Below are 60,948 nucleotides of genomic sequence, written 5' to 3' on the forward strand. Positions count from 1 at the left end.
GAGCAACACATCCAAAGCATTAAGCCTTAACATGATTGCCTTTGGTGTGAACTGAACTGTCTGAACATACAAAGTACCCGAAATAGAAAAGAAATGAAATACTGATATTTTATGAAGAAAAAAAAGTTTAATAACATTTTGTTCTTCCCTCTGGTGCTCCAGTGTTTCATCTGTGCACTAAATCAGTCCACAAATTCAAACAAGGAAGAGTCGATGTACAAAAACACAAATATCATCACTCACCATCTGACAACATGACAGCTTTATTTAACAGCGCAATCTAATATGCAACATCTTTGAGTTATCAAATCAGCTCGCCGCAGAGGAAATGTAAGAAAAACAGCATTGATTGGAGGGCCAATGCAGTGCTCCGTCATTATCGACTGACCCTGCTGTCAGGAAACGACCTGACAAGCCATTCACTCTGGAAGCACAAAGAACAAAACCAGATAATCCAGCAATCAAAAGGGTGGCAGTTAGAAATCATTCATGGCTGATTTTCAAAGAGATAGTAGCTCAAATAGATATCATTAATACAATTTACAAATCCATATTTATTTGCAACCCAGCTGAACAAAAGACGAAAATGAATACTGTAGCCTATGCATATTTCCTTTATCTTTTGTTCAGTATGAAGTTCATTCTCTGCTTTTTCAATAACCGAATAATGAATTCACACCAATCGGATAAACAGAATGCGAGATGGTCCGGCAGGCTCTGACCATTTCCATTGCAATATAATAATATAAAGGGGATTTAGAAAGATGCATAGAGCCATAAAAATCTCTTGTTCATTCGGCCTGAAAGATGAATACCGACTGTGTCAGCCACGCAGCACATGAAAGACTTTCCATTATTTTGATAAACACCAAAAACCCACCAGAAATTGACTGAACGGGCAGCTCATGCTGACTGGTGTGAGCGAAGCTCTAAGTTACACAGCCTTGGTGTGAAATCTTATATAAAATATTATCTTTTTCATGAATAGATGTGGGCTGGATCTAAGGAAGGGAGAAATTGTGGAAAATACACCGATGCAGAAATAATGTGATTCTAATAATGCTTTATGAAATCAAGAGGGCATTGTGTGTGTGTGTGTGTGTGTGTGTGTGTGTGTGTGTGTGTGTGTGTGTGTGTGTGTGTGTGAGTGTGTGTGTAGGTGGGGAGTGGGGGAAATACACACATCTGTGCATCCAAATAAAAAGATTTCCATTTATCATTTTGCCTACTCGCCGTGCATGTTAATATCTGCCAAAGTTCTGCACATATCTGTTATTCTGAGACTTAAAGCGGCATTAATGATGTTTTTTGTTTATTTGTTCATTTTTGGGCTGTTTTTTTTTTTTACACAAGGGGACGGTGGAAACAAACTGTTAACTCAACATGGATATATTTTTACCTCTTGCATTGTTATGGCTAAGGCGTTAGCAAACAATTCACATATCCAGCAGCAACATGTCAATACTGAACCACAGGCTAGCAGATGCAGACCTCAACACACAGTCGCAGTGAAATCACTGTCTGTTTATCACAAAAATAGGTTGGCACACCACAAGGCGGTCAAAATTGGCAGAGGTTATGAAAGGGGCAGAGTAAGGCAAAGTTAAGGCAGGCTAGAATCTATAACTAAAACTCACAAACTCACATGAGGGACTGGCACATAGGGTGGGGGGGGGGCGCAAAGACTAAATACACTTGGGGAGGGGAGACAATGAGACATACAGGTGCAACACATTAGGGCGGGGCAACTCATCACACAAGCGGGAAACACAGGTGGGGAGGAAGTGAGGGGACCTGGACCAAAAAAAATGTGAGTTTCACAGGAAAACAGGAAACATATGAAACATGAGGATAATAAACGGTTAACTGAGATAACTTGTAACGGTAACAGAGCCAAACTAGCATTCATTTGAAGTTGTGTGTCTTGCCACCTGACGAATGTCTTTTATTTTTGTTTTTGTCTCCACCAGCCCCGAAAGAAAAATATCACACTCTGGCCATCATCCCGCTGATGATGGCTCTTTAGCAGAAACATGTCCATTTCTGCTCATTTTTGCCCGTATTAAATAAGTGAAATTTTCTTGTGCCAGAGTTCTGCTTGTTTTTGGATTCTCGCCACAACTTTGCACTTATATAAATTGTCTAAGATATTTTTGGAGTTGTGAGCACTTTTTCATCATAAAACTTAGTTTAACAAGCTAGAAGCTAACTTTGCTATTTGGTGCCTGGCAGAGAGCATACAGATGTTTTTTTAGAGTTTTTTTTCGCTAAAAGCAACTGCTTGCTGATACTGTAAATGATGCTAATGAGCTAATATTTTCGGCCTTAAAACCTAATCAACAAATGAAAAGCATGGACTGGAACACTGCTCCAGTGATGTCCATAGGTGTTTGGACTGCTGACTTGAAACCTCAAGTTCAGCATTTCGGTCGTCTCCATCTTGGTAATTTGGAGCTAGAAGTGAACATATTGGTCTGAGAGGCTGCAGAAGAGGAAGGGGTGGATGTGACTCATGCACAGTGGTGCATGCAAAGTGGCCCTGATCTTAAATATGTGTAACTTCAAGCTTCAATATAATTCAAACAGGTGAGTTTTATAAAAGTTTGCCCCCGTATGGTTTTCTTAAGTGTTGAGATTATTCGAGACCAAAACCATTTTTTGTACCAGGCTGTAAAACGTGTTTATTTCTTCTGTAAAGTTGGATATTTTAACATGGGGGTTTATGAGGACTCTGTTTTAAGTAGCCATGAGTGGCCATTAGTGGAAATACTGTGTTGGTACTTCCACTTTGGCTTCATTTTTTAGCCATGAAGGTTACCACTTAGTGAAAAGACATTAAGAAGCTCCGTCGAGAAGAACGGAAGTGCAGAATTAAGTGATGATCCTTTATCCGTTCATCACTGTAAGTCCCTTTCACATACAAAGTCCTTTGATCTGCTCTTAATCCAAATATATGAATTACAGCAGCTTTAAAATTAGTGTAAAAATGATGCATAACACAATAGTATGATTGGTTCTCAGCAGCCTCTTGTTGCTACTGTTTCCCTGTCTTCCCATTACTGTTTTGTAGCCTGTTATTTGTTCAGCATTGGCCAGGCAGCCTGCTCAGGGTTTGTTCAGGGTAATGCATGGCATGTTAATGTGCCACTGACCACTGGGGAGGCTGTGACTTTGCTGGAGGGGGGAACCCTGCTGCTGGCTCCCAATGACAGCCACCAAGTCGATCTGGTGACCCGCTGGTCCACAGAAAAACTTCATGATTGTGAAATCTTACCGCTAATCCAGTCTGCTGAAGAAAAGATGGGCAGATGATTAGATGGGACCTCTTGAAAATCGCATGGCACTCTCATTTTACCAAATAGCTATACTTAGCCTATAAGTAAACATTAGAAGCATTATGACGCCTGAGAGCCTCAATGTACACAGCATGTCTCCGTCTCAGCATCTTTTCTTTGTGGAGTAAATAACCAACACCCGTTCTCCATCTCTGTATCAATCTGTTGCTATGCTACCATGCTGTGCTGCCCCACTTTTCTCAAAATTGACGAGTATTCACATTCATGGCTTTCAAGGTCTAATCATGAGGCTTACAGGATCTCTTTAATATGATCTCTCAGGAGCTGAACACCATTCACAACCACCAATGTTGTGACCATTAGTAATGTTATTTATATCAGAGCAGTCGAGGCTTTTTCCAAAAAAACACATAATAAAATAGACATGTTACATTTGAACTTTTTTTTATTTCTAAAGGGTTTCATTGTTTAAACCAAATGATTAAATAAATTAAAGGCTATGTCAAATAACTTTCAGACAATAAAGCACAAAGTGGCTCTAAGAGTGTGAAGAATACTCTACTATTAGCACTCAAAATAATAATTCATTTAGGCCTACCTTTAGGGTTAAAAGACAATGGGTTTCTGAATGCAAAAGCTATGAATATTTTCATTCAGTCATTAAGTCTTTTTTTTCTATTTGAAGGGGTACTTAGACAATTTAGGAAAATGCACTTGCGTTCTTTCTCAGAGTTGAATAAAAAAGATTTATACCACTCTCAGTTTATGTTAAGTATGGAGTAAGAGCAAGGAGGTGTTTAGCTTAGCTTAGCAACAACTGGAAGCAGAGGAAAAAGTGACCCTGGCTCTGTCCAAACAAGATAAAGGTGGCTTATTAATTGGTGTGATTTAAAGGTGCTGGTGGATGGATTTTGCTAGCTTTGCAGAGAGTCTGGCCAGCTGGATAACATGCTTTGAGTTTAAATGCTAAACTAAGCTAACCATCTCACAATTTAAAAACTTTCTCACTACATTCAATGACTTTTCAAACCCTATTGGCAACTTTATTTCTTAAAAGTGTATTTAGCAACTTATTCAGACTTACGAGAAATATTATTCAAATTTGTAATTCAGGGGTCTTCTATGTTTTTCTGGCCAAGGACCTCTTAGCTGAAAGACAAATGAGCAGGGCCCATTTACTACATAAATTGTATAAAACTGAGTTGCACTTGAGATTATTCTCTGAATAGTTTGGGTCTTCTCTTGTTTGCACTTGCCTGTAGCTGCAAAGTCAGAATCAGTTGTAGCATGGCTGGGTGTGTTAGCCTCCCTTTCGTTAGCCTATGAAGTCAGTTGCAAAGACTTTATTGTGTTCTCTCAGACGGCGACACCAACAAACTCGAGCCGATTCTGGAATCAGACTGAAACACACTCTCAATGTACCAGCTTTTATACATTTTAGAGACTTTGGGGAGTCTGCTCCTGTTTGATCGATCCCACCTAACTCCAATTCTAATGGTATTCAGCTCCAACCAAAGTTGAAGGTTTTTTAGTGCATATGTGTCACTTCACTTTTGCCTCCATTATCTCAGATCAGCTTTGTCTGTGTATTTTTTAAAAAAGGAACAGATGCCACTGGTGGTCTTTGTGTTTACACTGGCACACAGGTGATTAAGCAATATTTACATCAGAGGTAAAGAACAAATTAAGATACACTTAGAGTAAGCTGAACAGATGTTCTATAGAGCGAGTTCAAACAAGTCAAGACGTGTCAGTACAAAGGTTTAACACTAAACAAAGAAACCATAGCTAACATGTAGAGTTGATCAACTAATATATATTGACCGTCAAGTCATATAATGTGGCACCATGAAAGTAGAGTGTGAGTAGAGAGTAGAGTGAGTTTCTATGGTTACATTGACATGTTAGCTGTCTGGATTGGAGGTGCAATAATGCTCTTACTGCATTCACATATCTAGCCTATAATTTTTCTTTTGAATCTAATTCAGCAAAGTCATAAAATGCTTCCACAATCCTAAATGAATGGTGATGACATCACCATATGAATTCATCTGGGAGCTTTTAGTAACTTTTGAAGCCGATGCGAGCTACTTTTATTGGAAATTAGTCCCAGCTGTAGCTCCATATTTAGCTGCACAGAGAAAGAGTGGCTTCAATCTTCTCATTTAATTTTTGGCATTTCCAAAAATGTAGAAATATTTCTTTAAACTCAGAATAAATAGCTCATTTGTTTGTGTGTTAGCAACCGATTCGCTCTGTTTTGTTAACAAAACAGCTTAAGCAGTCTGGTGCACTCATTTTGCTCATAAAGTGCATGCAGTCAAGGAGAGTGAGAGAGGAAATAAGAGTAAAAGAGGTGTGGCTCCATCAATCTCTGTCCGTCTCTGAACCTTGGACAGATGGCTCTTTCTTAAACCAGCTTTGAGTGCACAAACACTGTGCATGGTCAAGGATAAAGAAGTTCATACTACATTTTATCAGTTCATGGTGTCTCTCTTTGTTACTTCCATATCTGACAACTGCTCGCTCATTTCAGGCTGGGGACCACATATCCTTGGACCGGTCACCTTTTAAACCCTTACCAATCCTTTCCACGTCGACCTTGTTGTGCATATTTTTAATTATCATCATTATTAGACATGTGACCTACTTTTTCCTTCAGAAAGAGAGAACAAATACAGAGTCTGTGCCCTTGGTGTTGTAAGGGCTCCCAGTGTGATTTACGCTAAATATGAAAAAGGGAATTAATTTGAACTCAAACCAAATCTGAACACAAACAAAATGTCTGTTTATTTTGAATCTGTGGGCAAACATTATTAAAATGTAGCATGAGCAGTTTTTTATAGTGTCTAATATCAATAAACAATGTAGGCGTGACTATGAGAATTAAACAATGCAGCATCGGATGTCCTAAAGTATCATCTGAAGGACTGTATCCACAACCGCCACAAACAAACAAACGCAATTAATTAACACAAAGCGCAGTGAGTAATGACAGACAAAAACAAGAGGCGGATTTGTGCTTGAACTGTGCTAATGAATGAGCTGGTGGAGAGATGTGTGATGATGTTAGCACTTCAGAATGATAAGAGCAATAATCAAAGTGACTCATATGCAGGTTTCATGGAATAGAAGACATAAATAAGAAAGTAAACAGGCGATGAAGACACAAATACCTGAGAGTGCTAACTTCAAAACAACACCAAATCACTGTGCTGTCAGTGACCATATTCATCATTCAGACAATGTAGAGAGAGCTGCAATTAAGCAAATTAAGTACTGTGTTAAGTGAAATGTTATTAGAGGTTGATGTGTGTAATATAAATGATAAAAGCTTAAAGAAGAGAATGGAAGTCCTGGGAGAGGCGGTAACACAATACACGTTCTTTATCAGTCCAAAGGATGAGAAACTTTGTATATTTTTTTATTTCAGCTTGTGAATAATGATGATGATGATTATGATGACATGCTGTGTAATGCATGTCATTGTGTCTTTGGTAGAAAGCAATTCCAGTTAAAAATGTTGACAGTAAGTGGAGAAAGTGAAAAGACACGCTGTTTCTGAGTGTTTCAAATGAAATTTTTCAGCATCACAAAATGAAATTCTGTTTTCCTCCATCGTATTGAGGTGGCAGCACAAATATCAGAGACAGATATTTCAAAACTATTACACATTAAACACTGATTTTGATGACATATCCCTTAAATTTACATGGATTTATTTACAAGTGCAGGTACATCTAATTACCAACACACTAGAGACAAAGGAGAGACAACTAATATTGAATTGGAAAACAGCAGGTCTCTTTAGAAATTATTTTTTCAGTGGCACAAGATATTTGCAGCGATTGATCCTTGAGAAACTAGGTCAGAGACATATTGTAACCATCTGTGTCCGCAGGAAATTTTCATAGGGGTTGCCAGATGGGGCCACTGAAAATCTTGGAGTGGCATGGCCCACCAAAACCAAAGGCAATAATTAGATTTTAGTAATTCACTTATGCTTTCTTAAATTTTACAGTTAATGTTACTAATTATCTAAGACTAATAGTGGTGCAGATGGCATTTTGAGTTCCACAACAGTCTTTAAAGTGTAATGTATTTGTACATGTAAGGTGATTTATTGTTTTTGAAATAAGCTGGTTGTTCTTTTTCTTAAAAAGACAAAGCTTAAATATAAAGGAATATATTGATTGTTTGGAACAAAACATTTACAGAGAACAAGCCCTCTCAAGTTCAGGGGAGACTCTTTGGTACACATTCAGATATCTTGAAGTGAGAGTTCAAGCGACCCCTTTGAGAATGGCCATGCCAGTTGTGTAGCCTAAATTTGGAACGTTATTCGGCCACATTAATGACAAACTATGCTTACATGAGTGATACCAATGGATTTCTTAAGTTGCCTAGTGTCACAGGATACCACGACCTTTTTGCTAGCTTGAAAGTCTTCATTATCTAAAAGGTAGAACTCTTTTTAAGCAACATTCGTTAAGGGTATCGTTGTAGTTCATCGTAAAACACCGCTAATGACTGATTCAAAAAAACGCATGAACTTAGACATGAACGTGTGATTCATTAGATTGTGTAAGTCAGATCTTGAGCTTGGCCTATGCAACAGGTGTGATCATATGCTCTTGGTATGTGTATACATTTTATCCAAGAAAAGACAAAAGCGTTATCTCAAGTGGATTCTGAGGTTGTTTTTTTTAGTGTAAAGGTTACATTTCTTTTTGGCCATAAACTTGATTGAAGAAAGGTTCGTCTTAGTATCTTGTGTTTTGGGGTCATGACTTGTTCAGATGGTTATTTGCATAATCTGAGGTTTATTCGTTTGTTCTTGAGTCTCTTGAGCAACAAACTTTTCATTCTTTAGCTACACAACTCGAGTCCTGCAAAATGGAGCTGTGATCCCGGACAAGATTTCTTTCAGTGATCAAAGGATCGGCTGCATGACTCTATAAGACAGTTTTACAGTCTGGGTTCAAAGGTGGGGGTCTGTTTTCTTGATAAGGATTTGTGGGAGCTGTGGGAATGTGCTCTGCTCTCACACTCAGTCCTGGTTCACTGCCCTCACTGTGGTCCGCTGCATTAAGCTCATCTTCTAATTGAAATCATTTCATTCTTCACCCTCCTGGATCACAGACACAACATGGAAGTGAATGATCCCAGTATATTGAATGTCATTCATAGGGTGGCTGATGACCCTGCTTGTGTGTTGCCTTTTTGAGTACTTGTTTTGCTTCTGAGGACACGTAACTGCAAAGTGCAAACATCCAACTTAAAGCCTTATAATAGTCATCATCATAAGCTCACCACACAGTTATTGCCTCACTACCTGACCTTGAAAAAGTGTATGTATGTATGCTGGTTTATGCTGTGGAGGAGATGTGGTGGTAATGCATGATTTTTTTGACCCTAACTTTAATTAATGGAAAAGAGAGAAAGAGCAGTAGGCTTCAGAACTGCAAATCTTTTAAGCGGAGCAATTTATGTATTCAGGTTACATGTATCTCTGCAGGGGGGTGGTGTAATAAGAGCCAAGTATAAAGCTCATTTAAACATTATACTTTAAAGCTGCACCAATCAATGTTTTTATATCAACAAGGTACCAAATGATTAGATGTAACTCCAGAAAAGCCTCTGATGGTTACCCACAGTGAAATATTGGCTTAGGCTGCTCAACTGTTCCCCTCAACTCTACAGAGCTTTTTCATGTCTTTCAGCTCATAGTTTTGGCTTTCTGGGAGTCACTCCCAGTGCCCTTACTGGAAACATTTGCAGGCACACCAAGCAACTGTTTTCGGTAAAGGAGCTCAAAAGACCAACTGTGCACTACCTGACTAGTGTACAAACTACAGACAGAAAAAGTAAGTGACATGGAGACTGATGACACAACTCACTGAAGAGCTAAAGCACCCATCTTTAACCTGAGCAGAGGTCTCGTGATCTAGGATAAGAGGACATTTGTAGTGAGGATAATGTACACATACTGCAGGCCTGACTAATCAGTTAATAACTATATAATGGCAGACATCATTTATAGAAGCATATTATTTTTAAGTACTTTGTCATGCCTGATCAGCAAAGACACCAACAACAGATGATGCAATCTATTATCTATTCTGAGGTAAATGTTGTAGACACACAAATTCATGGCTATCATGGAAAATGGACACTTATCCAGACCATAGACTGTATATAAAGATGGAGGAAGCGTCTCCACGTACAAAGTAGCCATCTCCACGATATCAAATTTCCACCCATGAACCTGTCCGACCACTCACGAACAGCACCATCGATGGTGGGCACACAATGGCACGCACAGCCTTCAATCACGATGTCAAACCCTCTATTTATAGCATGAAATTGCTAATCAAAACAAAACAAAAAAAATCAGCGCCATGAGAAGTACCTAAAATAACAGAAACCGTCTTTGGGGAAAAAATGCATTTGTACTTAGATTTTTTTGTTTGGCCCATGTCCCATCTACTATGTGTGATCGAGATGTTTTCGCTCACTTTTGGGGAGGTCATGATGTCCATCTTTATACTACAGTGAATGATTAAGACCAACAGTTCTGTGAGGAGGTACACAAAAGGTTACGCTGTTGCTTATCAACATTTGTTGTGTCCTGTGAAAAGTATTATGAAGTAAACCACTTAAGTTCTCAGGTATGGATGAGAGTCCAGAGGTCAAAGCTGTCCTTTGAACTTAATGGAGTGTGTGTGTGTGTGTGTGTGTGTGTGTGTGTGTGTGCACTTTTGCTTCTCCAAGCCTCCCAGCAAAGGAGGCTCTTAAAGACAATCCCTGAGTCGCAGCGTGCCAGAGGTAAGGGAAGAGTTGTCACTGAAGTAAATCAAACAGCATCCCCTGACAGCATCTCCACTGCATATGAGATGCAAAATGTCCCACAGACGATGGAGATAAAGCATATTGCCTCGCTGAAGAGGAGGGCATCTAACTGAGTCTAAATCCTTTGATATACACAACGAATCGTTCCTCTGTTGCCGTGTCATGGCGATGATGGGCCTTTTATCATCTCAGAGGGGCTGAAAACTTATTTTAAAGTCTAAATGAAGGTATAAGATTTAACTTAATGGTGTATTTAAGGTTGTCATTGGGAAGCGTTGTCTCCCTCTGACAGTAAAAAGGCTTATTAAAATTACAAAACAAAATGTGTGCATGAAATTTCCCTCGTGATTTTCTAATTACGATCTCAACACTTCCAACTTTCTTAGCAGCCCACATCATCTCCACATGTCGTCCACACATGAGTCACTGTGCTGAGAGTTCTGCTTTAACCTTGAACTACCTGGGAATCCTCCCCACCGTGCTTTTCTCTTTCAGCATAAACAATCCTTTCAGATCAAGCCGTGCACCCAGCAGTGACCCGCTCTCCAACTGCTCTCCTGGGACGTTAAACATGGTCGCCTGCTGGTGATTCAAACCGGTTGACACAAGGAGTATTTAGAGATGAGTCTGCCGCCTGCATGTGCACTCCGTCTTCTTTCCCCTCCCTCCTCTCCCTCATCTTGTTATCTTCTGTAAGTGTTATCCACCGGGGAGCCCTGCTGCCTCCTCCTGCTTCACATCTTACAACTGCCTTTGAAACACAAGTCTTTTCAGGGGAAACGGCCTATTTTGTTCTGTTTTGTGGTGACATTTTTATGTGTGTGCAGCTCTCGGGGGAGGAGCAGCTTCAGCTCAGTGCATTGGGCCAAAAAAACTTTCAAATAGAGGTGGGGTTTCATATCACACATGAGTACTAAAGACACTCTCCTTCTGTGTGTGTGTGTGTGTGTGTGTGTGTGTGTGTGTGTGTGTGTCTCTCTCTTTATAAATCTTAAAAGTCTCCCGCTTTCTTTCCCTGTCACTCTCCACTCTGACCGCATCTGTTCACTCTCATTTCTCTCCATTTTCCTGCAAGCTGCGTGTCACCGTGGCTGACGTTTCGAAGCTAGCATCACACACACATGCACGCACACACACACACACACACACACACACGCTGTTTAGCTGAGACCCTGCTTCCATCTGACAACTCAAACAATGCCTGGTCACCAATTAAAAGCATGAAATACCGCACTTCCCGTGAAAAATATTTAATTGATTTATTTGGGTGATAATCTACAAAACCTTGGACATGAAGAGCAGCTAATTTCTTTGGCAGTACAAAGAAAGCTAATTAAACAGATAATGGGTTTTATCAGCTGTACTTTATTCTTCCAGCTGGGATTTTTTTTCAGTATTTTTATAGACAAGGACATGGATGAGAGGTACCATTGTCTTACTGCTGAAGACTGTATTCCTGTTTTGGAGCAGTTCATTTGTCAATCAGCATCTTGTGTAGCCTCATTTAATGAGATTTATATCCTGTGCATTATGCCTCTCGGTTAGTCTGGTGTATGCACATGCAACCACACTGACACAAACACAAACAAGCACGTGGGGCCCTCATGAACGGCACATGCAGTTACATGTATTGTATCAATCATCTTGTGCTGTTCCCATGGTTCCCCTCTTTAAAAGAAATAATGTCCTGATCCAGAGAGCTGTTGACACTGGCACTGGCCTCTTTAGCTTCTTTGTATGGGTAACTTAACAAAGGGACAGAATAAAACAAGTGTAACTGGATCACATGTTATATATACTAGATGTTAAGAGACTCCTTGCAAAACAGCAATTTAAGCTCTATTTTTTAAGCTCTGGGGAGGGATTTGCACTTTTTGATATAGCTTATGAGCAAGACATTTGACTTTAAATTATGTTTTGTATTCATTTTAAACAAAGAGGTATTTTTTCTTTAAAAATCTCCAAAATTACACCATTTATTGTAACCGGAAACTGTGAGTGGAGGGTCATGCATTTTCCCCCAGTCAATCAATCAATCAAAAGAGAGACTCAAGGACAAACAGTTCTAGCTCCTGGGAGAATCATGATATATATTTAAAAAAAAATTGGAGAGGGTGGACCCAAATTCAGACAAGGATCCAAGAAAGACTAAACTGAAAAGGCCAGGACTTAAATACAAACTAGACTGATGAGGGGATGAAGTGCAGGTGGAGAAGCTCAGGTGAGGGGAAGAAGGTGATGAGGCAGAAGAACAGGCAGGGAGCTGATTGGCTGAGAGAAACTGAGGAGCAGGGAAGGACTAACAAGGCTGATGCAGGACAGGTGTGCAGATGAGCAGATTAGGGGAAAGCAGCACAGGAACACAGGAGAGAAAAATGCAGTAAATTGAAACCAAAACACCAAGAAAACACAATCATCCTAATGATAAGCCGACCAAGTGAAAACAAAGACAGACTAACCAATGAAAGCAACTTAAATGAGTCTTAAACAGATGCTTTCACACAGTGTAGACCTGGCATCAACATGTGTCTCAGGTTATCTGATCACAGCTGGATAGCAAATGTGTCTGGGACACATTTGACTACATATGTTTTGTAGTGTAAACACTAACGCCATCCTGATGCCTCTCCAACAAGGCTACGACATCAGTGCAGGAGGTTTTTCACATATAATTCTTTTCCATTCAATAGACCCAACAGATGTTGTTGCTTGAATGGCTTTGAAGTTGTTTTTTTTCTCTTTATGGGCGATTATATGCACAACACACTGTGAATTACATCACTATCAAGAAGTGCTGCTGATTGGTTGGTTGTAATGTGAATCCTGGACAAACAAGTTAATTGATCGATCCAGGGACATAATACGAGGTCTAAACAGGCTCTTATTCAGACTTCCCAAAAGTCTGAAAGAATCCAGACACAGCAGACTGTGACTGAACCCCTACTCTAATATATAAAGTCCAGCACCTTAGTGCAGACTTTGGTCTTCACCGTATGTCACTTATCTTACACACTGCTAAGACCGAATGCATTTTCACAATTTCAGCAAATTAGTTTCACTCAGACTTCACGCAGGAGATGGCAGAAGTCATTTCAAGGAGGAGGGAACAAACATAGCGAAAACAGTGAACATCAGAGGTAACCGTTTGTTGTTGCTTTGAATCTTTGTGAACAAAATGGCGAGCGAGAGAAAACATTATGCACTGAGAGTCCTTTCTCCCCCCTCGTTCTCTCCTATATGAAAACACAAGTACCACTCGTTCTTCTGAGGATATTGTTGGGGCTCGCTCTTGCGCAAAGCTTTATTCCTCAGAAGCATATTAATTGGGGTATTTGCATAACTGGAGAAATCAGTTGTTGGTAATACACGAATAGCTGAGAGATACCTTCGTGTCATGTTGTTTTATTATTATCAGTTTCCTTTGACAGTGAAGCATATCGTGCTATTAACATGATCAGTCCTCTGGCAGCGCCTGTGAATGCAAGTTCCAACTCGAGCATATTGTTTGATTATTTTACTGTTCCCCCAGTCATATGTAGTAATAATTAAATGAGGAAAATCAATTCAGTACAGCTCATTGTTTTGATCTGTATTATTCAAACAGTAAGCTCTCTAAATAAATGATGCTCTCTGAATTTCCTGGCATGTATTGCTGCTGGCACCCTGCTGTGCATGTTTGTGGACTGAGCCAAACACGATCAGAGACCAGCTGAGGCCGCTTGTCTCAAACCAGGTGGGAAAAACATGTTTTGCGGGCATAGGATGACTTGTCGAATATTTTATGTATTTATATGGCATTTCTCTGTGTCATCAGTATAGATGTATGTATGTATGTATAGTTTAAAATGCAGCCTGCTTGGTCTAAGGTCAGCAGAAAACTGGCAGGTGGTCATGCTTAATGAACACTGCAATACCTCCAACATTTTAATCATCACCCAGAGCCGAGGCCATCATTGTGGACACAGAGGTCATGGCCTAGCAAGTTTATCTGGATGTTTACGTAATCTTGAGTTTGTATTCTACTTAAATTTGTATACATTTTGTAATGCTTATTCTATACTAAACTGTGTCAAATTCAGATTTATTCTGACAAAGTTTCTATTGCTGACATTACCTTTATGGTCCCTGACACACCAAGCTGAAATTCGGCCATTGGTCAATGTCGGGCCATTGGTAAGTATCTGTTGCCCAAATTTTTGTGGTGTCTCCTGGCAATAGTTGGTTCTTGTAGGCTTTTTCTCGGCCAATTCAGCTAGGTGAATTAGTGTTGACGACTGCAGAGCCTGTCAGTGAATGAAATTACTCTGATCCGAAGTTTAGCTCAGAGCATGAGAAGAGAAATGGAAGTGAGAGATAGCAAACAAATAACTAAAGCCAAAAGAAAGAGAGATTGAAAGAAACTTGTTTCATTTGGTAAGACTTTTTTTTTAGACATTGAGCTCTTTATCAGAAATAGTTTGTAATTTGTGTTATTGTTTGCTAGTATGCCTTAAGTATCATTCGTTATTTCAACATCAGGCTGAGTTGTTCATGTCGCAGCTGGCAAACCAGCGTCTTGAATCAAACCTGTAAATTTTCCAGTTCCCCCTTTTTAATGACAAATACATACTACGGTGGAAGTGCCATAAACTGCAATTCATCGAATGAGAAACCAGTCAGTTTATTATACAATAGTGTTCTTCAATATAACTGCTTAAACAACTGATATTTGGCTGTAGTTTCCTGGAAATAACTCAATTTGGCACTAATTATGGGGAAAATAGAGACAGTTTTGGTTCACTTCAAATTGATGAATTTCAGTCAATTGCTGGCATAAACAGTCTTTCAGTCATGCACAGCAGATCAGCTGAACATGAAAAAATGTAAAATGTGCCTACAGGCAAGCATGAAATTCAACACAAGAGCGCACAATAACAATATAGCAATAATAACTGAATATTTAAATTTGCTTTGTTTTAAATGGACTAATTATTTTCTGCATATTAATTCAACAAAATGAACTTAACTGAGGGAAATTATTGGGAAATTACAGTAATTTAAGATAAAGCCTTGACACTAAGCACATAAGGTTAACTGGAGTTTCCTGTGATGACCCTGAGCTCACATATATAATCTCACCATGACCCTGGAAATCAAGACATTGACGTCAAACCTTGACTCTTTTTATCCAAACATATTAGAAATGATAATGAATGTTGTGTGGCAGTGAGGGTTTGGGGCTTTATGTTTGCATGAGCTCCACGCTTGTGATAGCACTTAAGGTTACATGAAAAAAAGAACTCCCTCTATAGCGAAAAAGAGAGGATAAGGTCATCAGAAATCAGTGCTGTGTGCTCAGAGTCAACATATACATACAGTGAACTGCCTGCTGGCTCTGAGGGAACATATGCAGTGGTCAGTGAGGTTAGATTTCCATTATCATAATGACCATAATGAAGACAAACTCCAAGGCATGCTGCTTTGTCATTATTCACTCCCGAGCACACAAGAAATGGCCTTGTTTACAGATCTCATTTGACAGGCTTTACATACTTAAATCAACCACAAGTAATAAAAAAGCACATTGTGGAAACATTCGATGTAAGATTGTTAATTTTTGAACAAACCAGTCAGTTTAAAACAGTTTTGCTCAAGGATAAACATTTGCATGAGATGTTTATTATGTTTATTTAACCCACATAGGGAGGTCTGTTTTGAAAGCTAATGTGTTGTAATGTAATATAATGTAAGGGAAATGTTCAGCAGTGGTCCAAAGTAACATTTGTGCACATTTGCTTGAGCACTGGATTTACTGACTTTACTTGAACAGACTTGAGTGGGTGTAAATAGCCAAATAGCTGCAGTGTGACAATTCTCACCTGGGTGCAAATAGACACTCTGTGATATAATATATTACAATGTGACACATTTAATTAGTGCTTCTACTTTTAAGACTTTAACTACATTTTGCTGATAATAAACACTTTTTACAGTAACATTTACATTGTGGGACTTGGACAGTTTTATATTGCTACTTTTTTTTCAGAAAATGATCTGAATGCCATTTTTAAAGACTGTTTTGGCCCTGATATGGCCAAGGTTTTAGCCAATTAAGAGATACTTGATATTGTTACCATTTCTCTCTTTGTGGATGCAAACAGACTCTCGTCTCTGCATTCTTAATGATGAAGATGATGCAGATTCAAACTCACAAAAGTCTTCACAGACAGCATAGTTTTATACCCTCTGACATGTCTGCAGGGGTTTTTAAACTGGATCCTGGCCAGATGTAATACTGTTGTCAGGGTCTGAAACTCTGCAGAGTGCGAGGTGAGAGAAAATTTCACTTTATGAAAGTGAGAGGTACCAAGAGAGTATGATAAGAAAGCAAATTAATTAGATAATCACATCTACAAAAAAATCTCTTTTGAGATCATGACTTTGTTCCACTCATCGCTCTCTCTCTCACACACACACAAACACACTCACACACACACACACACACCCAACTGCCTTACTTGAACAAACCTCACAGAATATTCTTCATGCCTTTGAAATGACCAGATTGACCAACAGGGGGAGCTAGACCCTTTATTTATTTACTAGCTGGTCCACTTTTTGATTATTTATCTCAGTGCCTGCATCATATTGTGAGACAAGGGACAAAACCTGTTAGTCATTTCTGCTTTGTGTTCATATAAATATGACAGCACATCATCAACTCTTCCATCTTCAATTTTATGAATTAAGGGTCCCCTTATCCCCTTATAGTATACTTTAATGAGACTGTATTCCATGTGATCTAGAAATGCTGGTGTTTATTCTGAACTTCACTTTACAAACTTTATGTCTATTTTAATTCATCTGTTTAAGTTTGTCTTTTAATTTATGTGTATTTATTCTGTCTTTATTGTGTTTAATTCTATTTTAGTACTGTTATTTTTGTGTTCACAGCTAATATTCTTTGAATTGTATTTACTCTTATTGATACGGGTTTTTGTTTTTTAATTGTTTCTTGTTCAATTCTGCTTTGAAAGAAACCCATCTTGCTTCTGCTTTGACTTATTTGTCAAAGCACTTTGTAAACTCTGTTTTTAAAGGTGTAGGTGTTTTTTTCAATGTAACAGACAGTCCAGACTAGATTTGCGTCACACCACTGATCCCTTTTACAAATAATTCCTGCTGCTGATCGTCAATGTAAAGTTGAATTATTACTCAGATATTGTCTTTGAGAATCACGCAGATCAATATTCTGAGAAGCACTGCACTTTATTACTTCAGGTTTAAGTGGAGAAGGTGTGTGGTGCATGTGCAGAAACTTCTGGATGATGGCCTAGGATGTGAGACCTCCTAGGCTACTGTTGGAGAATGATAGGGTCAAACATTCAGGGCAGGTTACGTCCCTGTTTGACCACCAGTAAATGAGCGCCGGGTCAATGTGACCTGGATTGGCGCTGAACAAAGATAGGAAGAAGCCAAGAACATGAGTAGGGAAAAACATCTTACATTCTGGGAAAAGGCAAAGTACATCACACACACACACATAGTAAGTGAAGATAGTTGGTTTGAGTCCAAATTAAGGGGGAGGCCTGATGTTTCCTTCATTGGAAGTTAATCTTGCCGAAATGTTAAGAGAAACTGTCCAAAAAAATGGACACACAAATGTTGAACACACGAACATTTGTGGGTATAAAAGAACATGTCACAATCTGGAAAACGGGAAGAAGAATTGTCAACTGATCTGCGCTGTTAGTAGAGCCGCTGTGAATAAAGAGATTCCCCATCTGATACCTGTGTCTCAACCATCTGATTCCTCTTTGAACCACCACTTTCTGCCACGACACTACCATGCCAGATGCATTTTCAGTCTGTCCCGTGTGCAAAAGCATGGAGCCATTTCAACACTTACAACTGATGAACACCAGATGTTACATTATGATTCACTCCAAACCTAGATGTGGGGGTGGGGTCTCATGCAGACACTTTGTTTGGGATTCTTGTGGCCTGAGGGAAGATGCTCTTCCTGGTGTTGTGTATCTGGTTCCTTCTTCTCAACCTCGGGGAATAAAGGCAGTTATCTGGGTGGTTGGCCTTATCCAGGCCTTGAATGAACCACTTTTGCGGGGCCTTGCGGTCCTGTTCGTTTTTCTTTCCACGCCAGGTAGCGATTTTTCCCATCAGGATGCCACTGATAGGGCAGGAGAAGTTCCTCTGAAATATGATTATAAAAATAACTGCAACACAAAACATATTAAATGTGATTATTTCAGGTCAGCATACAAAAAACATAAACCAACGCCTGATGTCAAAGGGTTAATATAGTGCAAATAGCATGGATGTGCAATGCAGCTTAAAACCCAAACAATGTAAACAAACTCACAATAGACAGTGTCGTCAATAGTGCTGTTATAGCTGCAGGGAATAAGCTTTTTCTCAGGTTGGCTGGTGGGTGCATAAAAAGCTTACATCTTGTGCCAGATGGAAGGACTTCCGACAGAGAGCAGCCCAGCAATGAGCAGTCGTACAGATTCTTCTGTAGATGTCCTCAGGGCTGAGATCTGTAGAACAATGATCCTCTTGGATTTCACACAGAGAGATGCAGAGAGGTGCTTTGTCTCTGCAGTCTGCAGAAACGTGGCACGGGAAGACAAAGGGAGAGTTTAAGGAGAGATGGAGTGTTTTAACTAATAGCGCTGCTGACTGACCATTTGGGGGAGAGTTGCTCTTTTGAGGGGCGTTCATCAAGTAACAGTGACACCTTATTTCCTGCAGGAATGCCAGTTATGGGTGTCTGCTCACACAAAACATCAAAAGAGAAGAGTGGAGGAAGGGGAGGATGATCTGAGGATGATGGTAGTTGTAGCTGGGCGGGACAAACACAAAGAAGTAACATTTTTTTTTATTAATTTAAATTATTTGATAACATTTTTCAGTGAAAATGTGTGAGAGGGAAGGAGAGCATGGTGCAGAAAAGCAGCTTGAAAGTTTGATTTTCACATTAACCCTTTGAAACCTGGGCAAACTGGTTTAATTTCTTTCATAAAGATGGATGAAAGGCAACAAGCAACTTAAAACATGGACCAAATGTTTCAAAAAAATAGTAAAAAAAAGAAAACAAATAAAAAACAACAAGAAAATTGCCTGAAAAAAAAAAAAAAAAAAAAACATGAAATGACCCCCTCAGAAGAGTGCTGATGTTTTAAAATTTTTATTATTAAATATATTTTTAATAATTACGAATATAATTTTCTGGACATATTTCTTCTTTAAAATTTTCACATCATTTTCTTGTCACCATTTACTAATTTCTTGCAATTTGTGTTGATCACCCTCCCCTCAAGGGTTTAAATGAAGTCTTTTGTGGATTTACCATTTTGTCTCAGGGGGAGGATGTGATGCAAAGTGCATGTGAAGCACCTGTCAGGATTTAAACTTAATTTTTAAAAACAAAACCCTCTTAGTCACACTTACAGTGCATAGTGTCTGCTGGGAGAAATGTAAAAAGCACATATTATACTCACATAATCAGCACTAATTCAATGAAAAGGAAACTAAACGTTTGCCTTTGACTAAGTGGTGACCAGTTTTTACGAGTAGGCCAGGTCAGGCTTTCTTTCACATATATCACTGCATGTGGCTTTATTTCCATTTTTATGTGTGGTAGTTCTTCTAATTGTGCATGACCTTTGCGGTTTTCATTCTTGTTGCATCTAAAGTTGTGTAAAATGATCACATAATACTCTGTATGACTAAATAGGAAAAGTCTCTGTCAGAACGAGCCGCACATATATTCTGAAACCTTGACATCGTATCCATTAACAGTGTTGTAGAGAGCAATCATGTAGCTTTCGTTGTCTTCCTGTCTCAGCAGCCCAGAACTTTAAATTGCTTTTGAAGTGTTAAATTTCAGGACTGTGGAACGAACAAATCAATAAGATGTCTGAATCACTACCTTGACAGTGGAAGACAAGGGTCTATATCTAATCTCCTTCATCTGCGGGATGTGAACACATTGTTGCAATGTTGCCACACTGACTCATAGACCAGGAGCTCAAGGTTACAATTCCTGTATAAAATAGAGTCACTACAACTGGCGGCCCTTATAGACAGGTGCCATCTGTAAAAATGATCCTTGGGCTGGTTTGTGGGTGTGCAAGTTCAGGCCAAAGGGGTCAGCTCTGGGTTAATTTAGTGACAGGAAGGAAACCATCAATTACGACTCATTCACGTCTTCTAAGAAAAATGATACAAAAGACTAGAACATGGGGACAGCTGTAGGCTAATTTCACCCTCAAACTGAGGTCTCCAATGTCACCATGTGAACAATAAGCTATTCAGCATATTGCTGCTTCCACACACAGTCGTTTTCACATTTTAAAACCTAAAACAGACCCTTAATTTCATGATTAATGCTCACAATCAACCTCTCAGGACCACAATGGAAATCCTGTGCCATACTTCAGTGTGATGCATAACAGCTTGTTTGTGTTATATCCTGTTTACAGTTTATTCTACTTTATTTAATTTTGCTTCTCTTATTTTTTTGTTTTTGTTTTATTAATAGTTGGACAGCAGTGTCATAGGTTGTTAATAAAATCAAGTCAAACTGAAATGGCAATAATGATTATTACAAAATAATAGTACAAATCTGAAGTACTTGTACTTTAGAAAAAACAGAAAGGAATCAAGGTACATACATTTTTACATCAAAACACAAGGAGACTTTACAAAATATAATTTTTGTTATTGTTGTTGTTATAAATTAAACTACCCAACAATTTATGCAAGTACAGCTTAAAGTATTAGTTGATTAATCAATTAGCTGATTGGCAGAAATTTAACTGTCAACTATTTTCATAAACATTCAGCCTAAGTCATTTTCTTTCTTTTTTTTAATTTTAGTTTTTATTGTATTTTATAATTGTTGTTTTTTGTTTTGTTGTAATTTTGAGTTTTTGCAGGGTTTTGTGTGTTTGTTTTAAATTCATTATCCTACACTGGGTGTGTCTAATTTTAGTACTTAAACTACATTTTCCTGATTATACTGTTTATTTTTACCTAGGTAACATTTTCAATGCATGACTTTCACTTGTAAAGGTATTTTCACGGCATGGTATTAATACATTCACATCAGTAAAGTAAGCTCATGCCTATTCCATAACCGTATTTTTACACATTACATGTATTTGTAGGCCTATAGAAAAAGAAAAAAACTACCACTGTGTAGTATACAGTGTAGGAACCTTTATGAGCGGAACATACATGTCCCGTTTTCAGGAGGAACTTTTGTCCGACACTGTTTTGCATCCGTGTGGAAACCACGGTCTCAGTTGAACTTTTGGAGAATTTGACCACAGATACATGGATTTATCTGGTCCGTTTTATGAAATCTCTCTGTGCCGTGATCTTTAGAGGTGTTGCTCCTTCATGGCAACATCACGCGCTTGTTTGCTGCAGCGATCAACTTTAAAAGCCGCTATGAGGCTAATTAGCATCGACGCTAGCTGACGTTAGCCGAGCAGCTGGCTGCAGTTTGTCAGTAAGTTTCTGATCATGTTCGGACTTTTAACGCCACAAACTCGTTATGTTAAAGTCTTTATCAACGCGTTTAGACAAACAAACAGGTGTGTTTCAGTCAGTCGTCCGTCTGATGAGTATATCCGCAGATTTATTTCAGAGAACACGGAGATAACCGGGGAGCAGAGTCTGACCCCGGAGCTCCGGCTCAGACTGTTCACCCCAAACTGCAGATTTTGGAGAGAAAGACCAGAGCTCTGGCCCTTTGATGACCCATACTGGGCCATTTACTGGCCAGGAGGGCAGGCACTCTCAAGGTAATATTTTAGCCTCACAGCACAGGTTAAACAGGTTTATGTGTGTGAGCCACGGCTGTCATTGGTGCCCCTCCTCTGTGCAGGTTTCTCCTGGATCACCCTGCAGTGTGCCGGGGTGAGACAGTCCTGGATCTGGGGAGCGGCTGCGGAGCCTCAGCCATCGCTGCAAAACTGTGTGGTGCCGCTCATGTTGTTGCTAACGACATTGACGCTGGTATTCATTTATTTATGTTGACTTGTCATTTGCTGGTGATTGTTTCAATTTTATATCTTTTTTTTAAATCACTTTAGTTTTTATTTGGTTTTCAAAATGAAACAAGAATACACAGTCACATATCAAGTTACAAATGTCGACTGGCTTGTAAAACAATTCATTTAAAGAGTCAAACAGTTTCTGTTATTGTGCATTTGACACAAATTAACATTAACACATTTCAGCTGATTATTGTAAACCTAAAAGTGATGTTAATACCTAAAACTGAAAACGTTTTTGCCAGATACAAATCTTAAGCAAATGACCGTTCTAGTTACTGTGGTGTTATGCTTTGTCATTTCAGAGCAGCAGATTCGATTGACTGCAGTCAAGTGTTACGTTGCACTCCTGGGCCCTTGTCCTGGTGTCTACACATCTACAGATTTCTCCTACTCATTTGTTAAATTTGTTTGTCACAACCTGGCTCTTAGGTTGGACAAAAAGAGGGAGATACACAGTATAAAGTAATCAAAGTAAGTGAAACAAATTGCACAAATAGGTAGGAGAAATCTGTAGTGTAAGGAGTGGATGTACTGTGAGCGTGTCTCAACAAGGAGAGCTAAAGGCTGGTGAGGCGGTCTGACTGCTGCTTTTATGTGGTTGAGGCTCGGTGGGCCCAGGTGTGTCCCATGACACTTGATTGCAGTCAGTCAATCAAGTCTGCTGCCCTGAAATGAGAAAGCACAGCACCAGCAGAGGAAACAAGCAGAGGATCCAAACAGTACAACTGGCATTCTTTCACTGAGACTGTTTTACATTAAAATGTTGTGATAAATAAAATTCAATAAGGAACATATGCAATGTTTTCATTTTCTCTGCTATGTGAGAATTTGAGGCCAATATTAGGAAATCTATTTTATGTTGAGCGCTCTCAAAGTTGAAACTGTTATTAGCTATTGTAAAACAGTGTAATATGATAGACAGAGTCTGGTCAGCCGGCGCTGTAGAAAGTAAAGTATTGTTTGTGTTACAGTTGCAGCTGTTGCAACCCGCATGAACTGTGAGGTGAACGGTTTGGATCCACCTGTTTGTCTGACTGACAACCTGATTGGCTCACAACTGGAGGGCTTTGACCTCATCCTCCTGGGTGACATGTTCTACGACGAGGCCCTCGCCACCAGCCTTCACAGCTGGCTGGACCGCTGCATTAAAATGCACGGCACCAAAGTCCTGATCGGAGATCCAGGGAGAGCCCAGTTTGAGGATCACAGCATCCGACGAGTCCTGCATCAGCTGGCCCAGTTTGAGCTGCCCGAGTCTGTCAGAGAGGAGAACTATGGTCTGACCTGCAGCAGAGTTTGGTGCTACCGTCCCAAACTCTGAGGACCACAGAGGATCCTCTGTGCTCTCCTTTGATTGTATTTAATATGTCACGCGTGCTCACCTGCTAAGGACTGCATTAGGTGTTTAGTAATTGCTTTAAATGTATTTTCTAGACCAAAAACTGCCTTACCAAAAAATGCCTCCCGATAAGGTTTTAGGATACACGTAACAGTATGTCAGAGCAAATTCTGTATATGTGGAATTTCCTGTGATGTTGTTTTGTAAATGATAATAAAATGTACACAGGATTGAATACATTTTCTGTAATTACTTTTTTTATGTATCGCACAGCGAGTGTCAAAGTAAATTATCCAAAGTCACTTTTTTTTTGTTTTTGGTATCCACATTTTTGGGGTAGAATCAGACGACAAAAAACAAGGTCTATGAAGTACATGTCTACATGGAGCCCCCGTGTGTTCAAGATTAAATATATGAATATGCAAATATAAATCAAAGAACCTCAGAATTTAATTCTTATTTTTCTCCTTCATATTGACTCAGAAGTCATATAGTTTGTTTCTGGGTAGTTTTTGTGTGACACTAAACGGCTTTCTGCTGTTAGTGGTTTAACACAAATCTGATTGGATAATTTTCAGTGATGACTTCTCAAAGATGGAGGTACCGTTTGAAGCTTCAATCAGTTCACGTTTAATAAAAAATAAAAGTACACAGTTATGATTACAATTACAATGAATACCAGTACAAATGAACAAGTACAAATACAAAGATGAACTAAGACAAAGACGAACACTTGGGTCAGCTCAGACAGAGACTAAACGCAGACTAACTTACAGAATATAAAACTAAACATAGAAAGCTGGCTGATACACAGATCACATGGAAAGGCAATAGTATTTATACAATGCTGTGACGTTAGACGATCAGTATCAGTTACTAAAATGTCAGGGATTTAGACTTCTTATAAGGAATGAGGTGTGTGTGTTGCTAAATTTGCTGGCACTGGTTCGGCTCAGGTATCCATGGTCAAACATAACTTGCAGGCACTGAGACTTTGCCATATATAGGTATGTGCTTACTCGAGGTAGATGCATACTTCTGTGGTGTATTATGCTCAGTTTCTTAAAGGTCCTAATTTGGTCAGGCAAGGAGGCCTCGAGGTTAGTGGTCTAGGGATGTTTAGGCCTGGAAGACAAGTGTGTAGAATACTGGCGCCAGGCTAGAAGTAACATGGAATAAGGCTCCTTCCAAATAAGGAGATACTTGTGGGGTTTTGTGATTGATCACAGCAGGTGAAGAGTTGCTTTACGGACAAATGTATTGATGCCTGTACGTATATAAGAGACTTGCATGAGCTGAAAGGGAGAGATTCGCATTGGTCCTGAATCCTCTCCCAGGCAGACCATGGGGCCTGGTGGATGCTGAACCTTGCTGCAATAAATTGATTATTATGCAACCGAGTCGGTGTCCGCGGCAGTTTCTTCATCTTCCACACATCATTGCTACTTAAGAAACAACTACAAAACAAACAGAAACAACAAAAAAGGCTTCTAAGTTATAACAACTCTGTAAGAGAATTTTAAATATATAATAATGATACGAATAAATATTATTTTCTCAACAATTTTTCCTTAGCGTTTTGAAAAATCATTTTTTAAATCTACTAATTCTCGCAATGTGCCATTTCTCGTCAAGTTGCTTTTTGCCTTTTTTCCATGTTTTGAAAATGAATCAAACCAATTTGCTCAGGATTCAAAGGTTTAAGTACTTGCGAAAGGCATCTGTATGCACAAGAAGAAACGTGATGTTGCTCTGGCTTTCAAAGGGTTAAGATGTTTTTTTCTGAGCTATAGAGGCAACATCAATAGACCAGGAATGACTAACAGTTATGAAAAGTCATTAAAAAAAAGTAATGACATTTTATCTTACTGCCCCAGTGGAACAGAAGCATAATTATTTTCAGAATGTTTTCTGAGATGATTACAGACTGCAGATTTCTCACTGTGTTAGTTTTAAGAATATTACTGCCGAAGAGTCTCGAGTCCCAGTGGCTCCACTTACAGATGAGACGGTTCCTAATACCTCAGGGCTCTGAGCCAGCGATCAAATCCTGCCTACAGATGAGCAGATGGTTAATTATGAGCAGGGGTTAAGATTTTTGTTAGTATGAATTTTCGTGTTAGTAGTTTAGAAGTGTAGTTGTTTCTTAAGTAGCAATGATGTGTGGAAGATGAAGAAACCGCCGCGGACACCGACTCGGTTGCATAATAATCAATTTATTGCAGAAAAGTTCAGCATCCACCAGGCCCCATGGTCTGCCTGGGAGAGGATTCAGGACCAATGCGAATCTCTCTCTTTCAGCTCATGCAAGTCTCTTATATACGTACAGGCATCAATACATTTGTCCGTAAAGCAACTCTTCACCTGCTGTGATCAATCACAAAACCCCACAAGTATCTCCTTATTTGGAAGGAGCCTTATTCCATGTTACTTCTAGCCTGGGCCAGTATTCTACACACTTGTCTTCCAGGCCTAAACATCCCTAGACCTCTAACCTCGAGGCCTCCTTGCCTGACCAAAAAAGGAACTTTAAGAAACTGAGCATAATACACCACAGTTTTTTTAATAGTTTTCTTTCCTGCTAATTTTCAGGTAATGTCACATGGATTACAATGGAAGTCACAATGGAAGTCATAGTCATAGTCAGTCAAAGTACAAAGAAAGAAACCACATATGTCATTCAGGTCACAGTAATTCTAGGTGCTTTATCGAAGGCTGCTGCACTACGAGGAGCTTCCTCAGTTTTACCAGACTAATGGGGAGTTATCAACGTGCACATCCTGGCCAGAGAGGACTAATGGTTCAAAAGTGGTAGAAAGAAGCCATCTACATCAAACTCGAACAACCATCTTTCAACAGAGATGGCCTATAACATCACTTATAACCCACTCACATAAAGACTCCTGAAAACCAGAGAGCACATATGACCTTGACAACCCCGTAAAGGGTCACACCCACAGGGTTAAAATCTTTTGACTCCTGGCTAGTGTTGGAGTATGTAAGTATGTAACCTAAATGTCTGTAACTGAACAATGATTCCAGCTAAAGTGTGACTATAATGCCAGGATAGGGTAAGATAGAGAACAAGTTTTATGTGACATGAGCCCTTAAGGCTCTGTCCGAGCAAGGCTAGTGTCATTGTTTCTTAAGTAGCAATGATGTGTAGACGATGAAGAAACCTCCGCTGACACTGACTTGGTTGCATAAGAATCAATTACAACAAAGTTCAGCATCCACCAGGCACCATGGTCTGCCTCGGAGAAGATTCAGGACCAATGCGAATCTCTCTCTCTTACAGCTCATGCATGTCTCTTATAGAGGTACAAGCATCTACACATTCATCAGTAAACATTCCTCACCTACTGTGATCAATCACAAAAAAAACCCAAAGGGCCACATTCCATGTCATTTAAGCCTGGCGCCAGTAATCCGGACATCTGACCCCAAGGCCTAACCATCCATCAACCTCTGACCTCAAGATAAGACCCATATAAACAAAGCATAATACACCTCACTAGAATTGTTATGTAACTGCAAGAATGCCGAAGTAAGAATGCTGAAACTGGCGTTAGAAGAACTGAAATGCTACTGTATTAGTCATTTAGGAGTGTCACGTCAAGGTCACCCGTATGCAGAGACAAAAGAGGAAGTATGTAATGTTTATGTGAGACAAGAAAGGTGTGTGTGTCTGGTTTCTGTAATTGTGTTTGACAGGACTTGCAGGAATGAAAAACAACTCCTAATAAGGGACTGTCCTTGAAGTTGACCAATCCAGAGACGATGCCACGCTGAAAGGGGAGCCAGATAATGAGGGGAACCAACCAGAAGACGATTCTACCTTCATTCACATTTCCTCATTGTAAATAGTATAAAATACTGGATCAGGGAAAGACAGGTTGTCAGAATGCAGGCTAAGAATTCTGAACATAGCACTCACCCTGGGAGGATGAGAGTTTTTCTACTTGCAGCAACCAAGAGGAAAACTCCTTCACTAGTCTGTTATAACCAAAGAAGCCGATCAGCTTGAGTTGAAACATCTTCGAGAAACTCAAGAAACTTCAGCTGCTTGCAACATAGCACCTAGAATTACAGTAGAAGTAGAAGTGGTAAAAAGAGTAAAAGTAGTAGAAGTAGAATAAGTAGTAAAAGAAGAAGCAAAAGAAGTAGAAGAGGAAGACATACTTTACTAATCCCCATGGGAAAATTAATTTATTTTCACTCTGCTGTCTTGTACATGTTACAGACACAGGCCTGGAATACATACACATGCACAAACATGACTGATAAACATGTATTAAACGGAGACGTCAAAGCAAGGGGGCTGCCCCTGGGTAGCAGTTGGGGGTTCGGTGCCTTGCTCAAGGGCACCTCAGTAGTGCCCAAGAGGTGAACTGGCACCTCTCCAGCTACCAGTCCACATTTCATACTTGGTCCACATGTGAAACTTGAAAAGATTTTCTTAATGCAATTAAACCAGACTGTCATTCTAACTGTATCAGCTACACATTAAAATAATGCAGTACATGCTTGACAGTCAAATGTATGCCATCTCCCCCTTATGATCCACTGAGGCAACACACTTCTTTCAATGCTGGATGACTGTCTCTCTCTCTCGCTCTCCTCTACAACGCAGGAGCTCCTCTCCTCTCCTCTGTACCAGGCAGACATGACAACTGAGCAGCCCTTTGACAACAGACTGTCATAAAAAAGAATAATGAACTGACAGCTGCGGGTTAGTATTGTCGTCTGTACTGAGCCAGCAGCAGATGCGTACTTTCTTGTGTGTCTGAGACACTCAAGTCTCTCCACCACAACATGATATCAGCACTCATTTACACAGCTACACACCTGTCCTGCATCAGCTCCCTGCCTGTTCTTCTGCCTCATCACCTTATTACCCTCACCTGAGCTCCTCCGCCCTTCTTTCCACCTGCACTTCATCCCCTCGTCAGTCTAGTTTGTAGGTCTGGTTTGCAGTTCAGTCTTTGTTGGATCCTTGATTTGTTCGTCTGATGTAAAGAGTTAGCTGTTTGAAATTCTGTTACCTCAGTCTCCTGCATTTGGGTCCACCTGCTCTATATTACATGACACGATTTGCCACCCAGGGGAACAGTCAAGCAATGTCGCTACACACACACATCACAGCAGCTGCACAGTGCAGATAAAAAATCATTGTACAACCAACACATGATTACAGAAGTTAAGCTCTTTAGGATATAGATAGATATTCAAACACAATTATTTTCCTTTACAAGCATCTATGCAACAGGTTTTCTCCGACAGGTACTGAAAAAAATACATTTGAATTCAAATATGAAAACTGAATTATACTGATTATATTTTACCAGCTGCTGATGAAATATACAAGGACAATCCTCTGAGTGTGTGTGTGTGTGTGTGTGTGTGTGTGTGTGTGTGTGTGCGCCTTTGGGAAAATGTCCAGAAAACTATATTTATAATTTCATATTCATATTAATTTTACAGAAAAAAATAACAAAATATATATAATAAATTAACTAAAAAGGTTAGCACCTTTTAGGTATTTTTTTTTTTTGTTAGTTTTTGTTTTTTACTTTTTTCTTTTTTTTCTTTTTACGGTTAAGTTACTTAAATTAATCTACCGTTAACTTAAGTTAATCTTTCTCCCCATGTTTTTTAAAAGAAATTAAACCAATTTGCTCAGGCTTTAATGGGTTAATAGCTGACGAACACCTCAGGATTTCACAGAGTTTAATGGAGGCTCGTTTGGGGAGTATCACAGTTAATACACAGAGTGTCACAAATGCCTCAGGTTGCATTTTACTAACTACTAACTGTTTCCATTTGGTCTCTGTGATCTCCGTCACAAAACTGAATTCCTGGAATGTGTGGGAGTTGACCATTATAAGATTGGTGCTGGCCTACCAAAGAGGTCATGTTAGAAATCTCCAGTATTAAAGGCTTCATCTCTGGCTGACACTAAAAAAGTAATAATATTATCATAATAATATCACAATAATCATCCATGCAGAATGGCTTTTTGACCACACAAGTCTTGTTAACAGTACAGTGAGTGGAGAGCATGAAGCTATGGTCATCATGCTACAGGCGTACACTGTAAAAATCATATTCTCAAGCATGAATAAACATTAAATGATCAGATAAAACAAAGTTAAGAAAACTAAATTTGGTTAAATTTATTCAAGAATCTTCAGCATAAGGGTGCATGCAAGGCATTGCGGAAGGCTTGACCGATATTAGTGAAATAAACACTTGATAAGATGCATAAATTTGCCCCCAAATGCAAAACAGGCTATTTTTGGCAAGCCATAACTATTTCTTATAATGTCACATAGGTCAAAAGGTTGAAATGTCTTTTGCAATGTGGGTGTTCATGTTGGTTATGCAGAGGAAAGCAACACAGGATGTTATGCAAAGTGCAATCAGTAGCATAAAGGTCACGCAGATGGTGCAGTAGATGAGATGGGATGCTGCAGTTGCAGCTGCTGTGGTAACTGACAATATTAGCAAGAGATGCAAACCACTGGAGCTGCAAACAAAGCTAATTTCAGAAAATATTATGAGTATATAATATTTAATAATCTGAGTTTAGTGAGGCCCCTTTCATATAGCTGGATCTCATGCCTGCTTGCTGCACTGCATTTAGGTCATGCAGGTACATTTGGAGGAATCAAGACTGGACCATCAAAGAGCTGCGATGTTGTGTTTTGTGACGTGGCAGCTGCATGACTAATTGCTTCCTGCTGGTAAGTTCGAAAATTCTGTCATGCACATAACAAGGTATATGTTGACAAAAACACATGAATCACCAGGGCCAACCGTTTAGGGTTTTTTTGGGGTTTTTTTTTCAGTTTGGAGCTTCATGCTTATTCACTAAGGTCAAGAAAGTCACAATGTGAGCTTTGTTTTCAGGCATCTCTCAAGGTCAAAGTCTGACTGTAGAGCTTCAGCCACACAACAGAGCCCTGTACAACTTGATTGTGTAGTACTCTGACAATCCAGTATGTGCCTGTATTTTTCCCAATGTACGCAAAAGAACAGATGAGTATAAAGGTGACACTCATGTCACATGAAGGTCAAACAGATGTATGCTGATAATGTATAGACCCTTTATTGAGTTTTACTGGCTCTTCATTCCAGTATGACAGATACATTCTTCTCAGTCAGTTGATTTCTCATAAATCAGTAATAAAGAAACAGTGACATTAAAAAAACATGATAACATTTCTTATAAAAATATATGTCCAAAATATATGTCTATGCAAAAATTGTAGAAAAATATGAAAATATAAACATGTAGCTGAAATATAAAATATGTCTAACAGTTACATTTATTCATAACATATTATTGAGACATTAGAAATTGTAACAGTAGTGGATAACATAAAGGGTTTGTAGGGAACTTTTTTGTGTAAACTTCTGAGGGCACATGTGACCTGTAAACAGTACTAACGTGTTGATAGACTGTCAAGAGCAAATATATGCAACACTTGCACAACTTCCATTTACTCATTGAACTTACAGTATAACAACACAAAGACATCATTTTGGGAAGTAAATTTATCACATGCCCAGAGAGAAGACGAGTATAACCGATGCCAGTAAAACTTCTGTCCTTCATGTTACTCATCCATGGATGTCCGCCTCCTCTCCTTGAATTTCTTCTGATACTCATTGAAGATGCTGTAGGTCTTGACCAACGGACAATGCTTCTTCTCAGCATTTGAAAGCCATTTATCTAGGTGCAGTTAATTTATAATTAATACAAAAACAGTATCCACTGCATAAAAATAACAAAGAAATAAAAAATAAGAATCATTTATGTATGCTTTTGTTGTTTCTCTTACCCCTTGCATTCGTGACAGTTTTTTGGGGGCTATTGTCCTTTCCTTCAACAAGACACGGCTTGGCTGGGGAAAAATAAGCAAAAAAATAAATATTTATTCAAAACAATAGTATCACAGAAATACATAATCGCTTAAATGATGGGGAGGATTCCCCTCTTTACATTTACAAACTTTCCCTGCATAAGTAAACTATCTGGGTTTGCTTATACAGAGAAAGCAGTAGAGTTTGGCTTTCAAACGTATTGTCTTATGTGGAATAATTCTGTGTTGAGTCTGTTCATGCATGACATGACCAGACAAATAAGCTGTTTTTTTCCACTCATCACAAATAGTTTATTTAACTGATATTTTAGGCCCTGCGTTACTGCAAGTGCATGCTTTCCTGTATGGCATTTCTCTTTTGATCTTGCATTTGCATTGACTGTCAGATCCCTGTTTAGCAAACTGTTGTAAGGAGACTAAAGCCTGGCAGGGAATCACACCTTAACCATCACAGGAACTCCACTTGTATCAGAATCTTAGCTGCCCCCCCTTTCGATATTTTGTCTTTCAATATTAACTTCAGTAACACTGAGGTGTAAAGTGTCATGTCATGTATAAGTCGTTATTCCATTCACTTCGTGCCTACCACAGACAACATATGCATGACCCCAAAATTTGCACATCGATGTTTTTTTAAACAATGTGGCGGTAGATGTGGTAGCTCAGTTGCAAAGGAGAGTTTTATTGCGGTCTTTGACAGGATTAGACTAAAATAGCACTTTTTTCAAACACTCACTTATATTTTCTTTTGGAGATTCTGGGGTCTCTCCACCCTTTTCTGGAGACCCAGGAGTCTCGTCCTTCTCATGCTCTTATCTTTTGGCTTTGTTCCTAATAGTGTCAGGCTTTCACTGGTGTTCTAGGTAATTTCCACACCCTAACCCTATATCTTACATGACACCACTATTTCCAAGACTCTGTAGACTCTATTAACCCTGTATTTTTTAAAAATACTACAACTTAGTTTAATTATAGTATTGCACACAGGTTACAAACTGGTTATTTATACTGTTTGATGTTTCAAAATAAAGCATAATAGACCACACAGTAGATAAACACAAGATCAGAATTAAATTTACTTATGTGAAGATCATACTCAACTATTGAAAGGGTGTGTTTGTGTTTTTCACCTTTTCACCTCTCCTGTTTTTTCTCACCCAACATGTCTCAGGCACTTTTCAAGTTATTTCCTTTAAGGATGCAGCTGGTCCAGTTCTCATGCTCATTAAGTCATTAAAATCTCTTAATTTTATCACTACAGAGTTTGTTTGGTGTGTCTGTCCGACATCATGGACAGGCTGCAGAACAGGTAAAGAGGAGAATGGTGTAGGGAAAGAGGTCTGAGAAAACTTAACAGTGGTTTCTTCTCTTTATATATATATCTTACTTATTGAGTCTCTCTTTCAAACTTGGTGCAGATTAATTTGGATCAATGTTTTAGCGCTAATTAGTAGTGGTGCGCCACTGCATCTCTGCAGCTAAGGAGCTGAAATTAGCACATTTACCCGTGTTATGCTCTCGTCAATGGCAGAGCAGATAAATACCTGTGACTACTGCAGAGTCATTTCACCCAGGTGTGAATGCTGATTGTGCACTTTCCCACCACATTTTTAAGCCAGACCTTAGCAGGCATTAGCAGATTTTTGTGCAACAGGAATGAGGCTTTAAATCTCTGCTCTTACATCTCTTTACATCAAAGAACTAGTGGCAACATAGAACAATTGAATATGCAAAACCGACCCCACCTATTCTGATGGTGCTGTATACAAGCCCAAATAATGCTTATAAAACCTGAATAATACCAGCACAGCTCATGTCTTAATTGTAAAATGCTAGATTCGGACTAAGGTCTAGTTCAGAACTTCCAAACACAATATGCTGTTTACAAGACCCATATCTTTTCTTTTTTTTTTTAATCTGAGAAAATAATTCTGCGGATGTCATAGGGATGTCATCTAGTTTTTAGCTTTAAGCATTTGTTGCAAACTGGGGGCAGACATTTTAAAATATCTGGTGACTTTGCTGTATCGATTTTGACCATTCTTTCTTAGTCTCTCTCACAAGTCCCCCATTTTTGGAAGCGCAATACTAAAATTGTAGTGCATTTTTGATCTTAATATTATGATTTACCTGGACCAGGGTCATTGGTCTCCTCGCTCCCTTGGAATCCATCATTGAAGTTGAAGGTATTGGGCAGGACACTGAACTTCAGGACAATCTTGTTCTGGACAGGCGTAACATCATGTCTTCCATTTTCAGCCTGACTTTGCGTCTGATCAGCAGGCCGGAGAAGTGAAACAGTGTGTCTCTTCATTTCCCCCTCTCTACATTTGAGTCGGTTAGAGAGAGCCCTCCTCCTCTTCAGACTCAGGCACCTTCTCCTTTTAGAGGAAACTGGCTGCTCCTTAGTGTTGGTGGGCCAAACCATTTCAGCTTTCTTTGGACTTGCTCCAGATGAAGAGGCAAAAGTGCACATCCATTTTTTTCGTTTGCCTCTGGGCCCAACTTTACTTAGTGGTAAACTTTTTCTCCATTTTTCATGAATTCTTTGTTTGACTGAATATGGGACAGTTTCAGTGGAGTTTATCTTCAAGGGACTGAGATTAACCTTGATAACTCTCGGAGGGCTTGGTACTGCATCAGACACAGATTCTGGAGACAAATAATTGTTCTTTCTGCTGCCAATTAAAACACACTTGTCTTGTGGTGTTGAGCCAAACAATAACAGTTCTACAGTTCTAGCCTTCGGGGCTGAATGTTCAGTCTTAAATGCAAAAGCCTTCCCACATTTTGGCATTGAATCCACATCATCGGGGATTTTGTATTTCTTTATTTTCTGAAAGATCGGAAAACATTTTAAATGACTGCTTGATCTCTTCCTCTTTGTTTGAACAGTTTCGTGTTCACCACTCTGGAGGACACCCGTTGCACTGATTTCAATTTGTTCTTTTGTTTCCGATGATGATTCTGCCATATTTGTAGATGTGAGATTAGCTCGTCCACAATGCTCTTCTGAGTCTGACATCTGGCTGGCAATGTCCCTGTCACTGCTGGAGAGGTCTTCAATTTCTTCGTCCCTTCTGTTTGAGGTGTATGACTGTGTACTTTCTGTAGATTTCAACTGATCTTGTACATGATCCACTTCAAGGTCTGACTGAATTCCAGTGTCACCTCTGGAGAATTCTTTGGTTTCTTTGTTGTCTGAACCGTTTGACTGGATACTTTCTGTCCATTTCACCTGAGCTTGTTGAGAATTATTTTCAAAGTCTGGCATCTTGTTGGGCATTTCATTTTCAAAGTTGAACAGATCATCTTTACTGTCATCTATGTGTATAGAGCTTGACTGGCCACTATCTATGATTCTCCGGGATATGTTCTTCGATTCTTTGTCAGAATGAGGTTTGTCTTCATCTTCTGTTGAGTCAATTGTGTGACTGATTTCACTGTGTAACTTAGGCCACCAAAGTGTCCCAACTTGTTTGCCAATGTTCTCAGCCTTTGCTTGATTCATTTCTTCAGTGGCAGACTGGCGTTTGGTGTCAGAGCTGATCACACACAGTTTATCTTCCTTTTGTACTGCCATCTGTTTCTCATTAAGGGTCATGTCAGGAGTATTTTCATGCCTTTCACTGTGCTTGCACTGGCATTTTCTCAAAGAAGCTGCACTTGACCCCCAAATTAATTCCATATACTTTGCAATGCAGCAAATCGCATTGTCCAGTTTTGTGTCATTTGATGTGGCATCCATAACATTAGGTGGCTCACTCTCCTCATCCTCCAATGAGCAATTCATGTCTCTTTCTGGCTGATTGTCCACGCTCATACTTGGTGACAGCTTGCTTTGAATTTGCTCAAAAATAGCTCTGGCCTCTGCTAGAGGCAAAACTTGAATTTCAATGTTGCAATATGGGTCATTGGAATCAGCCCTCTCTATGTTATTTGGAGAGGCAGTTAGTTTTGACATGGTTTCAACAGCAGAGTCTTGATTTCCTTCATTTGGGTCACCAGGTTCAGGCTCTATTGGTGCCGGGATACTACTGTCTATCTCATCTTGATTGAGCCGGCTGTCGCTCTCAAACGTGTAAAGACGGTTCCTCAAAAACCATGGGAAGCCAAACTCTTTGTCAATGTCATCAAGCTGCTCATTGGTGTTCAACCATGATGATTTGTAAGGCAGCTCTGTAAAAACTTCATTATCTTTGAGGACATGGTAGCTCTTGAGTTGCTTTCTAAAGCTGTGCTTTAGTTCTGACAATATGACAGAGTCTGGTGTTACATGTTCCCTGCAGAATTTGTGAACATTATTTATCACATCCCTGTACATGCCTTTCTTGAACGCATCTAAATAGTTTTTCCAATTGTCAGCCCAAACCATGCTTCTTAATTTACTCATACAATCAAATTCTGGAAAATCTTTTAACTCCATCTGGGCTTTTTCAGCTTTCTGTATCAACACAGTTAATTCTTCAGAGGTCCATGAGGTTGTTGGAACAGAGCAAAGCTCAAAAACTCCCATTGGATCTGTTTGCGTTTCACCTTTGTCCTTATCACTGCTTTGGCTCACTGGCATTTCAGAGGCTACCGATTGTTGAGAAGTTTGTGCTACACACTGGTCTCCTTGCACATCAATAACCAGTTCAGATGCTGTGTCATTAATACAAGACTGTTTCTGCAGAAAGTCTTGAGGCTCAACTGAATGTCTGCTTGCAGGTTGAGTTGTTTTCTCTAAGCAAGAGTAAGATGCGTTTTCGGGTGAAACTAATAACTCCTTTGGGGTACTCAAAGATTCATCTGTTGCGGTGCCCTCAGACAGATGACTGGCCGTTTTGGAACAGGTATGCTCGTTGGCACCTGGAAAGCTCTCATGTGACAATGGTTGCACAACAGCAATAGCTCTTGTGCGACAGGGGGACGAGTGACTTGAGCTGTCATTTACCTTGACTGATGAAAGCATGTCAAGTATTTCAAACCTTTCACGACTGTGTGCCACAGATGAATGGGTCTCATTACTCTGTGGTGAAATGTTCTCAGGCAGCTGTTTAAGTTGAGATGCACCACTTAAAGATCCAACAAATTTTTCGGGAAAAGATGCATTGGATGTCTTTTTTTCGTTTCCTCTTCCATCAACTGTTGGTGTGACATTAAACACATTCTGTACCGAATTCTGCTGCTGCTGCCTAACTACACTGTGCTGTGTTGACATAACACTGTGGAGAGTTTTAGGCAAAACTTGTCCAGAATTGAGAGTTAAGGACTGAAAGGCATTTGAGTTATAACACTTTTGATTAGACTCAGTCATTGTGACCTTGCTGTTAAACTGCTTCCCTCCATAACGGGACTGAGTATACAGTGAAGAACAACCATCTGAGCCACCAGGGAACGACTTCTGTAGATCATCCACAATTTTTGCGATCATTGCAGTTTCATACTCCCTGTTACATACATTTGAACTAATGGTGGAGTTGACCCGTTGTCCATTGTTATGTATAGAGTATTGCTGACTGCTTGTGCTGGAAACGTGCACATTCTGTCCACTTGGTGATGAGTTTGTTGTAATGCTGCGGTTTCTGAAAGACTGAGAGCAAGCCATACTATAACTTGGTGGGGGGGTGGAGGGACTGAAGAAATGCTGACTGCCGTTTTGTTTGTGATTGTGGTTATGAGCAGTCTGTCTGTTGTGTGCAGCAGCAGGCACTAATGAGTTTTGGTATACCACATTTGCCTGTGGAGGTGAGGCAGCTGCCACAGTGTTTGCTGAAAAGGGATTTATTGACTCTCCATTCATATTGTAAAACAAGCTATTCGGATTCCTGCAGTGCTGGAGATCAGATACAACTTTGCCACCCTGTGTCCTTACTGATTGTTTCCCAGCAACCCTTACGAATTGGTTACAATGTGCTGATGTGTCTTGCTGACAGTACGTAGTGTTTGCTCTCATTGTGCTGGGTGGACAGTGGGTCGATGAATTCTGAGCAGGGATCTGATGAGAATCCTGCTGATATCCGCGAGTGACCGGCAAGCTAGGGTTTCCACTTTGTGTATTAGTAGATGACTGTTGTAGAATAGTAGTTAAAAATCTCAGAAGATGATCCTCCTCTCCAGCTGGCTGCTGAGAAGAAACTGCCCGATGAGGAACGGCTGAGTTCTGCAAATATGAAGGCTGTCTGTTAGAGTGAGCTCCATTGCCATAGGTACAAAAAGCACTTTTTGATAGCTGCACTCCTGTGTTTGCTGTTGTGTACTGGCTTGAGTTATTTGTAGTCTCAGCTTGCCAATTCCTCATTGTGTATTGGGTAAACTGAGCAGCAGCCTGTGAGGATTGTGAAGGTGGTGGTCCACCCTGTGGGTACTGTCCATTTGTCCATGCACAAGACTGCATTATTGTTTCTGTTGATGTAGCAGGTTGAAGAGGCAACTTTCCTGAAGAAAAAAAACAACACAAAAATATTACCAGTTGTAAAACAGCAGTGGCAAAATGTTTAGTACACAACATTAAAGCCATGACGCACCAAGCCGACAGAAAGCACCGTTGGCCTTTGTCGACCCTCGTCAGCATTTTTTGTCCAATTCAGCATGGTGAAATCACAATTGGAAATAAAATGTAAACAGCGGCTTGTCTTTATGCAACTTTTTGGCCAAGAAACAGGGACATGAGGGCAACACAGCAGGGAGATTTCAACGCTGCTAGTTCTCGGATATCAGCTTGGTGTGTCACAGCCTTACAATAATAATAATAATAATAATAATAAATACATATTCTTTCAATAATGTCTGCCTTTTTCAGTACCACATTCAGTGTTCCCAAAGATTTTCATGGACAGAATCTCAAAACTTTTCCATGACTTTTCAAGAATTCGTATTTTTTTTCTTGCCCCACTTGCTGGGCTTTTTTTTTTCCATCATATCGGATTCCATCTCTACTCAAACATTATTTCATCTAGTGGGTATACATGAGGAGAGAAGAAGCACGGGGAGAAAATGAAGAAATTTACATTGACTTTTAGAACCATGGTTTGTCGACAGCTTCTGAAAAATACATTTGCCGTTATGTGGAAGGTTATCCATGGAAAATTTCTGGAACAATATCATTATACACAACAGATTTCTGTGACTTTTCCAAAACATTTGATACTTTTCACTAATTCCATGACTTTTGCACCTTTTCTATGAACGTGAGAACCCTGTGCATTCCTTCAAAAGGTCATGAGGTCACACCCCTCCCCCAAACATTAACCCCCACAGGAATGCATATTTCTGACACACAAAAGAGTGGGTTTAACCCTGATCAATATTTTTACCTTATTCTTGTCATTTACTTCACCAACACATCAATCAGAAAATTACATCAGTCAAAGAAAATTTCTTCCAACAATATGAGAATTGCTAGCTCTCTGAAGAAAATACAACCACGTTGTGAAGAGTCAAAACCTTTAATGCAGGAGCTCATGGAGACAAGACACACAGTAGTTCTCTCCCGATAGTGTGGCTTAGATTGACTTATATACCCAGTCATCTTCCATTACCACCACAAGGAACAAGATCTTAGTGAATATTCCAGATAAACAATAAAACAATTAACTGCTAGAAAAAACAGCACTCCTTTAGGGCGAACAGAAAACCAAAAAGGTGATAAAGACCACCAGGTGGGAACACATCAAAAGGACAATCACCCCACCATAAAATCTCACAGACAGCATACAGCTGCTCCTATCACACAGATCAAACTTGCCTAAATATCTCTCACAAAGATAAGAGTAGCAGTTACCTATTTACCTTTTTTTAAAGATATAAAACAGTCCAATGTTTTAGGTTTTAAAAAGACTAATAAAAATAAACCCATTAAATTACAGGAGCTGTCTACACTGTCAGCATGTTGGACCATATACAAAGGGGATGCATGCGTAATGTCACAAGCAGCATTTACACAGCCTGTTCAAGGTGGATATCATGCCATAATGCTGCCTCACTGTTCTGAATACAGGGTAGGATTGCGAAAAGGGAGAGCGGAGTGGTCCCACCTGTGAGCGGGGACGAGAGTTAGCAACAACGCAATAACAAGCCATGTATAAAATGTAAAGCTGGAAAAACCTGACCATGGGTGGCACAAGGGTGATGTTTTGATGACGTGTCTACATGTGCAGATTTGAAAGATTATAAAAGCAGCTGTCAGCATAGAGGTTAACTGAAAAAAAAAAACATAAGTTGTAAATGTCCGCAAACTGGGAAAATAACAAGATCCTGGAGCTCCTTACTCCGAGCAGAGGACGAGATCAGCGGCCATATAACAGAGAAGCAAAATGATTGCCGTGACTCAGTGTTTAATCACAAACTGGAGCTGAATGATGCCTTATTGTTTGGCTCTGTGTAATTATGAAAGGGCGGGATGAAGAAGGGACTTCATTGCAACCCTACAGAGCAATCTCTGTGTAAAACCGGCTGATTAAAACAGTGCAATAAAGATTCAAAAAGAAACAGAAAGTCTTAGTGATGTGAAGCAGACAACCCCTGTTTTAAAATAGGAGACGGCTTGCTTATGGTTTCAGGTTTTTGGCGGGATTCCGCTAGTAAAAAGACTGAAGCCTAAATCACTTCTACAATTCTACAATTTCATTTAGCAGACGCTTTTATCCAAAGCGACGTACAACACAAAACCCTTAGCAAGTGCAAAAAGTGCTTCAGGTGTGATTGGTCACAGGTATTGCCGTCTAGTGGCAGAAGAAGTGCCGCACATGAGTTTACAACATGTCCTGCCTCTGTCATCTCAGCAGGGGGGAAGAGGACAGGAGAGGGGAGAACATGTGTTTGTTTGTCAGTGTTTGTGTGGGGAGAGAGACAGAGGATAAAATTTCAGAATAAAGATCATCATTAATCTTGTGAGCCCGTCTCAAATTCTTGGTAGGAATGTGTCTCCAGTCCTGTACACGACCCCCTTATCTCTCATGGCATCTTGAGCAGAAAAGCGTTGTTGGAGTATGTAAGTATATGATTCAGTGCTCATGTTCACCCCCTAAAAAGATGAAACACAATGTTCAAATAGGATAAGTTAGAAGACAAACTCCTGCATAATTAGTGTCCTTGAATATGTTGACTGAGAAAGGGAATGATAATATAACCTTGAGTGTCAGATGTGAAACTGGGAGTATGATGTGAAGAGAACATGGCATGACGTGAGGAATGGATCGAAGAGTGCCGATGTCTGGTTTCTATGATTTTGTTCAACAGGACATGCAGAAGAGAAAAAACAACTCCTAATAAGGGACTGTCATTGAAGTTGACCAAACCAGAGACGATGCCACGCTAAAAGGGGAGCCAGAAAATGAGGGGAACCAACCAGAAGACGATTCTACCTTCATTCACATTTCCTCATTGTAAATAGTATAAAATACTGGATCAGGGAAAGACAGGTTGTCAGAATGCAGGCTGACTCGCTGATGTTATCGGCTAGGGAGAGGCATTTCTGATCCAGAGCTCTGTAACTGCTCATTGCTTGCTTGAGAAGATTGACTAAAAGGTTTAAATTCAAAAATCTTAATTCTGTGTGGACATTCAGTTATTTACTGCTTATTGAGTTGCTTTTAAGAATTCTGAACATAGCGCTCACCCTGGGAGGGTGAGAGTTTTTCTACTTGCAGCAAATGAGAGGAAAACTCCTTCAGCGTCTAAGGCTGACAATTTTAGTGGCTAAAAAGCGGAACCTGTTTGGAGATGTTAACTGGGGCGTCTCAACAAAGTTAATTTATAACCCTCTGTTAACTCCTCTGGGATCATAAAACAGTTTCTCCCAACGTGTCCCCCATTTGTGCAGGGGACAAAAGTTGAGCTCTGGAGATCCTCAGAGGGAAAATGTAAAGACCACGCCAGGGCAATCCACTACAGATACGTGCATAATTTTCAGTCACCTGTACCTGTTCACTGAGACATATATTTGTGAAAACTGTGTCCATGACACTGCTTTGTTCTATCCAAAAACAGCATTGAATCTCACTGTCATTTTTTCATTTTCATTTTTATCAGTAGTATTGAGCAATGTATTGCAATTGGGTTCCCATTTTCATTGTTCTCCTGCACCCTAACAATCAACACATGCAGGCTTCAAGCTACACTAAACATATAAAAATTCAGCAAGCTTTTTCTATTTAGGGGTGATGTTTAGACTTTTACCCTTACGTTGTATATTTTGGTTTCACAGCAACCACTCTTAGATTACATTTCAATGCATTTCACTGCTAGCAAGCACATGAGTATTTCACACAACTATTCCACAACAAAGCCTATGGTGGTTTTATCTGATTTTTCAAAGACTTGAAGAAAATCAGTTCCTGGAGTGTAGCCTGCTAGCATTCCTCTGAATATCATGCTGAATATGAGCTGTATTTTGGACATCATTTGGCTTTCAATCCAGTTATTTGACTAAAATAAAAAGCCCATCACTTATCTTTATGTACCACTTTTATTATTTAAGTTTGTTATTAAAACTGGCCCCCAAAAACATGCTCTCTATATAAGAAAAAAATCGCCCAAAATTTTCAGATTTACTAAAATGTAATTATTTTTTTAAATCTATACATGCCTTCTAAACATGTTTTCTTTAAAAATCTGTGGTTAAATAAATCAAAAATATGGTTATAAATGTATATGCCCCCTTAGACAAAAGCTCTTAAAAAAGTTTCCATACCTAATGGGCATACATGATGGAAGAAATAAAACACGGGGAGAAAATGACAACAAAGAAAATGATAAAGAAACTTTCATGATAAACAAATAGCCTAAACAAAAACATAACAGCTGAAACATTGTAACATACCGACGCATATTACAGCTCAGTAAGGTCGTCAGCAATAGAGACTAAATTCATCATTATGTTACATTAATGTAACTTAACTCCACACATTTCCATGATTCACCACAACTTGCAGTGATATTCACTAGTACCACGGCTTTCCCAGTCCTAAACAAAAGTGACTGTGAAAGTAGAGTCCCTAACAAAGTTATGAGTTTAATGAACACTTTTCATGTTGGGGACATTGTGCTCATAACTTAAATTCAACATTATAAGTTGTGAATTGGTTGAGTGACTGACAAGCATGAATTTATAGGCAATGAAGTTTGTGATAAATGATCGATTTATTTTTTTCAACTGCATCAGCTGCTTCCGTGGAAAAACTAAAGTTACCGTCACAGCCCTTTAAGAGTAGTTTATTATAATGTGCTACCGTTACCTTAATTCACGTAACCGCTAACGTTATGTCCGTCAAGATAAAGCTGCGGCAAAACTGATATCAGCGACTCACCGCAATGCACATATGTCCACACTTCACACACGTAGATGGGCTATCTTGCCATGTGGTGGCCGTGGACACCGCCCATAAACAACTTTACAAAACACTTTGGCTGCGTGCTGACTTACTTTTAATCCGTGACCCAGCTCCAACGGTGCGTTCCGTGCGGTAAATATTAGTCCTTCTCTTTCCCTTTTGACGTCCATTCCTCAGAAATACATCTGTTGTGAATTACCGTCAACCAGTATGTGGAGCATTGTCGGATGTAGCTGCGACTGACAACACATACCTACACCCTCCTCAAAGAAAAACCCCACCTCAGTCACGCGGAGCAAGTGTGTGACGCCACATGCTGGAGGAGGACCCATGCTCGTGCACAACTTCCTTATAATACATCCATGGCACAAAGTAGATCCATGGCACCAAAGCGCCAGAGCTGCACTTGGAAAAAAAAAAACATATAGTTTATAGAGTGGTGAAGGGATGACGTATTTTTGTAGGCCAACCAGTGAGTTGGCTTCGCACTGGTTCCCTCGTCCAAAAAAACTGAGTTCCAATACCTATACTATTTAGTATGCCAGAAAAAGATTTAGTATGTCCCATTACGAAATATGTAAAAGGCAGTATGCCAGCATGCTTTTCTGGTTGTTCTTACCCACAATCCTCTGCGCAGCTGCAGATTCGTCACATCTTGACAGCTGGTTAACAGCTGACAGAAGCCACAATGATGAATGACAAGTGACTAATGACCAGTCACATGGTAACAATTGCAATACATATTGTTTAAGTGAACAAGAAAAATCATACAGATAACCACCAACAAAAATAAATGAACATAACAATGATAGAGAAATGCATATGTAGTCTAATAAAATGAAAATATATTGTTACAATCCATAATTGTATGCAGTTATAACTTAAACGTTGTTAAGTAACAATAGCAGAGCTCTCTGGGTTAACGTCCATCTGTTGAGTTTGGCAAATGGTGATTTGTTTTCTCCATGGTTTTAGGAGAAAGAGGATCAAGGTTCAGAGTGCAGTATTATGAAGAAGTAGTATGTATTGATTATGTGCAAACTACATGCAACAGTTCATACTTTGCAAGGGCAGCCATAGTACCAACTAAAAGTAAAAAGAGAAAGTATGCGTTTCGGAATGCAACCCTTATGGGACTTTGACTGGGATTTGCAATTATCACAAAAATAAACTCTCTGACGAACACAAGTTTATGAGATTTACACTGTACACAAACTACATCACGATCACAGGACTTAAACATCACAACTACAAACACTGTAAAAACAGGTTAAAACATGATCGAAAAATTTTATAAACAGATAAAAGTTAGAATGCAACTCTGTAAAGCTGTAAAGGTGGACAAGTGGGATTAATGAGTTTCTGTGTCTGGTGTAATGACGTCTGATGTCCCCGACAAACTGTAGTCTTATTTAGCCATTTGTTAGTAACCGACGAGTTAAGTTAAGAAACTGGGTTTAACCGGATGTATTTTATGTTCCAGAACAAGATGTCTCAATATATTGAGGTGTATTATGCTCTGTTTTATATGGTTCTTATTTCAGTCAGGCGAGGAGACCTCGTGGTCAGAGGTCTAGGGATGGTTAGGCCTGGGAGCCATGTGCAGAATACTGGTGCCAGGCTTAAACAACATGGAATGCGGCTCCTTGTGGGGTCTTGTGATTGATCACAGCAGGTGAGGAGTTGCTTTACTGAAGAAGGTATAGATGCCTGTACCTATATAAGAGACATGCATGAGTTGTAAGAGAGAGAGATTCGTATTGATCCTGAATCCTCTCCCAGGCAGCCCATGGTGCCTGGTGGATGCTGAACTTCGTTGTAATAAATTGATTCTTATGCAACCAAGTCGGTGTCAGCGGAGGTTTCTTCATCATCTCCACATCATTGCTACTTAAGAAACAACGACAATATTTAGCCTGTGTTAACCACAGAACTTTTACCGAAAACCCATTCAAAAAACCCATAGACTTTAAGACGAGGGAACTGGAAGTGCTAAAAGGCTAATGGACTTCTGCGTTTTAGGACTCATTACTTCACCATTATCATTATAATAGTTTTAAAACAGTACATTCAGTGGTCAATACAAGAATTTACAAATAAAAATAATGAAGTAGGTGCAAACCAGACAGACTAAAATAAAATAGAAAAGTATGAACACACACAGAGGTTTACCTAATTAGTTATATAATAAATTCGTCAGATTTACATAAATTAATAGTTTTGATTACTTTTTCATGTTAGATATCATTTGAAGATGTATCTAGATTAATTAAATTAGCTTAACTTCCAAGCCTTGTAATGGGAGTTCGCATTTCTCATCATCATCTCTCTCTCCTAATCATATCATCATGAGTAGCACTGTCTGTTTGATCACATTGTTCGCGTCTTTTGACGAACACTACGTGTTAATCTTTTGGTGTTCTCTCTTTACAGTGCATGACGATGTACACTGTGTGATGAACCATGTCATTGTTTGTCTTTGTCCTGCTGGAAGGACAAAGTGTAACCAGGTCAAGATAATGAACTTTATTTTTTTCTTGCATCTCCTGTAATGGACTGCCTTGGCATGGTCTATGACTCACCCATTAAAAGGAAAAACACTGACCAAAGTGTTTGGTAGCATGGCCTTAGTGTTGACTGCACGGCTCAAACATGCACAGCAACTGCTTGAACAATCAGCAGGTAAGCTGAAATCACACATACAACAAACTGCACAACTGCAGAGGGGATCAACGCTCCTCCAAAGGTAACTTGAAGCACCCCAACGAGCTTCAGCAGAAGCAGAGGCACATGTAGATGACTTGAGGGCTCAGCATGACACATCAGAGGAAAAAATTGAAAGATGAGATTCAAGAGCTGGAACTTTCACTCCACAAAAAGGAACGGGAGCTAGCTAAGACACAACATCAGCTCGAAAAGGTAAGTCAAGCCTGTGATGAGTCAAACCACTTGCTCCAGTGTGCAATAGAGCACATGGAAGACCTCAAAGCTCAAAACAGGGCCTACTGTTTGCACTCTGAAGCTGACAAAAGGGAGATGCAGCTCATGCAGCAGCTACCAAAGACGAGGATGTGGTTAAGCAGAGAACTGCAATATTCTCTTGCGATAGGTCGGAACCGACAGACAAATCTTGATGAAGCTTTGCAGGAAGATAAGAAAGACAAGCTACTCAACAAGGTAGGGCAAGAAGGCTCCCCTTCGCTATTCTTCTCCCCTGTCCGACTAGACCCTCTTTTGGCCAACAGGGCTCCACCTGATTTGCCTAGAGTGGCTTCCTCCCTTGTCAGGAGTAACTCCGCCTCCACAATCTTACCTGCCTCCAAACTGGCAAACCTCTTTTGAGTCTTTCTGATCAAGACCTAGATTAGATTGCTCAAAACATACCACACTTTGAACCTTGTCCTGGTGGCTCCCATGATACCACAACTTACTTGAATGACTTCTACTTCTACTTGCAAAAATTCCCCAACACTACGATCGACGACAGGCTGTACCTAATCAGGGTGACCTCCAGTCGCGACGTCAGCAAATTCATTGAGCGGCCACCCTTCCCGGTTAGAGCTGCCTATAGGTTGCTCTGTGACACCTTAGAAAAGGAATTTTCGGATCCACTAGTGCAGACTGGCCTGGCCACTGCCATTGCAGTTAAGCAGGGGAGGCAAGAATCTCCCCAACAATACTATTATCGCCTCCTTCAGGCATATTTTGGTACCTGAAACAAACCTGTGATGGAGAATGAAGAAGATGAAGATCCTTTGCTCAATTCTGTGAAATGACCACACATAACATAACATTGTACCATGGATCCTAAGAAACTTGGTGATTACTTCGATATAGGATTACTTTTAACATTATACAATGAATTCAAAATAAGATGTAACTACAAAGTTGGTTACGAGCTTACTAATAACTAAGACCACTAGGGAATAAAACGTACTTTACCTCACTCACTCAAATTACATGAAATGAAAAGAATGGGAGGTGCTCCTATCTGTTTACTGAAGCATGGAGACAACCTCAACTCCAGTCACAAAGATTAGGGAAGAAAGGGAAATTTCAACTTACAACCTTGGTCCAAGTCATTCTGTCAGATGTTTATCACAACACAGGGTTATATAATGGCTTTACCCAATGTTCGACCAGTTGGTTATCTCAGCAGGGGAGGCAATACGATGGTTGCTTGGTATTGCCTGGGTGACCCCAGGAGGTCATTCAGACGCCTTACATCCTGTGATACGCTGATGGGGCCTTCGGAGTGCTTTACCTCCCACCATATGTCAGGATGGAGGGTGTCAGATACTGACACTTTCCTGTGGTTTAAAAGGCAGAGCGTATTTGCAGACATCCCCAGGGAGTATTAGTTAAGTTAATTAACAACCCCCTGTTGGATGTTTTGGGTTCGTAAAACAGTGTCTCTTGACGTGTCCCCCACTGTCCCCCAGGGGACATTGAGCTCTGGAGTTCCTCAGAGGAAAAATGTAATGACCACGCCAAGGCAGTCCACTACAAAGACCTAATGTAATTTAGGAGACATTTATTTCTCTGTACTTTATGACAAATTACGCGATCTAACCCGTTGTGTAGAAATTCACGCATCTCAGCACCACTATAGTCTCATCACAGTAACTTCAAATACATGTTAGGAGACCTAAAGGCAATATATAATGTAACACATGATTCTGAAGATCCTTTGCTCAATTCTGTGAAATGACCACACATAACATAACATTGTACCATTGATCCTAAGAAACTTGGTGATTACTTAGATATAGGATTACTTTTTAACATTATACAATGAATGCAAAATAAGATGTAACTATAAAGTTGGTTACGAGATTACTGATAATTAAGGTCACTTGATGGCAATAGGGCTCCATCACAAAAAGGGAATAAAACATGTGAGGTGTATTATGCTTTGTTTATGTGGGCCTTATCTTGAGGTCAGAGGTTAATGGATAGTTAGGCCTTGGAGTCGGATGTCCGGATTACTGGCACCAGGCTTAAACGACATGGAATGTGGCCCCTTGGAGGATTTTTGTGATTGGTCACAATAGATGAGGAATGTTTACTGATGTTTTGGGTTTGTAAAACAGTGTCTCTTGACATGTCCCCCACTTGCCTAGAGGGCGTTGAGCTATGGAGTTCCTCAGAAGGAAAATGTAAAGAGAAAACAAGATCAATATTTACAGAATAAACGGTACAGATTGTGAGATTGATTAAAGTGATGACATATTTTGCGCTTTTCGTGTATCCGCGCGCGCACCTTTTTCTTTTCTTCAATTTTACAAGCGGAGCAGCAACAGCTCACCAGAGTTTTGCTGAACTTTAACTTTTGAAGCCATTTTCTTTTTAAATCTCTTTAACGCTTTTCTATATGCCAGTTTTTGGATTGTTGTCCATAAACACTAAATAAAGCAGGCTTCTGTTGTAAAATCAAATACTCAAGAAGTTATGTACTTAACTGGAACTGTGTGAGCCTTGTAGCCTCTGTAGTTGTGTGCGTCCTCATCTTTGGCAAAATGCTTGAAACCAGAAACAGCAAATTGGCAGCAGGTTAACTCATGATTGAAAAAGTTCCATGAGATCTGAAAGTCTTACACAGAAGCATTTATTGAAGGAGAATAGAGATTGTCAGTACAAATGAATCACTATGTAATGCAAACCAACTCTGAAGGTTTACTTCCTGGCATGGAGAACGTAAAGGAGGTGTATGCGACACTCAGACCATATCTAAGATTCAGAGTCTGAGCTGGGATTGCCTGCACACCATGGCTCTCAGCAGCAACGGTGCTGCTGACAGAGTTATCAGTGTTAACCTGCTGGGGACCAGAGGGTGGATGCTACACTGTCACAATGATGTTGTCGCCATTATCAGTGTAACCACAGCGTGCTTGTAGTGCAGAGCAGCAATGTTTAATTTTTTTTTTTTTTTTACTTAAACAAATTAAGCATTAATCTTATGTTACTGATCAAAAATATAGTAATTTCACAATCAAGGTTTAGCATATATTTTTGTATGATCTCTGATGTGTTTTTGTAATATAATACCACAACTTAGTGTGTGGAACTGAATAGTGCAGTGTTTCACCTGCTCCCTTTGAGATAATTGGCAACATAGAAATGCAGAACATCAATTTATCTGTTAGTATAGTGGCAAATGCTCATGGATAAAAGATATAGGTGTACCGAGAGAAAATATTACCCCTGCCAAGAATTAAGGATGAGAGTGGTACAGGCAGTGTTTTGCTATTTATTTTTGAAAAAAATCATGCAGGGCATTGATAAAAAAAAAAGATGTAATTGCTCAGACAATGTATAATAGCTGAACTGCACACTGCCTGACCAGGCACCATTATATTCTGCGACGACCATATAAAGAGATATTTTTAATGGTGTAAAATAAGGTTATACTACACCAAGCTATATTGTAAAAAATTGTATTGGGCATTGGTTACTAAACAAGAAACTACCTAAGCTAACCTTAGACCCCAAACACACTGATCGAAAAGTGTCGCCAGCAAATCCATAGATGTCCTATGGTACCATGCATCCGAGGTGTGCTGCTCTCTTGACCCTCTTTACTTTTCTTTAATTTTAGGTGTGGAGTCATACTGCTTGTCAGCATCACACTTGGCCCAGGCAGCCAATCAAGTTAAGCTTGAGGCGGGATTTCCGTGGTATGCTGCTACGTGTGGTATTATATATTATATATATATATAATTTATCTTATTTACTCACCTAAATGTATCATTACACTGAATAAGAAAAATCAGTAAATGTTATCATTGGTTGGTCTTTTATTTCATTTTATTTTTTGCTCGCTATGAATCAACCTTAAATTATAATAGCGCTTTGAATAAACCAGACGGTCACTCAATACCTGCATGGGATGCTGAGTATGTCCTGCACATGACGTAATACGAAAGGAATCTTCAAATAGCTATTTTCAGCAAACAAACCTCAGACGTTCATGCTGGAGTCCGGCATTTGCTTCCCATTTGAATGTGATGTTTATTTTCTACACCTAAACATATAATAGAGCATAATATGTGGGCACTTAAGTCCACTGCAAAGTGGCAATATGTGATGACTTGGGATGAGAACGTGTTGACAGATTGGGAGGGCAATGAATAGCTGAATAGCAGGATCTCTGTGTAAAAAGGGCTTATATCTCATGATGCAGAAGTTTCATGTTAGCTATTTTCTTTAAGACAGAGAGATAATGCATGGTTAGATGACAAATTTTAATCACTTTTGAGTGCCCGGTTGTGCGTTCAGCACTGCTCCAAAGGCACATCACATTGTTTTGCCCAGCGCTCTTTGCCAAGGTGTTTTTGTAATGGCTGCATCTGTATCAACACATATTGGTGTGAGTAGGGCTGAAGTCACGTTGTATGTCACTCAGGTCATATGCAGTGAATTCTGAGGGGAGACTGTTGGCAGAGTAAAGCATATCTCTTGCAACCTTGGTCCCCTGGGAGACGGAGACAGTCCAGCCTTATTATGAAAACTGCTCTGAGCGGTTACTCCTAGGTGAAAGAGAGTTGAATTATTGCTCTGAGGAGGAGACAGGTCATGTCCTTATGCCTTGTTTTTTATATGGTGGAAACTCCTTCACAGCACTGAGTGCTTTAATAAACATCCTGTAAGTCAGGAAACTGTATAGCAAGCAAAAATGAAGGCTCCTTCGTGTGTTCTCAAACCTTTTCTTGCTTTAAACCTATATACTGCCTGAGTCACCAAAGCACCATAGCATGACAAAGGCAAGAGAGAGGAGAGCAGTCCCCAGTAGATCTCCAAGGGCAGTGAGGTAGGGTATTGCATAACTGTCAGGGTCTCTACCCCACCGCCACAAACCGTGTACCATACAGTCAGCTATACACAGCAAGGAGAAGACCTAAGAGATAGACATGAGTGACATTGTGAAACAGTGATGAAGCATTCAGTGGAAAAAATGACCACACGTTTTGAGACTGACCTGAATCAGGGAAGCAGTCAAGAAGACCACAGTCAGGAGAGGACTGGGCAAAGTGTTGCCTCCTTTCATAAGGTGAATGGTGTACAAGAAGACAAGCTGACCAGGGATCACCAAAAATAGCAGAATCTGAGCTGATCGATGGTTTGCTCCTGCCATGACAAAGCTCAACATCATATTTGGGTAAGGGACCCACCAAAATTAGTGTGTGCATGTGGGTTTTTAAATGTGGGTAAACCTACTAAATATGAGCGACTGGCTATATTCCCACTGCCACTGAACTAACCGCTAGAGAGCGAGTCTGCCTTTTTGTCAGCTGGCGTGTGTGTTGTCTTGTTGCTGTGTCCATGCGACGTCACGGACAGGCAGGAGAACATGTAAACAGTACAGGCAGTAGGATCAGAGGTCTTTGAAAACATTTCAATACTTATTAAGGGCCCCTTTCAATCTCAGATCCATTTGTGTTTAGACTGGTGTTTTAGTGCTGCTTAGTAGGAGACGGAGGGTAATTAGTGACGCAGCATCATTGCATCTTGCCAGTTAAAGAGCTGAAATTAGCATGTTCACTCGGGTGTTGGGGTCCCATAAATGTCAATAGGAGCCAGAGGCAATAAAAACCTGTGTCTACTGCAGAGTGATCTGTCCCGAGAGTGAATGCCGATTGTACACATTCCCATTGCATTAAAAAGCAAGATGTTAGCGGGATTTTTTGTGAAGTGGGAATGAGGCTAGTGTGTGTGTGTGTGTGTGTGTGTGTCTGTCTGTCTGTCTGTCTGTCTGTCTGTCTGTCTGTCTGTCTGTCTGTCTGTCTGTTGTGTGGTATGTGTTTACTCTGTATCTAAATTTTTTTGTCCTTTTTATTGTTACCTGAACCATAGAAAGTGCGACAAGGGTTGAAGCAGCCCTTGCGATCTTCAGGGACCTCTCCAGGTGGGAAATTCAAATGCAAATTGGTAGAGATGCGACTGGACTGTATGGAGACGAGGTTTCCTCCAATACCTGAAAGAAAAGAGAAGGTGGGGGGAATTCAGACTTCAAACATTTCCCTCTACAACCTCAAAGGATTTATGCAGGGGTGCTTAGGCAGCCCTGTATTAACTCTTTGGCTGTTTTAAGTGCATACTTTTTAATGCAGGACAAAGTGTTGAGCGGGGAATGGGGACTTTGTAAATAAAGCTTGTGTGCAGGTCTTCACTGTGCCTGTTAGACTTTTTTATTTAAAATGTATTGAATACTTGAATGATTATCAATTCTTTAAAAATAACAATTTCATTTAGTTTTCTTCACAGAAATGACCTCAAGAGTATTTGAGTGCGTACGAGGTTTTAACTCTGCAGTGAGAAAACAAAGGTATTACAATCAACCAAGTCGTCACCAAATATTGCGCAGTAATAAGGTAAATTTAAGTATATGAGAAAATGAGTTTACATGATGCAAAAATGGTAGCTATACAAAGGCCAAACAAAGGCAGGGATGAAGGCCTCTACTAAAACTAAACAATTGCACCCGAAGGAGTTGGAGCCTTTCCAGGAGGGTGTGTTTGGTATATCCTCCCTGCCGCAGGTGGGTCATGCAATTGCTTCAGGAGATCTTTCTCGGGACTTTCAACATAGGCCTATAGTATTTTTAGTTGTTTGTTTTCTTACACCCCTGAAAATCAGGACAGTTCCCTGTGAAGCTTTGGGAAATGTAGTGATAAAATAATGCCATTGAGAATGCATATTATAAACAACTATGAAGGTCAGTGAAAACCTGATAAAGATAATGAATTTGACCAGCTGCACACACAAATATTTGGAAAGTGCCTAAAATGGGAAATAGGAGAGGGTGAGAAAGCATACACCTTCGTAGTTGTTGAGCATGATCTCCACATATGGAAACTGAAATCTGATCCGGAGTGCCTAGCTACTGTGTGGTCTACAGTGTTAGCAGAAAATGACAGTATTTAGTTTGAAACATGAGTAAACATTTAAGCTATTTGTTACCTACGTGTGGTAATTTAATTAAACAAAGTTGCGTTTGTTGTTAAAAATACACGAGTGAAGGTCTGGGAAATAATGGTGTCAAGGGAGAGATAGGGTTAAGACGTGGAAATTACCTAGAATGCCAGCTTAAACCAGACACGATTAGAACTGAAGCCAAAAGATGAGAGAATAAGAAAGAGGAGACTCCTGGGTCCCCAGAAAAGGATGGAGATACCCGAATTCTCCAAAAGAGGATAAAAGTGAGCGTTTTGAGAGTGTTAGTTAGTCTAATCCCGGGATTGATTCAGGTTTGTTGGTGTGTTGTCAAAGACCACAATAAACTCCCTTTTGCAACTGACTTGGCTCATCTCCAGTGCTGCTTGGCAGAAGCTACTACCACTTCTGAAGAAAGCTTGAAAGAACAGCTAAATTGGATCCCAGTTTGAGTTAATTTTACATAAATCTTCTGAGGTTTTTTCCACAACAGCACTCCGACTGAGTATTGGGACCTCAAGGTTTAGAACCAGTTACCTATGCCTAAGGCACAGATATGTACTTCCCATAAGTAGACAGATTTCTCCAAAATTTAAACACAGGTGTTGTTTATAACTCTTCACCTGCTGTAATCAATCACAAGACCCCACAAATATATCCTTTTTTGAAGGGAGTCTCATGTTATTGTTAACCTGGCTCCAGTATTCTACACACTTGACTCCCAGGCTTGACCATCCCTAGACCTCTGACCTCAAGGTCTCTTTGTGCCTGACAAAATAAGGACCATAAGAAATGGACCATAATACACCTCACAGGTTTTGCAATAGTAGTGTTTATAAGCCCATAATTAGTAAATGCTACCACAGGTCATTTTCACACAGATATTGTTAGTATGAATTTTTAAGATTATGTATCCTCCATAGGTAGTTCAAAACTCTGTGTCTACCTCAAGTAAATATCTACCTATATGGTGAAGTCTTAGTGCCTGCAAGTTAAGTTTGACCATGTATACCTGAGCTGGACAAGTGCCAGCAAATTTAGCAACACACACATGTCTCACTCCTCATAAGAAGTCTAGTACCTGACATGTTAGTAACTGATACCTACCATCTGCGTCACAGCATTTTATAAATACTACTGCCTTTCTAAGTGATATGTGTGTCAGCCAGATTTCTATGTTTTGTGTCAGTTAGTCTGCGTTTAGTTTTGTCTTTGTCTGAGCTGACCCAAGCGCCCGTCTTTCTTGTATTTGTCCTCATCTGTAGTCTTGGTTTTAGTTTGTCTTTGTACTCATCTACATTTATATTGTACTTGTTTATTGTACTCGTGTTTGTTGTAATTGTAATCATAATTGTATACTTATACTTGTACTCATATTAAATGTATGCTGACTGAAGCTTTAACAGGTGTCTCCACCCTTAAGATGTCATCACAGAAAACTCATACTAACAGATATAAAACATATACATGTTTGCAATCGAGTGGCTGTCGTCTTTAGCTTCTGCAGTCTTCATTTGCAACTTTTAACAGAAAAGGCAAAGTTTTATATCACCTCGTCCTTGTTGTCTTTTTTGGAGTCAGTTACAGTTATTGTAGGGTCCTAACAAGAGTTTTGATGAGGGAGAGGGAATTTTTTATGGATCTTGGGGAGAATCTCACAGTGGCAGGGAATCGGTGAGGCTAGGAGGTGTATATGGCAAAAATAACTAAACACACTGGGACGAAATGTAGCCCAAGGCTTTAGCCATGACTAATAACTGACATGTTTTTAGGTTGTGTTTTTTTTTTTTTACATCTTCATCTCTACAAAAAGTAGCCCATAAATTCAATTTCAAAGGAGGACAACTCACCATTGATGACTGGAGCATAAACTATGATTCCTGTCAGGTTTGGGTCTGACACAGCTTTGTCCAGAATAAGTCCTCCAATACTAAAAGAAAGGGAACCAAAAAAAACAAAAAAAACAACCTTATTCCCCAACAGTAAAAATCTGTGATGGAACAGTGATGGAAGCAAGACATAGAATATCAAATTTTAAAATCCTCACCACACCTAAATGTACAAAGTTAGATTGAGCTTGATATGGGCATGCTTTTGAAGAAGTTAGTTACAAGATTGAGGTGAGTACCTGCTGATGACCATCGCCGTGATGATTGGTTCCCAGCCTGTGCGGAGCAAGATTTGACTGGCTGGATGTTTAAGTGAGATGACTATCCAAACAGGAATCAGGAACAAAAACAACAAATCCACCATGTACAGCACGTAGGGATACAGGTCTGTCAAGAGAAAAGGTCAGTAGGCTATTTATACCTTTAGTTTCGACCAGGAATCAGTTTGAAACATTTCTGTTCATTATGCCTGTGCAAGTTCCCACATCATGAGCACCATCTGTTGGCTGAAAGTGAATTTACATGACCAGTTACTCATGGGAAAAGGAGTGTTACTTTTTAAGCCATTGTGGTCATGGGCAGATTATTAGACAATGGCCCACTGGGCACAGATATGCAAGGGGCCCCACCATCTCCCCTACAAAGGAGCAAATACACAGATTTTCTGGTGGTTTTGCATCTCTTTGTTGTCATTACGAAACTTTAAATGGTCTCACTGATATAATTCTGTGTGTTTTGTTTCTTGTTTTTGTGTTGCTTTGTTGTCTTTCTGTGTCTCATTGTGATTGGCTTGTGTCTCTCTGGGATAATTTTGTGTCTTTTCTGGTTGTTTTATGTCTTGTCTGGTCATGTTGCATCTTTTCGTAGCTGTTTGGCTCGATTGATGTTTTTCTTGTCTCATTGCGTTACTTTTTGTGTCATTTGGAAGAAATTTGGGGTGTGTCACTTTTTTATTCTGCATATACTTGTGGTTGTAATGTCTCTGTAGTCATTTTGTGTCTCTTTATGGTAATTTTTTGTGTCTTTTCTTTTTTTGGTTGTTTTCTGTCTCTTTGTTGTCACTTTCTTTCTTTTTTGGCTGTTTTTTTTTCTTAATGTAACTTTTTTTGATTTTGTGTCTTTTTTGGTCATATTGTGTTGATTTTGTAGTCATTCTGTTTCTCTTTGTATTTATTTTGTGTATTTTTGGCTCTCTTTTATGTAATTTATTGATTGCAGTTGGTGGCGAGGTGACCCTGGCACTGGGCTCATTGGCCTTTGCCCCTCAGGCCTGTTCAGTAATTCATCCATAGTTCTGGTGTATATTATTTAGATTAAAATAAGGATACAAGAGTTTCTTGTTGGCCTTATCTCTCTTTACCTATGAGGGAGTAGAACCAATGACTGAAGCAGGCCAGCAAGGCAAGAGTGATGAGATCCCCAAAGCTGGCAGCCATGGGTGTGGCCACGTTATCAGGGTTGATTCCAAACCGTTTGGACCCAATAATCACCCCCACCATCATAAAACCTGGAGAATGTTAAAGAAAATGTACATTACTTAATTTGTTAGTAATATGGGGTCATTCCTGAGGTCATACATTCTGTCAGAAAGACCTGATAAATTTACTTTATTGACTTCAACCGATAGGGAGTTAGAATCCCCCTAAACTCTTAATTTCAATATCACTAATCAATTTTAAAAATAAAGGTGAGATAGGAGCAAAAAGAAAAGGAAAGTATGGAGTACATCCTGTGCATGCAGCCCATAACTTCTGTCCACACTTTAACCTCTGCAGCACTGAGCTGTCAAACTCAGTTTGTGCCCAAAATTTAAATTGTGAGTCGAGAAGACATTCAGCAACCAAATGTGGTAAGCCCCATGCACAATTGATTTAGATGGCCTAGATGTGCCTTGCAACAGTCCCTCTGTTAATAAACCCATTTCTAGAAAAATTTCTGTCATGGAGAGCACCTCACTTGAGAGACAATTTCCTGAGAAAGTGCATTTTGTTCAGGTACTTTTGGAAAGTTTGCTTTGAAAAAAAGGTTGAAGAATAACTTTAAGTGGGCTTAAAAACAAAGAATTAATACAGGTCATTATAAAGAAAGTGTAGTGAAGAATAATAAGATGTAAAAAGCTGGCCCAAAACAGAGCAAGGACAAATGGATTTCACAGAAACACAAGGGTCAGCACCTGTAAGTGTATGAATAATTATGCTTAATTGACTCCTGACGTGAAGGGTGAAGCAGAAACAAAGAAACTGGGACATCACAAGGTTACTTGTCATGGTGATGTGTGTAGGAGTGTGGTGCACCTATCTGAGGACAGTGGTTCAAGGTGACGGCAGGTTTTGTTGTTACCTTGAAGCAATGAAGCAATGAAAGCTGTTGAGACACTGGTTGAACACAGGAGCATTACGTGCTGTAAGGGCATCTTTGCTTCTGCCATCCAGCCCAACAGAGTCGCCATCAAAGAGGCTAACAGGCCGAGCACTGTGGCTTGTAGCTGTAAGAAATGTTCACAAGTTATATTCATCATGCATAATTGTGAAAATAAACAATGAAACAAAAATGGTTAAATCCAAGATGAAGTACACAATATCAGTCACAAGTTGTTTTTCCAAATTACAAACAATGCACCTGCTTGAGCGCCAAGTTCCCAGCAATCAACATCCACTTTTCACTGGCAGGTTCCATTTTTCCTGTGTTCACCTAAAAACATCACATATTTGTTAACTCATGTAAAAATGCAACATTTGAAAATGACCCACGTAACAGCTGAAACCTTAATTTGGCGATGAAGATCATGAGATATGACTGAAAGCTTCAGAATCCTGTTCAGCATGATGCTCTGTAGTCTCTGTTCAAAAGATCAGCATCAGGGGCCTCTCAACCATCCCTAAGTGCCTCCTTGTGGACAGAATTAGAACAGCACGGGTCAATAGTTCATCCTTACACTGCTCTGATGTGTTAATTACCAATCAAGGCCTCGGCCAATCAGGAGAGGACATCAATAAGGACTGGCTCCAGCTTCATGCTCTGAGCAGACAGTGTTGAAGATAATCCACTACACTTCAGCGAGTTGCCTTGTTTGTGGGACATAATTTATATTTCCTGGATTGTTTTATTCAATGCCATTGAGGACTGAGAGATCATGTTGCTGTTGTTTTTACCATCGGTTTAAATCTGTGGTTAATACATTTTCTCTGTCCATGTTTCTCAATTATTTTATTTAGAGTAATATCATACTATTTTCAGTATATTAGACTAATTTATATTTCCCGTTAATTATAGTTTGTTTCGTATAGGTTGAATACTAGTAAATGGCATCATTTCTAAGATAATTAATGCAAGTCTTAGTATTTATCATGTTTCAGAAACCACACGTCAGTTCACAATCCTGTAAAGAGTGGCTACACTGCAAAAATGGCCTGTCAAATTTAAGGCCAAACACCCTAGATTTAAGCATACTTGCACTTAAAAGAAGCAAATTTGGCTGCCAGTGCAGTAAGCAAATTTTGCTTGTTAAGATGTCTTAAAACCACTAAAACTGTGTGACTCTCATTATAGCCCATAAAATCTTGAAAAAAGATCAAAAACACTAATTTCAAGCAATTTATTTAAGCCTAGTTGGACATACTAGTGCTTAAAATAAGGTTTCTATAGACCTGAAGTGGATGTTTCCAGACTTGTCTCCTGTATCTAGTTAAAAATAACTCAGAAAAAGACAAAGACGCTTAACAAGACCAGGCAAATGATATTTACTTGAATTAAGTCAAATGATCTTTCCTAGTCAGCACTAGATAATCCATTTATACTTAAAACAAGACTAACTAGATTTTTTAATCTAAATATAAGATTATTACACTTGGTTAGATCGGCAGTTTTTGCAGTGTAGCATTATGTAGGAGTGTGATAGTCATTAAAAAACATTATAGGGACATCATCTGCTTCTCAACTTCTAACTTGGTGATTTCAAATTCATTACAGTAATTCAACCTGAGGATTTTGTAAACATAGGTGGTCTTAAGCTTGGGCTCTTGTAACCAACACCCTCTCCATCACAGTCTCATTTAACCCCTTGTTAGCAACCATCCTCACATCTTAGAACAACACCTTAAAGTCATAAGCTTTTGTTAACTACAAAAATTATTTCAGGCTTCTAACCAAAAACAATGACTTCAAGATGAGGGCTAAAATGCTATCACATTTGAGTTTCGGGACTAATTTATGGAAAACTTTATATGACCACAGAACAGTGCAGTGCCCATTTTGATTGTAATGAAGGAACACCCCACCCACATGGACAGATTATGAGACTACCTAGGCACATACGTATATGCAAAAGCCTTTCGGCCCCTGCGCCTGTACCCAGTCAGCCTGTTCAGTACTCCATACATGATGAAATAGTTTTGGACAACAATGGAGCTCTGTAAACAATAATTAGGATAATATTTCATCATTTTCTTCCTTTTCCCAGAATATCATCATTTCAGATAATCTGAAGTTTGCGGACAACTGGTAGCATCAATATGTCTGGCAGGATATTGTTCTGCAAGTTTATCTGTTGCTATTGTCTTCACAGGTCTGTGTGGAGTTTCACACAAGGGCTCAAATTCCATGATGCAAGAAGGCAAAAATATTATTCTGAGAAAGAGGTCATAGTTGCTCGGCCAATTTTTTTGTAATTCACTTTCACTCCAACTCTGTTTCCCAGCTGTGTCCACCTCATTGCATTTGTTGTATTGTGTATTATTTTATACTGTAATGTTTTAGACACATCTTACTTATGCCTTGTGGTATTTCTTTGTAATTGTTAACATACTATAAGTAGTTTGTTGACATGATATTGCCTTTTGTGTACATAATTGTACATTGCATGTGATTTAATTAAAATTTTGTGTGCACATGTCGGTGTGTGTGTGCACACACACTCACCGCAGTTGAGAGTCTTGAGGCTAGAGTCATTTCCAGGTTCCCCTTCATCCCCAGCACTGCAGGGACCAGAATAAAGAGCTCTGTGATTTTCTGAAACACGTCCCAGTTCTGCCAGAAAAGCAAAGTTTTAAACTTAATATAGAGGATGAACCACAGTCAACACCAAAACAACAAACACAACACGAATCATCTTTGTTTTCAGCCGAGGTGATGCTCACTGAAAATAAACACAGTAACTTTGAAAGTCAAATTACTTCTTTTTTTATCTTTTAAGTCATTAGTTCCCGGCAAGATGAGAATGTTTTCGAGACACAATCTCCTTGATTTAGCTCCCAGGCATTTTGAAAGGCAAGAAATGGTGACAATACTAAACTGTAAAGGACTTCTCTGTCCTCCTCACCTGAACCAGTTCAAGCAGCATCCCAGCAGAGACAGTCCCGAGCCCAGCCAGCAGAAATGGCACCAGGATCTGAAGCACCACACAACAGACTGACTCAGCAGGTGTACTGGAGCCACCTGCATCCTTTGCTCTCATGGATCCACTGAATCTTGAACTGCCGTAGAGATGTTTCGGGAGTAGATAGTCTGTCTCAGTGTACTCCTGTGGCTCATTATGGAGACTGTTTTCAACTGGTGAAATATCAGAGCTAAAATGTTGTGGACCTCCAGAGTGTCGCGATGAGGACAGGTTGGATCCGTACTGTTGGCTGGTGCCTCTGCCCACAGACCCACTTGGGGGCTGTTTTGCATCTTGTGACTCTGGAACAAACATGATGTAAAGCTGGCAGGATGCTACTCCTGCGGCTCCAGCTCCTGAGGAACAACGGCACCCACTGTACACCGGTCACAAAAAGGGAAATAAGGGAACACCAAAAAGCATGTCAGTGAAAAATTACTAGATACCGAATAGCATAACAATAAAAATAGCTGTAAAAGTTAAGGAACTGTTCATCCCCAAATAAAAAAAACCCACAGTTTTCCTGTCACCTGTAGTGCTATTTATTAATTAGGCTAGGATTGTTTTGGTTTGAGTTGTCAAGTATTAAAGATTTTGGAGTTGTCTGCCTTCTCTGGAACATAATGGATCTAGATAGCACTCGGCTTGTGGTGTTCAAAATGTCTCTTTCCAGAAATGACCCTGTGACCCAAGGTGATCCAACAGACGTTGTTGTGAGCAGTTTCATGTAGGAACTATTTTCTCTCTACTGAATGATACTCACCAACCATATCACTGCACAGGAGGAAATGTGCATCTGGTCTACTCATGAAGGAGAGGCTCAAGCTTGTCTCAGCACAAGATGTAAACATAAATCGCGTCCTGCTCGGGTGTGGTTCAGTAGAGAGAAAATAGTTCCTACACGAAACTGCTCACAACTAGATCTCTGGATCATCTTGAGTCACAGGGTCATGATTTCCATAGAGAGAGACATGCTGCTGAGTTTTTCTAAAT

General features: G+C 39.7%; 3 protein-coding genes across 3 annotated transcripts; 1 reads left to right on the forward strand and 2 right to left on the reverse strand.

The window, feature by feature from the left end:
- Positions 1–21,442: 21,442 nt before the first annotated feature.
- On the forward strand, positions 21,443–23,754 carry etfbkmt (electron transfer flavoprotein subunit beta lysine methyltransferase). Its single transcript, XM_042496577.1, has 3 exons — positions 21,443–21,961; positions 22,045–22,175; positions 23,188–23,754. The coding sequence occupies exons 1-3, from the start codon at positions 21,681–21,683 to the stop codon at positions 23,535–23,537; spliced, it is 762 nt and encodes a 253-aa protein (XP_042352511.1). The 5' UTR covers positions 21,443–21,680; the 3' UTR covers positions 23,538–23,754.
- A 7,073-nt stretch (positions 23,755–30,827) lies between these two features.
- Positions 30,828–43,022, reverse strand: si:ch211-106e7.2. The gene is made up of 4 exons (XM_042496263.1): positions 42,852–43,022; positions 33,575–37,864; positions 31,403–31,465; positions 30,828–31,293 (listed from the first exon to the last, which is right to left on the reverse strand). Exons 2-4 carry the CDS (start codon positions 37,821–37,823, stop codon positions 31,178–31,180), a joined length of 4,428 nt encoding a protein of 1,475 aa, XP_042352197.1. The 5' UTR covers positions 37,824–37,864; positions 42,852–43,022; the 3' UTR covers positions 30,828–31,177.
- A 7,457-nt stretch (positions 43,023–50,479) lies between these two features.
- Positions 50,480–60,291, reverse strand: slc41a2a (solute carrier family 41 member 2a). The gene is made up of 10 exons (XM_042496450.1): positions 59,899–60,291; positions 59,499–59,606; positions 57,201–57,272; positions 56,922–57,066; positions 55,942–56,088; positions 54,821–54,968; positions 54,543–54,622; positions 51,602–51,733; positions 50,738–50,886; positions 50,480–50,656 (listed from the first exon to the last, which is right to left on the reverse strand). The coding sequence occupies exons 1-10, from the start codon at positions 60,268–60,270 to the stop codon at positions 50,480–50,482; spliced, it is 1,530 nt and encodes a 509-aa protein (XP_042352384.1). The 5' UTR covers positions 60,271–60,291.
- Between the last annotated feature and the right edge of the window lie 657 nt (positions 60,292–60,948).

Source organism: Plectropomus leopardus, chromosome 11 (assembly GCF_008729295.1).
Source record: "Plectropomus leopardus isolate mb chromosome 11, YSFRI_Pleo_2.0, whole genome shotgun sequence".
NCBI lineage: Eukaryota > Metazoa > Chordata > Actinopteri > Perciformes > Serranidae > Plectropomus > Plectropomus leopardus.

Coding starts and splice junctions, on each gene's coding strand:
- etfbkmt (XM_042496577.1), top strand. CDS start 21,681: ATGTTCGGACTTTTAACGCCACAAACTCGTTATGTTAAAGTCTTTATC. Junction 21,962..22,044: donor GGAGGGCAGGCACTCTCAAG/GTAATATTTTAG, acceptor TCCTCTGTGCAG/GTTTCTCCTGGATCACCCTG. Junction 22,176..23,187: donor TGCTAACGACATTGACGCTG/GTATTCATTTAT, acceptor TTTGTGTTACAG/TTGCAGCTGTTGCAACCCGC.
- si:ch211-106e7.2 (XM_042496263.1), bottom strand. CDS start 37,823: ATGCAGTCTTGTGCATGGACAAATGGACAGTACCCACAGGGTGGACCA. Junction 31,466..33,574: donor GACCAATGACCCTGGTCCAG/GTAAATCATAAT, acceptor ATTTTTCCCCAG/CCAAGCCGTGTCTTGTTGAA. Junction 31,294..31,402: donor AACTGTCACGAATGCAAGGG/GTAAGAGAAACA, acceptor AACTGCACCTAG/ATAAATGGCTTTCAAATGCT.
- slc41a2a (XM_042496450.1), bottom strand. CDS start 60,270: ATGTTTGTTCCAGAGTCACAAGATGCAAAACAGCCCCCAAGTGGGTCT. Junction 59,607..59,898: donor TGCTGCTTGAACTGGTTCAG/GTGAGGAGGACA, acceptor CTTTTCTGGCAG/AACTGGGACGTGTTTCAGAA. Junction 51,734..54,542: donor TTATGCTCCAGTCATCAATG/GTGAGTTGTCCT, acceptor CTTTTCTTTCAG/GTATTGGAGGAAACCTCGTC.